Source organism: Astatotilapia calliptera, chromosome 3 (assembly GCF_964374335.1).
Source record: "Astatotilapia calliptera chromosome 3, fAstCal68.1, whole genome shotgun sequence".
Classification (NCBI taxonomy): domain Eukaryota; kingdom Metazoa; phylum Chordata; class Actinopteri; order Cichliformes; family Cichlidae; genus Astatotilapia; species Astatotilapia calliptera.
Window position 1 is genome coordinate 78,510,328 of NC_137424.1, and position 71,812 is coordinate 78,582,139.

The 71,812-nt window shown below is 42.4% G+C and overlaps 3 protein-coding genes and 3 long non-coding RNA genes across 6 annotated transcripts in view; 3 read left to right on the forward strand and 3 right to left on the reverse strand.

The window, feature by feature from the left end:
- The first annotated feature begins 16,432 nt into the window (after positions 1-16,432).
- Positions 16,433-17,436, forward strand: LOC145425908 (uncharacterized). Its single transcript, XR_013906675.1, has 2 exons — positions 16,433-16,643; positions 16,723-17,436. It is a non-coding gene; the product is annotated as an uncharacterized LOC145425908 (long non-coding RNA).
- Positions 17,437-23,846: 6,410 nt separating this feature from the next.
- On the forward strand, positions 23,847-25,494 carry LOC145425909 (uncharacterized). The gene is made up of 2 exons (XR_013906676.1): positions 23,847-25,247; positions 25,328-25,494. It is a non-coding gene; the product is annotated as an uncharacterized LOC145425909 (long non-coding RNA).
- A 1,977-nt stretch (positions 25,495-27,471) lies between these two features.
- Positions 27,472-47,114, reverse strand: LOC113015966 (butyrophilin-like protein 2). The gene is made up of 8 exons (XM_026158365.2): positions 46,551-47,114; positions 43,618-43,956; positions 43,346-43,444; positions 38,166-38,492; positions 32,265-32,591; positions 28,743-29,063; positions 28,134-28,457; positions 27,472-28,057 (listed from the first exon to the last, which is right to left on the reverse strand). The coding sequence occupies exons 1-8, from the start codon at positions 46,585-46,587 to the stop codon at positions 27,966-27,968; spliced, it is 1,866 nt and encodes a 621-aa protein (XP_026014150.2). The 5' UTR covers positions 46,588-47,114; the 3' UTR covers positions 27,472-27,965.
- An 833-nt stretch (positions 47,115-47,947) lies between these two features.
- On the reverse strand, positions 47,948-60,100 carry LOC145425890 (uncharacterized). Its single transcript, XM_080299354.1, has 7 exons — positions 59,884-60,100; positions 58,482-58,832; positions 58,236-58,334; positions 54,596-54,922; positions 52,857-53,180; positions 50,798-51,130; positions 47,948-50,697 (listed from the first exon to the last, which is right to left on the reverse strand). The coding sequence occupies exons 1-7, from the start codon at positions 59,918-59,920 to the stop codon at positions 50,606-50,608; spliced, it is 1,563 nt and encodes a 520-aa protein (XP_080155480.1). The 5' UTR covers positions 59,921-60,100; the 3' UTR covers positions 47,948-50,605.
- Positions 60,101-61,659: 1,559 nt separating this feature from the next.
- On the forward strand, positions 61,660-62,292 carry LOC145425910 (uncharacterized). The gene is made up of 2 exons (XR_013906677.1): positions 61,660-62,064; positions 62,192-62,292. It is a non-coding gene; the product is annotated as an uncharacterized LOC145425910 (long non-coding RNA).
- A 4,069-nt stretch (positions 62,293-66,361) lies between these two features.
- LOC145425896 (uncharacterized) overlaps positions 66,362-71,812 on the reverse strand; it is a 7,939-nt gene continuing 2,488 nt past the window's right edge. The window contains exons 3-4 of the mRNA XM_080299360.1: positions 67,001-68,617; positions 66,362-66,886 (exon numbers count right to left, since the gene is read on the reverse strand). Coding sequence (XP_080155486.1) covers positions 68,226-68,617 — 392 coding nt within the window. The 3' untranslated portion in view covers positions 66,362-66,886; positions 67,001-68,225. The remainder of the gene's footprint in view (positions 66,887-67,000; positions 68,618-71,812) is intronic.

Sequence of the window (71,812 nt, forward strand, 5' to 3'; positions counted from 1 at the left end):
AGAACTGCGCAAGCTTGTTGTGTTATCTGGATAACCTTATGGTTATATATGCTTATATATGCCACATCTGAACAGGTGGCACTTGAACGTCTGCAGATGGTTTTCTCGCGCCTTTCTGCCAACAACCTGAAGCTCTCACCTAAGAAATGCCACTTTCTTCAGCGGTCTGGGAAGTTCCTGGGACACATCATATGTGGTGAGGGTGTGAAAACAGACCCAAGTAAAATGCAGGCTATAGACAATGTGCAGAAAGCAGACCTAATGGAGTCTGACGGGGTGACACTGTGTGCGAGGAAAATCAGGTCCTTCCTAGGAATGGTTCTCTACTACCATCATTTTGTTGAGTGGTGCTCTGCAAAAACTAAGCCACTGTTTGATCCTGTGGCTGAACCGGCTGCGATACGCATAAGAGGTAGAGGCCATAAGCCTAAATTTAAAAGGGGCCACGTAGAGCTGGGTGATAGAACGATAACGAGATGTATTACGACATAACTTTTTCTCGATAGAAAAGTTAAACTATTGCGATAGGCCTCATCTCTCTTGTCCTCTTAAAAAAAAGAACAGCCAATCCAAATTAAGTAGCGCAGAGCCGAACCAATCACAACTGCAGCGTCATGTCACGTGACTTGTTACGTACAACACAAGTGCCAAGCCGCACATGTGTATTTGTTTGGGAAGCAGCCAGCCGCTGTGCCGGCCGGGTAATGGAGGAAATGAGTGCGCCGACTAGAGAAAAATCAACCGAGAGCGTGACCGAAGGTTACCGAAGAAAAAACAGATGATGGTGTCATGATCCTGGGTCTTTTGACCCAGCGTTTTGAGTTTTAGTTTATGGTTTATGTTTAAGCCCTTCAGGTTTTCTAAGTTCATTTTTATCATGCCTAGGTTGTTATAGTTCTTTGTCATTAGATTCCCCTTGTGTCTAACACCCCTGTTAAGTCTCCCTTGCCCTTCATGTGTTTCATGTCTGTGTCTTACTGTAGAGAAGTAGATTCTGGTGTAGGATTTTACATGATGTCCACAAACGCACCACTGACATCCACACCTTCCCAGCCAATAATTAGCAGGCTTATAAGAAACAGCTGCGCTTCACTACCAGAAGGAGGCATGTGGCAGTCTTGTCCATCCAAGGTGGCTGAGAGCATTAGGCAGTTAAGCGCTGCAGATCTCTCAAGGAAAGCTACTCGGTTTAGTATTGCCCTTTAGAGAGTGGTAAGTGGGACTCTTTGTTCATCATAACGTGGCATATAGTAGGGTGGACTTTGACAATTGTTTCCTTCCTTTGTTGCAGGTTTGCACTATACTGCTGCTGTCTTGTCATATGCTGTTTTGTTTGTTGCATGATGCTTTTATAATGAACAGTACTTTGGGGTGTATTTGTTTTGTGTAGATCTTTTATTAATGTGTGTAATGTTTTATGCTTTGTTTTATTGCTTTAGTGGAGGTGTGGCTGCTTGCTGAGGGGCTAGACACGTGAGGTGGATTCCCCTTCCTGATGCATGCGAGTGTACACACCGGGCATAGGTTGATTGCACCATTTAGAGTTTAGTGTAAGTGACAGTGAGGTCTGCAGTGAAGTTACACGGGTGAGTAATTGGTGGCACCCTTGGGCACTCCTCCTTGTAGGTTGCCTCCTCAAGTGGCCGGTCTCCACTATTTTGTTTGGTTATTCTTTTATCATGCTGTGATTGTTTTAGGGTAGCATCGTGGTAGGGAGTCTGGTCATTTTAACACTAGATTTACTAAACCTGCGCAAATTTGCGTAACTTCCCTAAACCCAACACCCCCTAGAATTACTGGGTTTTTTATTTTCTGGTGCAAGTCCCGAGGTGTTAAGCACCACTGCTGAGATTTTCACAGGTCGTCAGCTCCTTTCGCCTCCTGCTTTTGTTGTGCAAACCACCCATTATCCTTGAGGCCTGGCACATTTGCATTTGCTCACTCAGAGTTGCTCAGATCCAAGTCAGGCCAAACCTCTGTTTTACAACTTTCAGAAATGCCTGCCGTACCTATACAAAATATCCCACACATTGACTGACCTGCAAATATAAAAGACGCACATTCACACCTTCCTTGACTCTCAGCACAGATCTTCCATTGTTCCATTGTCATTGTGTATGTGAGGAAGTGGCATTGTTTGACTACAGCACAGTGCTGAGCATAAAAGCAGACCAACCCAGGCGGGAGAATCATTTCTTGTTCGCATTTCTGAGAACGCACATCAGGATGGCCTCCGTATCACTGCCACGCAGGAAGAACCTCTCTGCGCAACAGGCTTTGGCCTTGCTTCAGGAAATGGACGAAGCAGATTCTGATGGAGGAGAGGTTTCATTTGTACCTCTTCAGAAGATTCTGAAAAGGAGACGGAACAAGAACCCAACATTACTCCACGGAAGAGGCCCCGTGGTTCTGGGAAGCCCAGCCAGAGCCACACGGCAAAAGACGGCACTGTGTGGGTAGAGGAGGACATTGGAATGCCCAGTGCAGTAGCAAATCGTTCGTGCTTCACTTCACTGTCCATTCACACAGTATATTGCAACCAAGCCAGACAAATTTGGGATCAAGTTCTGGATTGCCACGGATTTGGACACCAAATATGTCTGCAGTGCATCTCCTTACTTGGTAAAGGACCCCAGTCGTCAGAAGGGAGAGAGGCTGGCAGAGAAACTGATGGAGCTGTTTTTTGGATGATGGGAGAAATGTCACAACAGACAATTTCTTTACTTCACTGTTACTGTTGCACAGACTGCTGCAGCGCAAAACAACGTTACTGGGCACGGTGAATAAAGTCCAGCGTGAACTTCCTCAACTTGCAAAAGATACTGCAAAGCGAGAGGTATTCTCCACTTCAGTGATTAGAAGTGGCGGAGTCTCCTTGACAATTTATGCACCTAAAAAAACCAAGACTGTGTGTTCTAAGTTCCATGCACCATGATGTGGTGATTGGTGACGGCAGAAAGAGGAAACCCAACAAACTATAACCACATGAAGGTATGTGGATGTGTGTTATATAGGCCTATAGGGGGGAAAAAAAAAAAACATACTCATGACTCTCTCTCTCTGCTTTTACAGTGTGGTGTAGATGTGTTGGACCAAATGGCGCAGATGTATTCCGTAAGAGCAGCAACACGCAGGTGGCCAGTAGCGGTTTTCTACAATATGCTGGACCTGGCGGCGGTGAATGCCTAGATTTTGTACAAGGCATGTACAGGGTGGACAGGCAAAAGAAGATTGTTTCTGAGTCTTCTAGCTCAGCAACTTCGTTGCCGATTCATGCAGCTCAAGGAAATATTAGCACAGAGGCAGGCTGCTGAAGCTGCTGCAGCTGCTGTGCCAGGGACTGTAAAGACAACGCAGTGCCAGGTGCAAGAGAGCTGCAACCGGAATCGTAGCAGGTTTACCTGTGCAACATGTCAGAAATTCACCTGTGCCAAATGCAGGGATGATGGACACTGGGTCTGCAAACGCTGTAAAGTCTGAAAGACTTTGAAATAAAACAGACTTGTGTACCCATATATTGTGAATGTGTATCTTTTGTATGTACGTTGTAACACAGAGGTTTGGCCTGCCTTGGATCTGAGTAAACAAATGCCAATGTTGCACAAACAAACACACACAGCAAATCTGCATTTATTTGTGCCACAAGTGGAAAATCTGCATTGTCATTGCAAAAAAGTGGACAGTGCAAGACAAAAGCAGCTAAATAAAAACTGTACAAAGAGCACGGTATAGAAAGTGCACTATACAAACAATCTGGAAACATAAAAATGGACACATGTATTCAAAAATATTGGTGTGTGTGTGTGTGTGTGTGTGTGTGTGTGTGTATATATATATATATATAATATATATATATATTATATATATATATACACACACACACCTATATCTACGTGTGTGTAACTAGACTTTATGCATATTATGTAAGGTGTGGCTATATAAATGTATGTACAACTCTGTATATATGTTTATGGACAGGCATGCAATGTAGTGACAAGGATTGACAAGAACTAATATTGCATATGAGAAATATTGCCCTGCCCACACCTTACATAGGCTATTTTGAATTAGATGTGCATCTGTGTGGTAAAGAGATTACCCGGCGAGGTGTGCTGGTTGTAAGGGATCCCCCACAGGTAACAATGTCAGCACCTGGGGTTTTAGGAATGAATGTTATTAGGGAATGTTATCGCGAGTTGTTCGCACAACATGGTTCTTCCCTTTTTAATTGCCCCCCAGTGGCTAACACCCCTATTTTAATACAACAAGCTCTCCAGCAGTGCCATCAGATCCAGGCTAAGGCCCCACCCCCCAGAACGCTCAAGTCGGGTAAAGGTCAAGGGAGGTAGAATTTGCCACGTCCCCGGCGGTACCATAAAAATTGTGGCAGCTACATGTTCACAACATCTGGCAGCAGGGGCTCTGTTTGAGCCGCTCAGTTGTGGTTTACCTGCCGGCTTGTTGGCATCCCCTGGTCTTCTTTGTGTTAACAGAGGCACAGTTTATATCCCAATTGTTAACATTGATGTGCAGGATGTAGTACTGTCTCCTCATACTATGATCGGCACCCTGAGCTATGCTCATCTGGTTAGCTCCCCCCAGGGTCTCCAAGAGGAGGGTATGGCAGCTACCGTAGCCTCACAGACTGCAGTTAGTCCAGTGCAAGATAAAATTGCTGCTATTGACTTATCCACTCTTACTGCGCAGGAGCAAGGTCATGTGAGGTCATTACTATACAAGTATAGTGGCGTCTTTTCCGATCACGACGGGGATATAGGCTGTACTAACTTGATTTCTCATGATATTCCCCTAGTGGAAGACACCCCGGTGCGGCAGAGGTACAGGCGTATTCCCCCCTCAGAATATGAGGCCGTAAAAGCTCACATTCGACAACTTCTTGAGGCCCAGGTAATTAGGGAAAGCAGTAGCCCCTTTGCTTCACCCATTGTGTTGGTAAGAAAAAAAGATGGAAGCCTTCGCTTGTGTGTGGACTACTGGGCTTTAAACAGTAAGACCCGCAAGGATGCTTTCCCCCTGCCACGTATTGACGAGTCACTCGACGCTTTATGCGGTGCCCGCTGGTTTTCCACTTTGGACCTTGCCGCAGGTTATAACCAAGTCCCTGTTACAGAAAAAGACAAAATGAAGACTGCATTCTGCACTCCTTTTGGGTTGTTTGAGTGGAATAGGATGCCCTTTGGGTTGTGTAATGCCCCAAGTACATTTCAGAGATTAATGGAGAGGATCTTTGGAGACCAACACTGTCAGTCATTGTTGCTTTATTTAGATGATGTTATTGTGTTTTCTTCTACAGTAGAGGAACATGTGAGTCGCTTGGATGTTGTCCTGGGACGGTTGCAGCAAGAGGGTCTCAAGGCTAACTTGGAAAAGTGTTCCTTTTTCCAATCTGAGGTGAGCTACTTGGGTCATGTTGTGTCGAGGGATGGTGTGTCTACCGACCCTAATCAGAATCAGAATCAGAATCATGTTTATTGGCCAAGTATATGTGCAGACACCTTCAGGGAATTTGGTTCCGGTAGATCGTGGCTCTCAAGCACGGCAATGTAAATCACACACACACACACACACACACACACACACACACACACACACACACACACACACACACACACGTCTATATAACCACATTACACATACATACACAAAGCTGTGTAAATCAACTATAAATAACGAATCTAAACTTATATACATAAAATACAGAAATGAATGAGGTGGAATGAATACCACAAAATGTACATAAGGTGCAGCTGCAGTCTGGCAGTGGGAGCACTGTGACAGGTCAACTGTTAAGAAGGGAGATGGCGAGGGGAAATAAACTGTTCCTGTGTCGGGTGGTCCTGGTCTGCGGGCTTCTGTACCGTCTGCCAGAGGGCAGCAGATCAAAAAGTCTGTGTCCAGGGTGTGAGGGGTCTGTGATGATTTTCCCTGCCCGTTTCCTGGTTCTTGAAAGGTACAGATCCTGGATGGAGGGCAGGAGGGTGCCGATGATCCTTTCTGCTGCCCGTACAGTCCGCTGCAGTCTGCTCCTGTCCTGTTTAGTGGCTGCTCCATACCAGACTGTGATGGAGGAGCACAGGACAGACTCAATGACCGCAGTGTAGAACTGGATCAGCAGCTCCTGTGGAAGACTGTACTTCCCCAGTTGTCTCAGGAAGTACATCCTCTGCTGGGTCTTTTTGAGGATGGAGTTGATGTTGGTCTCCCACTTCAGGTCCTGGGAGATGGTTGTACCCAGGAACTTGAAGGTCTTCACAGTTGACACAGGGCTGTCTGATATGGTGAGGGGGAGCAGAGTTGAGGGATGTCTCCTGAAGTCCACTGTCATCTCTACAGTTTTAAGAGTGTTGAGCTCCAGATTGTGCTGACTGCACCAGAGTACCAGCCACTCAACTTCCTGCTGGTATGCAGACTCATCACCATCTTGAATGAGGCCAATGACAGTGGTGTCATCTGCAAACTTTAGGAGTTTGACAGCCGAGTTCTTGAAGGTGCAGTCGTTAGTGTAGAGGGAGAACAGTAGTGGTGAGAGGACACATCCTTGAGGGGCACCAATACTGAGGGACCGAGTTTCAGAGGTGCTCTCCCCCAGCCTCACTTGTTGCTTTCTGTCTGTCAGGAAGCTGGTGATCCACTGACAGGTAGCTGGTGACACGCTGAGCTGGGAGAGTTTGGAGGAAAGAAGTTCAGGCACGATGGTGTTAAAAGCCGAACTAAAGTCCACAAACAGGACCCTGGCATAAGTTCCCGGGCGGTCAAGGTGTTGCAGGATGTAATGCAGCCCCATGTTCACTGCATCATCCACCGACCTGTTTGCCCGGTAGGCAAACTGCAGAGGGTCCAGCTGGTGGCCTGTAATGTCTTTCAGATAGGCTAACACCAGTGGTTCGAAGGATTTCATGACCACAGACATCAAGGCGACAGGTCTGTAGTCATTCAGTCCTGTGATGGTGGGTTTCTTGGGAACAGGGATGATGGTGGAGCGTTTGAAGCAGGAGGGAACTTCACACAGCTCCAGGGATCTGTTGAAGGTGCGAGTAAAGATGGGAGCCAGCTGTTCAGCACAGGTTTTGAGGCAGGAGGGTGAGACGCCGTCTGGTCCGGGGGCTTTCCTGGGCTTCTGTTTCTGGAATAGTCGGCTCACATCCTGAGTGTGTATTCTGAGTTTCAGGGAGGAGGAAAGGGGGGTGAGAGGTGTGGCGGAGGTCGTTGAGTCTGGATTGGAGAGGGTGGTGGTGGTCGTTGAGTCAATAATAAAATTGAAGCAGTGTCTAAGTGGCCCCGGCCTAACCATGTCTCTGAGTTGTGTTCCTTCTTAGGCTTTGCAAGCTACTATCGTCGTTTTGTTGAGGGATTCGCAAAATTGGCCGCCCCCCTACATCGCCTAGTTGCTGAGCTGACTGGTACCAAGTCCAGGAAACCTGCCATACAGGTTTTATCTGCAGCATGGACAGATGAATGTGAGAAGAGCTTTGAAGGGCTTAAACAGAGGTTGGTGTCTGCTCCAGTTTTGGCTTATGCTAATTTTTCTCTGCCGTTTATCTTAGAGGTGGATGCTAGCTATCAGGGCCTAGATGCAGTGCTCTCCCAAGAACAGGCAGGGAAGATCCGACCTATAGCATATGCCAGCCGTGGCCTTCGTCCTACAGAGCGTAATATGGAAAGCTATAGCTCTATGAATTTGGAGTTTCTGGCCTTGAAGTGGGCCATGACTGAAAAGTTCAGAGATTATCTGTTGGGGCAGAAGTATATACAGATAATAATCCCCTCAGTCATTTGTCCACAGCCAAGCTGGGCGCTACAGAACAGCGCTGGGCTGCACAGCTTGCTGCCTTTGATTTCACCATCAAGCATCGACCTGGTCGAAGTAATAAGAATGCAGATGCTCTCTCACGGCAAAATCCCGCTGAAGTTACTTCAGTTAATGAACTAGGCATAGTCTCTGGTACCCCTCTGCCTGCCCCTTTGCAACAGGTTTTTGGTGTGAAACCACTAACTGAGGCTGTTCAAGCCACTATCTCAGTCTTTCCAGGACATGCGCCGTCTGACCTTTGTGTTTTGCAGGAGGCTGACCCTATTATTCAGGAGTTTCTGAAGTTTTGGATACGGAGAAGGGGGCCTGATGCAACTGAACGTGGCCAAACCTCGAGGGAAGTCCTCGAATTGGTCAGGCAATGGCGTAGGTTAGTGGAGCAGGGTGGTGTGTTATATCGCAAGGTCTCTCATCCTAGGGGAGAAGAGATGCTGCAGGTGCTATTGCCCAAGTCACTGCAGGGTCAGGTTTTGCATCAGTTGCACCAGGAGCACAGACACCAGGGTGTAAAGAGAACCATAGACCTGGTTTCTCAGCGGTGTTACTTGCCGGGGATGTACCATGACATCCAACAGTGGTGCCAGGAGTGTGAGTGATGCCAACTAGCTAAAGATGTTCAAATCTATCCTAATGCTTACATGGGCCATTTGCTTGCATCCCGACCAAATCAGATCCTTGCAGTTGACTTTACTGTATTGGAGCCGTCACGTAATGGGGTTGAAAATGTTCTTGTTATGACAGATGTGTTCTCAAATATATACCCAGGCCTTCCCAACCCATGATCAACGGGCATCGACAGTGGCAGAAGTGTTGGTGAAGGAGTGGTTCTGCAGATTTGGCGTGCCAGGGCGTATCCATTCCGATCAAGGTAGAAACTTTGAGAGTAATCTGGTTGAGCAGCTTTGCCAAATGTATGGTATTGAGAAGAGTCGCACTACCCCTTACCATCCAGCCGGTAATGGTCAATGTGAGCGGTTTAATCGCACTTTACACAATTTGCTGTGCACCCTCCCTACCTCTCGGAAAAGGGACTGGGCTTGTTATTTGCCACAAGTGATCTTTGCATATAACACCACAGTACATCAGTCTACAGGCGAGTCACCATTTGCTCTGATGTTTGGCCAAGATCCCCAGTTACCCGTTGACTTTTTGTTGGGTAGGATTCAGGAGCCTGTAGCTGGTAGCACCCATGACTGGGTTGTAGAGCACCAGACTCGACTATGTCATACATTTGAACATGCTAATAAACGCTTGGGGGCTGCAGCTAATTGGCGCAAGATACGTCACGACCAGCATGTGAGGGATGCTCCCCTGCATGAAGGTCAGTTGGTTTACCTTAAGGAGGTTGGGTTTAGAGGCCGTCATAAAATTCAGGATGTTTGGAGTTCGGTGGTGTATAAAGTGCATAAGGCCCCTGACCAAAAAGGGTCCGTGTACACTATTGCTCCGGTAGATAACCTGAGTCACGTGAAACATGTCCACCGTTCACTACTAAAGAATAAGGTGGAAGGTGTGACTACCTGCCCTCCCAGTGCTCTGATCCAAACATTAGAAACTGCCCTTGTAGAAGAACCGATGCAAGGTGGCGAGTGGTTTTTATTAGTCTCTGAACTTACTCCAGCCCCAAACAGTTGCCAACCAAGACCAGAGAATCCTAGCCCTCGTAGACCAGACGAGCTAGAACCCTCAACGTCCCCCATGGTGTTGGCTTGCACTGATCAGCTGCCAGTTATGGCTGGTGTTCATAACAATATAGCCCCTCTACGTAGGACTACCCGTGGTAATGCTGGGACGCACTCGAATCTGCATCATTTGGCCCAGGTAGCAGGAAGTAGAGCAATAAGGGCTGGGCACTCCGAAGCACCTGTGCCTAATACAGTTACCCTGTTTAGACCTTGGCAGTGAGTGTCAATCGTCGGGACGATGATTCAAATCTCGGGGGTAGATTGAAGTGAAGTAGATTCTGGGGTAGGATTTTATATGATGTCCACAAATGCACCACTGATATCCACACCTTCCCAGCTGATAATTAGCAGGTTTTAAAGAAACAGCTGTGCTTCACTACCAGAAGGAGGCATTTGGCAGTCTTGTCCATCCAAGGTGGCTGAGAGCATTAGGCAGTTAAGCGCTGCAGATCTCTCAAGGAAAGCTACTCGGTTTAGTATTGCCCTTTAGAGAGTGGTAAGTGGGACTCTTTGTTCATCATAACGTGGCATATAGTAGGGTGGACTTTGACAACTGTTTCCCTCCTTTGTTGCAGGTTTGCACTATACTGCTGTCTTGTCATATGCTGTTTTGTTTGTTACATGATGCTTTTATAACGAACAGTACTTTGGGGTGTATTTGTTTTATGTAGATCTTTTATTAATGTGTGTAATGTTTTATGCTTTGTTTTATTGCTTTAGTGGAGGTGTGGCCGCTTGCTGAGGGGCTAGACACGTGAGGTGGAATCCCCTTCCTGATGCATGCGAGTGTACACACCGGGCATAGGTTGATTGCACCATTTAGAGTTTAGTGTAAGTGACAGTGAGGTCTGCAGTGAAGTTACACGGGTGAATAATTGGTGGCACCCTTGGGCACTCCTCCCTGTAGGTTGCCTCCTCAAGTGGCCGGTCTCCACTATTTTGTGTGGTTATTCTTTTATCATGCTGTGATTGTTTTAGGGTAGCATCGTGGTAGGGAGTCTGGTCATTTTAATCATCGTTTGTTAATAAAGTGTTTTAATTAACTATTTTGCCATCTCAACCCTGCTACCCTAGGTGCCTTCCTGATTTTATAGTTATGTTTTTAGTAGTTCCTCTTAATAAATTTTGATTTGTAAACTTCCTTTGTCTCACCTCTGCCGTTAATAACGAGTCTGTGGGCTTTGGTAGCCAGTGCAATACGTACATTGGCTAGAGAAATCTTTCCTGGGGTGTAACGGCCTCCCCCAGGTGGCGTTGTCAATATCTTAGTTACCGTCCCCAGTTATTCCTCTATCGCGACACCACATTACGTTGTCAAGTTCAGGTTGTCATATCTGCGTCTTATGTTTCCTGTTTTATTTTTTAAGAGATCTTGTGTTCCTGTGTTCATTGTGTTTAGTTTTACTCTTCCACTGTGAGGTCGTTATGTTCATGTGTGTCAGCTGTTCCCCATGTGTTCCCACTTCTCTCATTAGCCTCCTGTGTGTATTTAGTCTGTGCCTTTTCATTCAGTCCTTGTCGGATTGTCTGTGTTGTTCCCATGCCATGTCCTGCGTTCAGGTTTTCACATACACTCAACAAAAATATAAACGCAACACCTTTGTTACTGCTCCCATTCCCCATGGGATGGACGTAGAGACCTAAAATTCATTCCAGATACACAATATAACCATCCCTCCCAAACAGTGGTCACAAATCAGTCCAAATGTGTGGTAGTGGGCACATCTGCCATATTGAGATAATCCATCCCACCTCACAGGTGTGCCACATCAGGATGCTGATCTGACATCATGAGTAGTGCACAGGTGTACCTCAGACTGCCCACAACAAAAGGCCATGCAGATGGACCAAGCGAGTGATAGGGAGTCTGCCGTTGGTCAAACTGGTTGTTCTCTTGGTGCGGCATTGAGCGTCCCAACCTCTGAGGCAGAATCGACTGTGGCTCCACATGCTGTGTGTGACGTGTTGGTTTCCCAACATAATTTGTATAATTTTACAAATCAGATCACACTGCAAGTGTAAATGTAATCCTCAGAGTATTGGAGGATTCCTGTGAGGCTGACTGGTCACGACAATAAATGAAAGCATTCTAACTTGTTGCCTTTTTGTTGTGAATGCAGACCAGAGAAGACACTACACAGAGGTCACACTTGTCATTTAGACAGCTGTTAGCACATGATTCTCCTTATGGGGACCTGATACGTTTAATATGCTGATGAGAATACAGCCCAGAATAAGCGTATACTATAGCTTTTATTTTGGAAAGAGACATTTCTCTGTAATAAACTCTCTTTACCAAAGATGAGTGATTCCTCAATCAGATAGATTTTTTTTTTATTACTTTGTTGTTTCAGCAACATTAAATTTAAAAACTGTACTTTTGAGTTAAAATATATATTTATAATTTTAATAAATGACAAATTAAAAAGTCATGAACATTTTTTTTTGTATCGAAAAAATATCGAACCGTGACTCCAAAGTATCGAACCGAACCGTGAATTTTGTGTATCGTTGCACCCCTAATATATATGTGTAATATATATGTGTCCTTAGTGTCGGAACAGAATTGGGGGAAAAAGCTTTTGAATAAGTTGCCTCTGGAAAAATCTACAGAAGGAGTTTAAAGTTAAAGAAGTGAGAGAATGGCTCAATTTGATCAGTGTGAATTTTGTCATTGTTGGTTTTATAATGACCTGTTATTTTATAAGATTCTTGATTTATTTTTGTGTTGTGTTGTGGTTTTGTTTTTTTGTGTTGTGTTTGTGTTGTTTTATAGGATTTGTGAATTCATGATTCATGTTTGTGTTCACTTGTCTGTGTGGAAAATTGTGTTTGCTTCTTTATTTGTCACACATTGTATTTGTTGTAACTTATACATGACTCTGCTGGTCACTCTTGTAAAACGGATTTTAATCTCAGTGAGGTATTTACGTGGGCAAATAAAGTACACATGCAGTGAAGCACACACACTGTTTAGTAAAGTCATGTTGTGGAGCTGTTTCACTGATCAATGACTGAGTCTGAAGGAGGTTTTCTGACTTCTGGAACAAACCTGGAAGTTTCTCTTCAGCTCTCTGTATCAGCTGTTTGTAACTCTCAACTCTTTCAGCTTCTGGAACAAGTTTGTGTGAGCCGCAGTCAAGGAGCCACCAGAGGACACCTGCTAACCATCGGCATTATGGGTAGTGTAGTAGGAGACACTCACCTGACATGAAATACTGACGGAAATAATATATGAGACCTCCAAAAACCACAAGAAGAACCAGGAGAACCAGGAGCACAAGAACAGCTTTCGCCCAAGATGGAAACTGTTCTGTGGAAAAAAACACAAACAACATGTCCTTTGAACTCTGATCTCAATGTCCTGCACTGTATCATGGTTTTTATCTCCATGTCTGACCTTTGACCTGCAGCACTACTTTTTGTCTCAGGATGTCTTTGTCCCTGTAGATGATGCAGATGTATTCTCCACTGTCTCTCTCTGTGGGGTATTCCAGGGTCAGACTGAGGTCTCCAGTTCTCAGCAGGTCTTTGTTCATCTTTGTGCGACCACAGTAACGGTCGTCCTGCTTCTTAAGGTGGTCACTTCCATTTGAATATCCATGGACCATCATGATTTCTCTGTCAAATCTTGTCCACTCCACTGTGGTGTCCTCAGGCAGGTCAGGTGTTGTTTTGCATTGCAGGATGACAGACTCTGATCCTACAACGACCTCCTCCTCCAGTTCTTGGTCTGAGAGGACAGTAAACCAAATTATAAAAATTGCATCTGGAAAGTTTTCCCAGTGTTTTATTTGTTCCACATTTTGTTATTCCAACATGGATTAGATTGAGTTTCACCTCACATTTCTACACACACAATACCTGGGGATTCCCATGATGCATTGAGTTTTTCCTTTCCAGTCACCTTCCTCACTCACTATGTGTTAATAGACCTCTCTGCATTGAATCATATCTGTTATTAACCTCTGTCTCTCTTCCACAGCATGTCTTTATCCTGTTTTCCTTCTCTCACCCCAACCGGTCGCAGCAGATGGCCCCGCCCCTCCCTGAGCCTGGTTCTGCCAGAGGTTTCTTCTGTTAAAAGGGAGTTTTTCCTTCCCACTGTCGCCAAAGTGCTTGCTCATAGGGGGTCATATGATTTCTAGGTCTTTTTCTTTGTATGTACGATCTGCTGTACAATATAAAGCGCCTTGAGGCGACTGTTGTTGTGGTTTGGTGCTGTATGAATAAAATTGAATTGAATTTAACAATACCCCGCAATGACAGGCTACTGTTTAAATGATTGCAAATGTATTAAAAATAAAAAAAATGAGAATAACATGTAATCACAAACTTTGCTCAGTGCTTTGTTGAAGCAACTTTGGCAGCAATAACAGCTTTCAGTCTTTCTCAGTATGATGCTGCAAGCTTGGCACCTATTTTTAGGCATTTTCTTTATTCTTCTTTGCAGACCCTCTCAAGCACCATCAGGCTGGATGGGGAGTGTCAGTGCAAAGGCATTGTCTAATCTCTCCAGAGATGTGTAATTGGGTTCTTGTCTGGGCTCTGGCTGGACCACTCAAGAACAAAGACAACAAAGTGGTGCCGAAGCCCTCCTATGTTATCTTGTCTCTATGTTTAGGATCGTTTTCCTGTTGGAAGATAAACCTTCAGCCAGTCCAAGGTACAGAGCACTCTGGAGGAGGTTGTCATCAAGGAGTTCTCTACACATTGGTGCATTCAGGAAATCTTTTAGTTCTTCCACTGTAAAATGTCCCACAACATGATGCTGTTTTTTCCAGACATGACACTTGGCATTCAGGCCAAAGATTTTTATAGTGGTTTCATCAGACCAGAGAATTTTCTTTTTCATGATCTGAGATACTTCAGGGGCTTTTTGGCAAACTCGATTCAATGCATACTGTCTCAGAGGTCTGCAGACAATTCCTTGGACTTCAAAGCTTGATTTGTGTTCTGACATGTACTGTCAACTGTTGGACCTTATACAGACATGTGTGCCTTTCCAAATCATGTCCAATCAACTGCATCTATCACAAGTGGACTCCAATCAACAAACATCTGGCAGATTATCAGAGGGAACAAGGTTCAACTGAGATTAAATTTTAGTGTCCCAGAAAAGGCTGTGAGTACTTTTGTACATCTGTTAATTTTAGCTTAAATTTAAAAAAAAATTTAAGCCAATTTTTTTCCATATTCATTATGGGGGTATTGTGCAGGAAGAATTTGGAGGTGAAAAACTGATTCCATCCATTTTGGAATAAGACTGTTACATAACAAAATGTGGAAAAAAAGGAAGGGCTGAGAGTATTTTCTGGATGTTCTGTAACTAAAGAAGCAGATTCAGTCACATTGATTTTAATCATAGAATCGACCTGATCTGAGATCTGAGCATCTGTGTTACTGACCTCTGACTCTGCTGCCAGTAAAAATAAATATCAATAATCAAATCATTAAAATCTCTATTCTGCATGAAAAATATCAGGAAAGCTTGTGAGCCAAAACTGTGCCAGGTCTTCACAGTACTACTGTTAGTTATCACACATAAGTAAGAGACCATGTGGGGTTATTGTCTGTCCCTATTAGGCAGGCAAGCTGCTGGTTTTCCTGCACATGTAAGAATTTCTGGATCAAATCATCCTGATTTAGAAGATACACCAAAAATTGTACCAATAAGATTCCATTTTCTTCTTCTTTGGTGTTCATGTTTTTATTTTTCCAGTGTGGTTGCATCTAGAAAACTTTACCACTATTTTATCAGATTTCAGTACTAGAAAAATCTTTTATGTTACTCTTTAGTTTGACCTCTGACCTTCATAATCACAGGTGTTGGGTTTTGTACCTTTGACGTGCAGCTGTATGTCGGTCAGTTTCAGTTCTTTTCTTTCATTTCCGATGGAGCAGGTGTAGATGCTGCTATCAGTGGCTTCGGGGTTTCTCAGAGTGAGGCTGAAGTCTGAAGTGTCCAGAGCATCAGGCCTCATTGATGTGCGCCCTCTGTAACGCTGGTTTTGCCCTTTAAAATCATCCGTTTCCTCTCGTCGTAGGTGGACAGATTTGGGGTTGAGATCATTGCGAGTCCACAGCACTGTGGGGTTTTCCTCAGGTATAAAACCTGAGTACTTGCAAGGCAACAGGACAGATTTTTCCCCCTCATACACCTCCACTACCGGAGCCAGGGCATGCTGGGAAACTGGAAGGAGACACAAGCACACACAAAAAAAAAACACTTATTATGTGTATGCAGTAGATTTTGTCCTTGGGTTGATATAAAGTGGTTTCAGAAAGTTGCAGAATATGTAACATCACTCTCAGCCATGTTTTATAAAAAGTATTTAAACACGGATTCTTCCTGTCCAACAAGCACTGAAAGGACATCAAAGATGTTAAAGAAAACTGATGGATGACTGAACAACACTGAGGTGAAAGGAGGAAACCATCTCTTATTTTCTTGTATCGGTGTTCTTTTCTTATTGAAAATGAACACAGATACAAGCAGATCTGAGCTCAGACGCCTTCCTGTAATGAGACAGCAGGGCTAACAACGACACCACAGTCCATCAATTTGTAACAAATAACCTCACCATGCATCAACATCAAATGAGGCAGAAACACAACCACACAGAAAACAAACAGTTTATTAGTAAACAGACATCCCAGTGTTACAACACATAAAAGTGTCACCACTGACAATGTTACACACAACCGGCAACATAACCAATTTTCATCTGTATCATTGGACAAGTTTTTTTCTTTTTTTTTTTGCCACAGTCGTTAATCTTGTCAAACGTCACTACTCTCTGGCAGGTTTGTGGTTCTATCAGTAAGAAACAGAGACGTCTGGAACACACAGATAGTTCGTCTTAAACAGATATGAACTCAGCTGTAACCCTGTGAGCGCCCTGCATGAAGTCCCAGAGGGGGTTATAAGGAATAAAGTCAAGTAGAGTCAGTTTACATCCAGTGAAATCATGTTAGACTTTATGTTGTCTAAAAGCACAAACAGCTGCGTTGTTGTGTTTGCATTCAAAGAGCGCTCTGAGTACGAGGAGCAGGAGTGGCAGCAACATCTTCATCTCCAGTTAAAGTCCTGATAACAACAACACGCAGCTGCTGCTGCACTAAAGGTTTGGTCCTCTTACGATAACCTGATCATTTCCTGTTGAGCCTTCAAAATATTTATTTATTTTTTTTTTCTTTTTACAGCAAATGACAGAATTAAATTTAGAGGAGAAACAACATGGCTAGATTGCTGTTTGCTGCTCTATGGGATTAATATTCTGCTGTCATTTGAAACTTAAATTTAGAAATTAAACTTTAAGCTTTACAAAACTGACAGTAGGATTTTAAGGTTTGTCAAAACATTTTTATACATTTACATCGTTTTGCATTTGAGGTTTCCTTCGTCACACCAGCAGCGAGGATGTGCAGCTGTTTGACTCACTTGTTGTTACAGTCCTGGACCCGTGGCCCAGTGTTTAGATTTTGTATTATTGTTTTTAGGCTGTTTTCTTCTATTGTTCAAGGTTGCTAGTTTTTTGGTGTCTGTTTTGTATTTCCGAGCCTGTGGATTCCTTTGCTCCTTATGTCACTCTGGTCCCTGTACTGTGTTAGTATTTTCTCTGAGTTCAGTCTGTGGATTTCCTGTTTTACTTTGAAGGTCTTGTCTCATGTTAGTGTATTCTGCTTTACTTCCTTGTCTTGTCTAGCCTAATGACTTCCAGCTGTCTGTCCACCTGTTCCTGTACCTGCCAGTGTATTTTAGTCCCTGTCAGTCAGTACTTGTTGTCCTGTTGTTAGCATCATTTCTCCCTCCTGCTGTGTCTTTCCTGATGTTTTCTTGTGTATTTCGGTTCTAGCTCCAGTTTAGGTATTCTGTTTGGTTTTCCTTGGTAAGCAATAAAGCTGCTTTCAAGTTCATGTTTTGCCTCAATGAGTCCACCGTGTGGGTCCTCTTCTCCTGCCTGCACAGCACACACCATGACACTTGTCATTTTTCAAAGACACAACTTTGTTTCTTAGTTTTTTTTTCTTTTCTAAAAGTTAAAAAATAGAAAGAAAAATAAAAAAGAAAATTGAATTAAATTTTTTTTATTGAATTGAATAATGAGAAACTTTATATTTAATTCTAATAAATGTTTGTAATTTGAATTTTTAAGTTTGTTCTTAAAAGTTAAAACAAATCTCATATCTAAAGACTTAAATACTTAAATACAACACTGAAATAACCACAAAAAAGTACTGTACCATAAGAAACTGGGAAAAATTCAAAGTACCTAAATCACAAACTGTAAAATATTCATTAAACTAAACAGATCATCTGAGGAAGCTAAGGTGCTGGTCATCAAAAACATGGTGGATCCCCAAAAATATCAGTCAGCAGCATGATCTAGACTCTAAACAAGTTAACAAACAACCACACAAATCACTTATGAAACACACTGAAAGGATCAATTCAGCTACATCTGGAAGAAACAGCTGCATCCATCAGACAGAATTGAAAACATTAAACTACAGGGAGTGCAGAATTATTAGGCAAATGAGTATTTTGTCCACATCATCCTCTTCATGCATGTTGTCTTACTCCCAGCTGTATAGGCTCGAAAGCCTACTACCAATTAAGCATATTAGGTGATGTGCATCTCTGTAATGAGAAGGGGTGTGGTCTAGTGACATCAACACCCTATATCAGGTGTGCATAATTATTAGGCAACGTCCTTTCCTTTGGCAAAATGGGTCAAAAGAAGGACTTGACAGGCTCAGAAAAGTCAAAAATAGTGAGATATCTTGCAGAGGGATGCAGCAGTCTCAAAATTGCAAAGCTTCTGAAGCGTGATCATCGAACAATCAAGCGTTTCATTCAAAATAGTCAACAGGGTCGCAAGAAGCGTGTGGAAAAACCAAGGCGCAAAATAACTGCCCATGAACTGAGAAAAGTCAAGCGTGCAGCTGCCAAGATGCCACTTGCCACCAGTTTGGCCATATTTCAGAACTGCAACATCACTGGAGTGCCCAAAAGCACAAGGTGTGCAATACTCAGAGACATGGCCAAGGTAAGAAAGGCTGAAAGACGACCACCACTGAACAAGACACACAAGCTGAAACGTCAAGACTGGGCCAAGAAATATCTCAAGACTGGTTTTTCTAAGGTTTTATGGACTGATGAAATGAGAGTGAGTCTTGATGGGCCAGATGGATGGGCCCGTGGCTGGATTGGTAAAGGGCAGAGAGCTCCAGTCCCACTCAGACGCCAGCAAGGTGGAGGTGGAGTACTGGTTTGGGCTGGTATCATCAAAGATGAGCTTGTGGGGCCTTTTCGGGTTGAGGATGGAGTCAAGCTCAACTCCCAGTCCTACTGCCAGTTTCTGGAAGACACCTTCTTCAAGCAGTGGTACAGGAAGAAGTCTGCATCCTTCAAGAAAAACATGATTTTCATGCAGGACAATGCTCCATCACACGCGTCCAAGTACTCCACAGCGTGGCTGGCAAGAAAGGGTATAAAAGAAGAAAAACTAATGACATGGCCTCCTTGTTCACCTGATCTGAACCCCATTGAGAACCTGTGGTCCATCATCAAATGTGAGATTTACAAGGAGGGAAAACAGTACAACTCTCTGAACAGTGTCTGGGAGGCTGTGGTTGCTGCTGCACGCAATGTTGATGGTGAACAGATCAAAACACTGACAGAATCCATGGATGGCAGGCTTTTGAGTGTCCTTGCAAAGAAAGGTGGCTATATTGGCCGCTGATTTGTTTTTGTTTTGTTTTTGAATGTCAGAAATGTATATTTGTGAATGTGGAGATGTTATATTGGTTTCACTGGTAAAAATCAATAATTGAAATGGGTATATATTTGTTTTTTGTTAAGTTGCCTAATAATTATGCACAGTAATAGTCACCTGCACACACAGATATCCCCCTAAAATAGCTAAAACTAAAAACTACTTCCAAAAACATTCAGCTTTGATATTAATGAGTTTTTTGGGTTCATTGAGAACATGGTTGTTGTTCAATAATAAAATTATTCCTCAAAAATACAACTTGCCTAATAATTCTGCACTCCCTGTATACGGATCACACACAGGAATATCAAATACACCAAGAAAACAGCTTCTTCTCTAATATCAATAATGACTGCTGCTATTATACAGATGAACAAACAGGGGATTCAAATTGAGAATAAATGGTCAGTTTTCCAGTTTAACTGTAGAGGTCTATAGATTTTAATCATATCAAGGAATATCTAAACCAGTTTTCATATCCACTCGATGTCATTGCCTTATCTGACACTTTGATTAATATGGATAAAGGAGCAGACTTTGAACTGGAGGGTTATGAACTCAGGTATATAATTCAGAGAAATAAAGGTGGAGGAGCAGTGGCCTCAGTATGTGGACAAATGTCTGAAACTGAACGTGGTGATGACAGCGATTGATGATGTGTTAAATGTATAACAGTTTAAACCTAAGCAATAATCTCCAGGTAGTAAAACAACATACTGTGTGAGCCTGTTCTCTAAGATTAGCAGAACCACATCACATCCTGCAGCTCTCACAGACACGTTTTTATAAATGACATTGAATATAAAACAGGAAGTGGACTTCTCAACCCTAATAATTTGGACAGAAATAAAGATTACAGACAAGTAAGAACAGAGTAAATGATAAATGCTTTAAAAACAAATCAGAATTTTAAACAAAGAAATATGAGTAATGAGTTTTCTATATTTTCAATATCAGTGTTTAAGTGACTCATCAGGAAGTTAGACCGCGGCGAGAAGAGAAACTGTCAGAAAACAACAGAAGTGGAAAAGTGTTAGAAGTAATAATAGTGGGGTAAGAGTGGGAGGCGGAGGAAGGAGGGACAAGACTGGACAACCGATTTTCTGGATTAAAATGTGAATTGAGGCTTATCTGCTAAAAAATAAATAATGATTAAATAAATTACTACTTTTTCTGTGAGTACTTTGTCCTAATAACTTTGAAACAATAACATCTAGAGCAATATTTTCACCTCCGATTAAATCTTTGTGTTAGCTTTATTTTGATACCAACATTGTTCACACAGAGTTTGTAATTGCAGAGAAATACTCCATTTATTTTATACAGTGCATTAATTTAAATCATCACATAAACACCACACAGTGAGATTATCTGCCTTAAACTGTGGTGTGAGTGCAGATTGATCTGCATTCAGTTTCTTACCATTTATGAGGAGCAGGATCACCAGCAACGTCTTCATCCTCCTGTAAAAAGCTCAAACAAACACAAAGTCCTTTAAATCTGCTGCTGACTGAACAAAGAAAAAAAAAACACTCAGCAACTTTTCTTCAGCTGTAAGCACATAAAGAAAGTTCACTTTTGTTTTTAAGAGGAAGTCAGACATGTGAAATGAAACTGCCCAGTGGGAAGGACACTCTTTACAGTCCACAGCTTCCACCTCAGTGCTGACACAAGGCTCATCAGCAGACTGACATGTATTAAATGTCATTTGAACAAAGAACCTTTAAAAACTGCTGCCATGATTAAAATGTTTAAGTAACCTAAAGCTTCAGCATGTCTCTATATTTGTGATAAGAACCTATTACTCACATAAATCTTAACTCTGGGCCTCAAACGTAAAGACACAGGGGACTTGGAGCTTATCTAAGCTGTCATAGGCAGAAATCTCTGAAATCATCCATATGTAGGACAAATCTCATATATAAGTTTGAATGTACTGTAATGTTCAGATTTTTCAGAATAATTCCTGGAGAAATATCTGTCTTTTAAAAAGATTTAATTTGCTTTAGCGGGTGAAATTACAATTTACAGCACTGGAACGTGAACAGACCAAGGATAACCCTCAAGGACAGTCACGCCGAACAAAGCTCTCGAACTTCCAAAGACAGAGTGCCAACTCATATGAGCACAATTGCATTGTAAATAAAATAATTACAACATGTTTATTTAATAATTGAAATCAAAAATCTCAAATTTTCAACCCCAACAGTACTTAAGGAATTTTGTCCTAGTTTTTAATTGCTTTTAAGGTCCAGTGTCCTCACTGATAACACAGAGTTGACTGTGTTTAATAAGTCTAAGATTAGATTTAGTCTAAGATTAGTTTTAAGTTTTGCAATTTAAGCTGGACTGTTTGAAACAACACTGCTGGGACATTTTTGCACCACCTTTTCAGAGCAGGTAGAAACTCGTGATGGTCCTGGCAGGTCAGGTTTGTTCTCCTTCTTTCCTTCCTCTGCTTCCTCTCTGTGTCTCCTTCCCTCTCTCTTTCCTCTCGGGTGGCTGGCTTGATCTCCAGTTTTCTTGGGCTCTGGCTAGTGCGGCTGTTTGTCATCAGCTGGCTGCTTCCTGCAGCCTGTTAAAGAAAAGCAACCAAATATGCATCAATCCAAGACTCCACACCACCTCAAACAGTTACAGCTATCATTCACTCAGCCGACTCTAACAAGTCCTCTTCTCTTGAGCAGAAAACCCTGTGATGTTTCTGCTGGCATGTTTTTGAGTTGTGCATTTAACTACATATTTACTGACATTATCACAGAAAATGTTCAGCACCTCAAAACTACACTGGAGAACCAAAATTCTTATTTTAATTGAAATTCTCAACTTGTCGAATAAAATAGTTTAAGAGTTAATACATATCTTTCAGTGAACCCTTGCAAAAATTGCAATTGCAAAAATTCTGATTGGCTGTTTTGGTCTCCAATCAGTATTGTGGAAACACAATGTTGCTAAATCCAGTGGAGTGTTTGGTGTAAACTAAATCAAAAAAACACGTTTGGTTAGTATGTTTAATGCTTTTATTTCAAGTTATAGATTTTTTAAGACCATCATTGGTGTGGTATGATGGTGCTATCGCATCGTCGAGAAACAGATGTTGAAGGAATCAGTCCTAAAGGGATGTTTCCTCCTCAGCCTAGCTTCTTCCACAAGGAGTGATTTGGATTTCCTCTGCAGCTAAAGAAGACATAACAGAATGAAAGAATTGCTCCAAAATACTACACTGCAGCATCAGATGAGTTCAGATGTTTGTTCTTGCAGTTCCTTTCATTAAATATGTTGTGAAATTGTAGTTACAGATGCAGTTGTGGAGTTTAAGTTAACCTATGGTAAATTACCAGCATAGTTTTCTTATGGAGGAAGTTCATGAGTTTCTAATCATGTGACTCCTTTCATGACTGTTGCAGTTTTAACTAAATAATTTAAATCTGTTTTATGGCAATGGTGCAGTTGAGTCAGCAGTCAGAAATCTGGTATCTTTGTTGCTTAACAACATGGCCTCAAACCCTTCAGGAAGAAGGATTTGATCCTTCAATGAAGATTTGTTACCAGTGTAATGAAGCAATGCCTCTGCAGATGCAGTACACATCAAGACGTGAGCCTTATGAAGAGGTGAGATGCAATTACTGATTTTGATGTAAAAACAAAAAAAATATATGGTATAACACTTGCTGTTTTCTAAATCTGCAGGAATCCAAGTTATCCATTGTGAATAGAAAATGCAAGGTAAACCTAGAAATTACCTAAAAGAGATTACCTAAAAGGTAAACCTAGCACATTACTAGAATCCAAAGTAACTACAAGTAATTTTGGATCAGTAACGACCTGTTGCGTAACATGCAACCCTCTCTCACATTTTAGCTAATTCATCCAATTACCTGAAATTAAGGACTTCACAGTAACAAGGAGGAGACCACAGTCCATGCTAGTTTGTTTGTGGATATATAATCTCTTTTCAGATGTTTCTGAAAAACTGTGTTTCAGTTACAGTCCACGTAAACATAATTAGTTTCTTTTTTTTTTTTAAGTTTGTTTCATCAACAGCTTCAAATGCATGGTGCCTGCTGCAAATGATAAAACTCCACACAGCGCAGCTCAGTATGCACACAGACATACTTTATTCTGTGTTATAGTTCATATACACACTATTATGCAGGACCATTTGTTAAAATTATGTGTAAGATAATTTACACAATAACTGTAACTGTAAAACATTTTGTGACCACACTACTTTAAATTATTTTTAACCCTTTAAGACCTACCATAGAACCAAGTCCGCCAGAGCTTATATTATATTTTTACATGCTGTAGTGCCATTTTTGGGAGCGTTTCAAGTTGCTATACATCAATACAACCATTATAGCCCAGATTTTAATAATATGTCTGCATTAAGTGCATAGTAATTACATAAATTGGAAAAAAGTGCAATAAACTACAAAAAAATTTAAAATCGTTTTTGTTTTTTTAACATATATTTCTAGTTAGAGAAATTTAAGAGGCTTATCCCTCAAAACTGTAAATACAAAAAAGTTGCACAAAATAGTTTCCTACCACAGGAAATTTATTTTGAGTGTCTTCATAGTTTTATTTTTGAAATACACCAATTTTTATATACTGCAGGAAAAACGAAAATAAATATTATACTGCAAATTTGCAAAAAAAAAAAAAAATGCATCAAAATAAAATATTTCCAGCAGTGCAATATGAGTACTAATGTCATGGTCTGCGGTGGGTGGCTGGAATTTCCATAAGGCTCCTGAACTGACCTGGGATCCGCCCCTGGGCAGGGCCAGCTCCTGCACACTGGAGCCTATTGCAGGCAATCAAGCCAGAGGGATTTAAACCACACTGCCAGTTCGTCATCAACACATGTTGGTAACAGGCCTTATGCTTCAAGTTCTTGCTGTGATCGATCTTGTTAACACGACTCTCTTGTGCTGCAGTTGCTGTATTCACCTTGGCTCACGCTCCACCTCCGGACTCAGGATACCAAGCAATCATTCTGAAAATCTCTCTGTGCCTCACCGGTAGTGATGGGCAGATGAAGCTTCATGAAGCACTGAAGCTTTTCATCCAATTGGTTCACTCCAGTGCAAAGCTTCTTGAAGCTTCATTTGCTCTAGTAGGACACCTACTGGATGTAAAAATAGTAGTTGGCATGAATTTGAAGAGTGTGGCCTTTTGCACACAGCCTGTAAATGTCAACAACAAAAGGAGTGTGTAAAACATGTATATTGTAGTGATGCAGTATACTGTGTATATTTATACTGGCAGTATGGAAAATGATCATTTGGAAATGCTTAAAATGGAAATGATCATTTACTGTGAGGTGAGGTGTGGTTGGGGTGTGGACAGTGGTTGTGCTTTTGTAACGTTGAGGTATGGACAGCTACACACTGAGGCTTTGAGCCTCAGTCCTGCCTGTTCACATTTTATTCTGTAAAAACTAAATTTTCACTGCTTCTATAACCTTTAGTGGGGAGAACATAGCTAGGATTTAATGATTTAACACATCTTTTGAATCCTTTGTCCTCCACAATGCTAAATGGCTGGGAGTCCTCAATCACCATGCTGACCAGGTCTTCATCTATTTGAGATTGTTCTCCTGAGGAAAGACAATAAAGACAAAGGACAAATATAAATATCACACACGTAACTTATAACAGTTGTATAATATTGTTATATCATTTAGTAACATTACTGCATGCTATATTATCATTGCATTTGATGGCTCACCTGGTCTTGCTCCACAATCGGTGTTCCCCCTCCAACGCCCCCTCCATTACTCGACACAGGCTTTGAAGCCTCGATACAGAACGTCACATCACTACTCACCTGCCTGCCCTTCTCCATCTGAAGCCCCGGATCTCAGGCCAGCCTTTCCACGCCACTCAGCCTCCCCTGGATTCTCATCACCCCCCTCTCAACACTCCATGTCCCCTACTGCAAGTAAGAATTGCTACTCTTACAACTGGCCACTTCAGAGCTGCCTCCACTACCTCCCTAACTCCTCTATCTTCTCTCTTCAGTGTGACTGTTCCCTGCTCAGCTCCACTCCGCATCTCAGGCCTCATTCCCTTGCCCTAGCCACGTTCCCCAGGCCACGCCTCGTCAAACTCCACGTCTTATTGGGGTTTTTTTTGTCTTTGCTACGTTTTCTTTTTTGCACTTAAACCTAATAAATTGTTACATCATCTGCTGTCTCTGCTTTGGGTTTCTGCACCTGAGTCCTGTTCAGTACAGGCCACTCGGCCCCGTGACACCTAAGCATCCCAGAAAAGACACAGAAAGTCATAAAGTCAAACATAACTTTTAAAATCACCAGTATAGGCTCATGAGGCCCTGATGGTAAAAAAAACTACATTTCCGCAAAATGACGTCACTTCTGGTTTCGTGCAGGTCATGGCGGACATGAGATAGTTCGTGCTGATGGACGTAGGAAGTGTTACAAACAGCTGATCGGATCGGCAAAGCGTGTTTCTGGAATATTATGTTTTTGTTGCTGCAAGTGCTTTTTATGCAGTTTTGCAAAGCTTTATGTGGAAGGAAACCGTGACCTAGGACAAGCTGATGGCATAAGATGTAAGTACAACTCCTCTGGTTTTAAAAACAGTTACGCAAAACGGAGCGTGCCCGCTCCGACCAGCTTTAAAGGGTTAATGGTTGTTGCACAGAACATGCTGCAGTAATTTATAAGCACATTTAATTTGGGAGCCTCTTTTAATCTGAACATGATTGTTTCAGATTTGATAATCATGTTTATGATGTTTTCTACCTTTGTTTTTCTTTTTTAGCATGGAAGATGTAAGATTTTCCTTAAACAAAAGTTGATGCCACAACAGAATTCAAGTTGTGTCTGGACAGAGAAGATCTTCCAGACAGAGGCCTTCTCCAGTAGTAGAGAAAATAAAAGCTGCATCTGCTACCAGTGTTTGTTTGTTTTTTGTTTCCTTTTATATGATTTGGTGTGTCAAGATGGCTTGCTGTCAGCTGTTACCTGTTTTGTTTGTGGTAGCTTTGTTTACATGTAATTTCTTCAAAAATGTCTCTACTCTTCTGGTGTATGACTTCCATTGTTCCTCTGCTGTGATCCACCTTTCTCCAGGAGGAAATGCCACAGAAGGTAAGGGAAACAGGGCGGCGTGTTGGTAAAATTCAAAAATTGCATGACCGCCCGGGCTCTTTGGGGCTCCAATGAGCTGTCGCATTTTCTTAATTAAGTCTTCACAAAAGGTTAAGAAAATTAACAGCTACCCACCATCATAAATCAAGGGTAAACCTGATTCCTAAACCTAAGAAATGTCAAAGATGACTACTAAAGATGACTAAAGATGTTAGCTCTTATTTTAGCCCATGGAATAAAGATGGTTACTAGTTCTAGATATTTTGGATTATCCAGAACTAATAAATAGGGGTGAGTTTTTGAAAAATGAATTTTCAGGTGGTTCGGTGGTTAGCACTGTTGCCTCACACACTCACAGCAAGAATGTCCTGATTTCCTCCGTCAGGGTCTTTCTGTGTGGAGTTGGGGTCTCTACAGGTACTTCAGCTTCCTCCCAACAGTTGAAAGACATTCAGTTAGTGGGACTAGGTAATTGGAAACTCTGGTGTGAATGGTTGTCTATGTGTTAGCTCTGCGACAGACTGGAACTGTACAGGGTGTACTCTGCCTCTTCCCCTAAGACAGCTGGGATAGGCTCCAGCCCCCCTGTCACCCTGAAGAGGATGGACGGAAATCGATTTTAGCTTGAAAACGAAATTTTTGCCAGAAACTTGAGAATCTCACCTTAAAGCTCACAAAATTATTTCCACACCACCACCACAAACAGCAAATGAAAGGAGGTAACTGGATTCTGCACACATGTAAACATAAAGTGCGTATTGGTCACCTAACCTAACGCCATGGACACGCCGTCGGGGCTGAAAGCCGACATCTCACAGATTCTGATGCTGCAGGTTTTGTAACTCTTTGACCAAAATTTACTGAACCAGCAGCAAAAGAAGATGAAAACTCCACTTCACATTTGATAAACATCAGCATTAATTTGCTCTATTTGCTTACTTATTGCCGCTCAGTTAAAAGTCTGAAATTCAAACAAATGTCAAATGTCTCATTTTTCCACCAAATCATTACATGGAAGTTTTTTAACACTGGAAGGAAAAGTGAAGGAAGTCAGTTTTTAAAGTTTCATGTCACTTGCTCACCATATCTCCTCTTATCACCACTCATTAGAAACATTTATTTATTTGAAGATGCAGTTAGCTGCTGACACGCTGATGATGCTCAGTAAATCTGATCTTTGTATCTTTTTTTTTTTTCGGGATTTATTTGACAGGGACAGTGTTCATGTTCATGGACATCAGGATAAAAACAGAAGATGGAAACCTGCCAGATTTGAGCTAAACTGCTCATTTCCATTACCACAGAGGATCCACCTGTGCTTCCTCTCCTCTCTCCTCCACCTGTTACAGTGAGGGAACGTCCTCCATGATGGAGGAGCTGCTGAAAAGTTCTGAGAGTTTCCTCCAGAGTGAGACCTCTGTCACAGTTCAGAGGATCTACGGCAGCAGAGACCTTCATGGACACTAAAAGTCTCAAACACACAACAACAACATCACACTGACTCCACTCTGACATCACTGATCAATAATCAAAGAACACACAGATCAAACTAATTGATCAGCCATCAGAGGAGTCGGATCAATGGAGCTGCTTCTGTTCCTGATGTCCCCTGTTTGATCCTGGACCTGAACTCTCCCTGCAGAGGAGAAACAACACAGTCAGACAGGGAAATACAGACGTGAACATGAAGAGAGAGAGAGACAGACAGATACCTCTGACTTTCAGCAGCAAAGTTTTCACCCTGATCCAGACGTCCTTGCTGTTGATACCACACTCGTATCTCCCACTGTCCCATTCTGTGGGCTGTTTCAGGGTCAGACTGAGGTCTCCAGTTTTCAGCAGGTCTTCATTCATCTTTGTTCGGTCTCTGTAAACCTGGTGCTGTTTGTGAGGCTGGTCAGAGCCGTTCTCATACACGTGGACCTTGTTATTGATTTGGTCCTTCCAAACCACCGTAGCATCTTCAGGCAGGTTTTGTGTGGTTTTGAAGGGCAGCTGGACAGACTCCGCCCCCTCCTCCACCTCCACCTGACAGACTGAGAGGACAACGAACACAACATGAGCTGTACAAAGTGTGATTGTGATTCGTTACTGGTCAATATTAGAGCTACTACGTTCTTGTACGGAGGCCATTTTGGGCCTTACGTAACATCTGTTTTTAGTCTTGAATGTAGTTGAAACTTTTGTAATTTCCATTGTGATAAATAACAGTTAGAGAGTCATGCATTAAATGGAGCATCAAAGTAAATTTTTTTTGCATTGATGTCAGGGCAGTCTGTTCTTAGTGACATACAAGGAAAAAAGTAAACAATGGTTCAAACCTTTGGGTTTAAGCAGCAATGGTTTTGCTCTGAAAATGTCTCCATTCCTCCAAACTTCACAGATGAAAGCTCCACCGTCACAGTCCGTGGGATGTTTCAGGGTCAGACTGAGGTCTCCAGTTTTCAACAGGTCTTCATTCATCTTCGTTCGGTCTCTGTAAACCTGGTGCTGCTCTTTAAGCTGGTCAGAGCCATTCTGATACATGTGGACCATTCTGGATTTCCCGTCCTTCCAGACCACTATAGCGTCTTCAAGCAGACCTGTGGTATTGAAGGGCAGCTGGAGAGAGTCCACCCCATCCTCCACCTCCACTTGGGGGACTGAGAGGACATCAAACACAAAATTAAAAGTGATAACCAGATAAGCTTTTCACTGTTATCCACTTTCTTGAATACAAATGTGGAATAAACTGCTGAACCACTCCAAAACATTCATTTAGAAACAAAGAGAGAAGACGTCACACATACAAGGATAATTTGGATTCTTTGGACAATCTTTGGACTCAGGCGCAGACTGAGAAAGCACGGTTCAAACATTTCTTTATTAATCACACTGTTGGTGTGCCTGTGGGATCACCAGGTACTTGTAGCTGTCCTCTATGTCTACGCTGTTGCCTTCACCCTGGGTCTACACACCTGAATCAAAGGATTAGTTCATTACCAGGCCTCTGGCGAACTGCAAGACATGTTGAGGAGGTAATTTAGCCATTTGAATCAGCTGTGTTGGATCATGGACACATCTAAAAACTGCAGGACACCGGCCCTCGAGGCCTGAAGTTGGCGACCCCTGCTCTCAAGGGTGGCTGGTTGCTCGGCTTAACCACGTGACTTCTGAGTTGGAGAAGGAAGTCCCGATTTGGCGTCCGCAATACCGTCACAGACCTGAGGCAGAGGAGGGTATGGCGGAGACCATAGAGGGCTTATTGAAGGTAAGGGTGTTAGCACCCTCAACCCTAAGCCTGGTTCTGCCAGAGGTTTCTTCTTGTTAAAAGGGAGTTTTTCCTTCCCACTGTCGCCAAAGTGCTTGCTCGTAGAGGGTCATATGATTGTTGGGTTTTTCTTTGTATCTGTAATTGGTAATAGTGATTAATCAGGCTGTGGGAGGCTCTGATGCCGAGGCAGACCACATGATGCCACTTTTGAGAACCAGGAAGGGTCAATCCGCTGATATTATGTTTGATGACTTGCAGTAGTGTTGGTCTACCATGGGGGGAGACCAAAAGAGGGGATGTTGGAATGATCTTACCTGAAGTGCTTTATTACTGTGCCTTTTATTAATCTCATATTATTCCAAACTTCCATATGATCATATAGAAGTAGTGTTGAGTGGACACAACCCTGAATAATAAAGGCATTAGAATACGTGTCCTTCAGTCGTAGAGTCTCACACATATTTGCCTGTAGAGCAGTAGATAAGAGGGAACCATCTAGTAGTCAAAAGTTACTGAAATGCTGTTGTTTAGACTAGAATGGGGTGGCCGGGAATAAAACTGTCAGGTGCGCGTCACCATTTTGAGATCTGCTGCAACGTGTCATGTAGGACGCATCTCCCTTCTAGAAGTAATGTTAAAAAAAAAAAAGTGTTAAATGGTCTACTGAGCAGTGTTTTGTGTTCCATCGGATGCCTCTGAGGAATCAAAAGAACTCGGTGAAGTGTTGATATTTGGAGTGCTCAGAGTAGAGATGCTACTCCTCCACATCGAAAGGAGGAAATCACAAAAAAGTTGGTCGTGTTCATCTGGACATAGGGTTTTCAGTGGGAGAAATGTTTTGTCAGTCATCCAAGTGTCTTCTCAGCTGACTGCGAATGAACAATAGGCTGGGGGGCGGTGTCAGTTTTTGACCATTAACTCATTCACTGCCAGCCATTTTCATGGCAGTCAACGTAAGTTTTTCAATTGACGTCTATAGACGTCAATGGCAGTGAATGAGTTAATATGCAAGTTGTCATGACCACTGATCTACGACCATTGATCAATGACTACTCATCATCCATCCATTCGCTTCCACTTATCCTTTTTCAGGGTCGCGGGGGGCGCTGGAGCCTATCCCAGCTGTCATAGGGCGAGAGGCGGGGTACACCCTGGACAGGTCGCCAGTCTGTTGCAGGGCCAACACACAGGGACAGACAACCATTCGCACATTCACACCTAATGACAATTTGGATTATCCAATTAACCTATCCCCACAAACTGCATGTCTTTGGACAGTGGGAGGAAGCCGAAGTACCCGGAGGGAACCCACGCAAACACAGGGAGAACATGCAAACTCCACACAGAAAGACCCCGGCCTGATGTTGGAATTCAACTCAGGACCTCCTTGCTGTGCGGCAACAGTGCTAACCACCATGCCACCGTGCTGCCAATAGGCTGGGGGGGGGGGGGGGGGGGGGTCAGTTTTTGACCATTAATATGCAAATTGTCATGACCACTGATCTACGACCATTGATCAATGACTACTCATCAATGACCATGAATACTATTCACAGAGATTTGAGGATTGGCTGCAATCACAGCATTGAAAGATGTACCATTGGGATGTTACATCTCTCTCCACTTGTGTTCCAATTACTGAAGCGTTGGAGGTAGTTCATAAAAGATTACAGGATGACCCCAATACCATCAACAGAATCACTCTCATTACTGACCAAGTGTGTTTGCTCTTGGAACTGTCTTAATTCCACCTATTTCACATACAAGGGTCAGTACTACTGGCAGAAACATGGGTATACCATGGGTTCTTCATTTTCATCCATTGTGTCCAACTTGTACATGGAAGAAGTGGAAAAGGGGGGTTTATTATACTGCCCTGGAACAACACCAAGTGATTAGTTGAGGTACGTGAATAACATCTAGGTAAAATCTAAACCTGAGGATGTACCACAATTCACTGATTATATTAACCTGGTGGACCTACACAAATTCACCAGGGAGGATATGAAAAGTAGCAGGTTAGCCTTCTTAGACTGTGAGATGTCCATCAGTAATGGGGGACATTTAAAAGTTGATATGTACCATAAACCACCACATATGGTTCATTGTATAAGGTTTGACTCTCATCACCCAGTGGAGCACAAACTGGATGTCATCAGGATGGCGCCCACACAAACACAAAGCAGGAGATGAAGCATCGCTGAATATGTTTCCAAACCAACTTCCTTCCAACCCGAAGACAGAAAAATATGGTGAAGCATGTGATGAATAGCATGCTGACTCAATCATTTCTGCATGTTTCCTCATGTTACAGAGGAGGAGAAGATCCAAAGAGGAGGCAGGGGGAGAGGCTCAGGAACAGTTAGGATCAGAGACTTTGAGCCATCATGGACTCCCACTGTGGGGACTCTTAGTCTTGGTCTGTTCAATTAAACGTACAGTTGCTCCCCCTAAAAGTTTTGGCTTTTAGACAACGGCATCAAAGAATTTATATTATTTGAATGAACTGAAAAAAGATTCAAACTTAAAATGTTTAGAGAATAAACTCTTGCATGACCTCTGACCTTTGACCTGTATCTACAGCACTGACCTCTGACTTTCAGCTCCACTTGTTTCTTCAGCAGGATATTTCCCTCCCTGCTGTAGACGGTGCAGATGTAGCTGTCTGTATTCCAGCCTGTGGGATATTTCAGGGTCAGACTGAGGTCTCCAGTTTTCAGCAGGTCTTCATTCATCTTCGTTTGGTCTCTATAAACCTGGTGCTGTTCTTCAGGCTGGTCAGAGCCGTTATGATAAACATAGACCATCCTGCTGCCTCTGTCCATCCACTCCACTTTAGCATCGTCAGGCAGGTGAAGTGTGGTATTGAAGGGCAGCTGGACAGACTCCACCCCTGAATCCACCACTACCCGGGTGACTGAGAGGACAATAAAGCACAACATGAGCTTGGATGGAGACATTTGTGTTGACTCTAACAGGCTGAATGCTGCTGCTTCACTGGGAGCTCACTGTTAGATAGAAAGTGGTCAGTGTGAAGAGGAGACGCAGCAGAAAGATGAAGACTGACAGGAAGAAAGCAGTGAACAGTAGGGATGGGTATCGTTTAGGTTTTATCCGATACCGGTGCCAAACCGGTACTTTTGAAATTGTGCTGGTGCTTAAACGGTGCTCAAACTGGTGCTTAAAGAATGGTGAACATAAAATTGGTCCAAAAACCTCTCATGTTCAGCTGTTTTTTTGTAAAAAGATAACAATGTTAGCCTTTTCTGCAGCTATGGGGCATATATGGCATCACTCTTGGCTGGAAGCAGTGCTTAAACAATGCAAAAAACACAAACTTTGTCCAAAAACCTCTCATGTTTAGCTGTTTCCCTCTTTTTCTTTGATCATTTTAGCCTTTTTGGCCAGGGTGAAGGGAGTATCTGCCATCAAACAAGAAGACAGCCGCATGTAACTACGACGGTGTTTGCTAGTTCACCTTACTGCATTAATGTAATAACGTGGTTAGCCTACTCAACGTAAATTACACACGAACAACATTAAGCTAATCACGCAGAGAAGAACAGCTGCTGCTGCCGTCATCATCCTCATCATTTCTGCTACACTGGCAGGGCTAGGGGCCAGGACTCTCCTCTTCGGGTTTTTGGGGGATGTTGCTAACTCCAGGTCCGATAACAGGCACCACACCCCCAGTAGATGTGCACGGTGTGAGGTCTCGCAACAAGCTATCAAATACGGCGCATTTCTCGGCTTTTAAAAAGAACGCTATGCGTCGCCAGGTGTTTCATCGGATTTGAGGTGTTACCTCCTTTGACAGTATCACAGTATCAGCTTAAAGCACTTGTTGCAGGCTGCTGAGTTTGCATATTTTGCTGTGAAGTACAGCCAGACTTTTGACCGCTTTGCCTTGGGCATTTTAATCTGTAGCTCTGCTCTAAAAGAATGTACCTACCTGGGCCCGCCTACTATCCTCGGAAACGTAAAATGATTGGCTAGAATCTAAAGTGTATCACAGCTCAGGAAAAAAAGCACCGAAATGTGCGCTGCTTTTCGGTCTGGTTACTACTGTTTATGTCAGAACCGGTGCCATCATGGCACCGGATACCGGTACCCATCCCTAGACTGTTGGAGCTGCTGTTAGTGGGACAGGACTTTATTCAGTCTCTGAGGGCCAGATTTGACTTAATGAAGCAGAGAAACAAAGTCTGAGTGTTTCTATCACCAGAGATGGGCAGTAACACGTTACTTGTAACTTTACTTTTTGTAACTTTACATTATTTTTTTCCAAGTAATGAGTAAAGTAAGGGATTACAATTGTAAAAGAGTAATTAGATTATACTTACTTTCCCGTAAGCACGCTGCGTTACTGCATTACTAAACTATGATTTTGTTTGTGAGAGTGTCTCCTGACAATGACGCAAGCGGGTGCGACGGCTGTGGTAGCACGTCTGTAAATCAACAATAGAAAACATGGAGCGAGGGATAGAGTTCAATCGTGCAGCATTAGATACTTGGAAATACCGACATTGCTTTCAATTTGACTCTTTAAAGAGCGACAAAAACATAAGCGTTCATTGCACACTCTGCATCGGAAGAAAACTTCTTTCTACATCGAAAAATTCCACTTCCAACCTGAGCAAGCACCTAGCACACTGCCACAAGAATGTTAAATTAACAGAAAACCCCCAGGATCCCCCCACTGACATGACCGCTGTGGCTACCACATCTACTTCCACTGGGCAAACCTCAGATGAACCCACTCCTACTAAACAGGTTAAACTAGACGTAAGAGCGACAGGACTTAGTGTCGCTGAACTGAAGAAGCTCATCGCTGCCTATATTGTCGAGGACATGTTGCCAATTTCCACTGTAGACTCTGAATCATTCCGATGCATCGTAGAAAAAATACCAACTAAAAGTGATGTCAAGCTGCCCCAGAGAAAGTCATTTGTAGGATACCTTGAGAGAGAATATGATAAAATGAACTCTAACTTGAAGGCTACACTCGAAGAGGTAGAGTTTGTTTCCACCACTGCTGACATCTGGACAGTAAATAATAAACGTTTTATGGGTTCACTGGATTAATTCCACATTACAACGCAACAAGGCCGCCCTAGCATACAACAGAATTAGAGGCAGCCATACCTATGATGTAATTGGAGCAGAGATTGAAGAAATCCATTCATCATATGGACTACAAGGCAAAGTTATTGCCACTGTAACGGATAATGCATCCGATTTTGCCAAAGCATTCAGAGTATGTCAGCCCTGTCATTTGGAGTCTGAATCTGAAAATGAAGAAGGTAATGACGAGGAACTGACCTTTACTGATGTCAAGGAAGCTCTTTCAACCCCATGTGGTGATGCACAGTTTGGCCTCCCTCCACACTACAGATGTGCATCGCACACAATTAACTTGATTTTAACAAGCGATGTTGACAAGCATCTAAATTCCTATGGAGACACCAAGGCTGTATATAGGAGTAGCATTGCAAAATGTTCTGCTCTTTGGACTAAAGCAAGTCGATCAACATTAGCCTCTGAACAGGTAGAGGAAGTCAGCCAGAGGAAACTAATGGTACCGACATCCACAAGGTGGAATTCCCTGTATGAGGCCATTTCTAGAATCATCACAATTCCCTTGAATGATTTTAATCCCCTGTGTGTAAAGCTGGGAATCAAGTGACTTAATGAAAGGGAGTACCAGTTCTTGAAAGAGTACTGTACGGTGATGAAGCCCCTGACAGTGGCTCTCGACATCTTACAAGAGGATGAGTGCACCTATGGGGCTTTACTACCAACACTCACAAGCCTGAGGTCAAAGACGCTTGCCCTGACCTCTCTAGAATGACAGCCAACCTTCCAGATGTCATTGTAAAGGTAAGATTATTATTAATTGCTTTGGGTGGTTTTGTTAAATTTGTTATACCATTCAGAGTGGGTGGATGTTATACTTTGTTTTAAGCAGCGTGTAAAATTATTAAAATGATAGAATAAAAGACCAAGTATTTACCCCTTGTTAAATATCATAATAGTCGGCCTCATCACTGATGGGGACGACAAGGAGTACAGCTGACTGACTCAGGACTTTGTGGACTGGTGCCAGCTGAACTACCTCCAGATCAACGCCAGTAAAACCAAGAAGCTGGTGGTAGACTTCTGCAGGCACAAGCATCCTCCACTGCAACCACTGAACATCCAAGGTATCGGACATTGAGGCTGTGGACAGCTACAGGTACCTTGGTGTTCATCTGAACAACAAACTGGACTCATAATTCAGATGCCCTCTACAGGAAAGGGCAGAGCAGGCTGGACCTGCTGCGGAGACTCAGGTCGTTTGGAGTAGAGGGCCCACTCCTTCTATGACTCTGTGGTGGCTTCAGCCATCTTCTATGGTGTGGTCTGCTGGGGCGGCAGCATCTCTGCCGGGGACAGGAAGAGACTGAACAAGCTGATCAGAAGGGCCAGCTCTGTTCTAGGATGCCCTCTGGACCCAGTGGAGGTGGTGAGTGACAGGAGAATGGTGGCTAAGCTGTCATCCCTGTTGGACAACATCTCCCACCCCATGCAGGAGACTGTGACAGCACTGAGCAGCTCATTCAGTGGCTGCAGCACCCACGGTGTGGGACGGAGAGATTTTGCAGGTCTTTCCTCCCCACTGCTGTCAGACTCCACAACAAAGACTTTTGCAGCTGATCAAACCCTCACACGTGCAATAAGACTGCTATATGTGCAATTCTTGTACAATTCTTCTTCTGACGAAGTTGTACTTTTGTATTTTCTTACTCAGTTGTATATAGCATTTGTATTTCTATTTTATTCTATTGTATATATTATTTTATTCTATTCTATTTTATTCTAAGGTATATAGTATTTTATTTTATTTTATTGCATTCCAGTGTTTTCTAATTTCTGCTACATAACTTTGCACTTTTGCTGTAACAAAACAAATTTCCCACCTGTGGGACTAATAAAGGTCATCTTATCTTATCTTATCTTATCTTATATCAGGGATATTGATCATCATTAATCAAGAATATTAATCAAAATATCAACAAAAGCCTCAACCAAAATTAAATCTCATACAGTATTGATAATAGAAACATGTGCTAACACTTTTAGCAGGCTTAGAATCAGAATCAGAATCAGAATACTTTATTGATCCCTGGGGGAAATTATTTTTTGTTATTTTTTGTTCTTACATGCTAACCCTACTTTTTAACTCACTGAGACCTATCGAAACACTTCAGATTAATCAAAAACAAGTATTTCCCTCACGGAAGTCTTTAAATGTCCTTTACTTGTCATTAAACTTGCTAACCTTAGTGAACAGAGCATTAGATAGTCTGAAGCTCTGTGCGGTTCGCTCGTGAACTGTACATGCTGCTTTCAAGTGCAGAGCAACAAACTACAGTGGAATCCTGACTTGCGAATACCCCATTTAATGAAAAATTCAACTTACGAAGGCACTTGAATGCAATATCTCTGCCTGCGTTACGGCAAAATGCCGGCGTAACGAAATCCACTGGCTCTGATTGGCTGAGCCCAGAATGCCCAGAATGCCTTCTGAATCATGTGACAACCCCTTAGCTTTTGTACTTGCGCTTCACTGTTCCACTTGAATGACGTATTGTTGTTGCAGTTAGTAATTAGCCTATAGCCTATTGTTCACTCAAAAGGCGTAATGGGTGCTTCGACTTACAAAAGACCCTCGGGAACGAATTAATTTTGTAAGTCAGGGTTCCACTGTATTTGAACTGATCTAACTTTATTAACACAGACAAAGATTTGTGCATCAGCTGCTGTTTGCTGCTATAGATATAATCCAGCTGATGTGGAGAACTACATGTGACACTGTGATGCAGCCATAAATCTGACTGATTTCTTTCCATTTTCAAAGGTTGATGCATCAGGTAAAGTCCTTAAAAAGCTCAGAAATAAAGAGAAAGGTTGGTTAAAGCAAAGAGAGGCACTGGCAGCCTTTAAGACACTAAACAAGAGAAACAGATCAGAGAACATCAGACTGAATAAGTGGAATAAAGTGAAACAGAGAACTAACGCTCCCTAAGAATGGAGCTGTCAGAGGAAGAGAGCAGCAAACTGAAAGTCTCTGTTAGCTGCAGAGCTCTGAAACTTCACACAGCTTTGGATGATAACATGGAGAAAGGATGTGGAGATATGACTGATTATAGATGAGGACCAATGAAGGTTTTTACTGAGATTAGCTTAGCCTGTGTTTTAGCCACATGCTAAACAAACACATGTTCAGAAACTAGAAGATGTTACCTTTCAGATGAAGTCTCACACATGAACTTTGCTCCTACAGTTCATCTGCTGAAGCTTTTACATTTGGCTGGAAATCAAATAAAAACCAAAACAGCCACAAACATCAGACATGCTAACACTGTAACATTATTGGATGGAGCCACTGAGACTGAACCACCATCATGAGTCTGACCTCTGACCTTTGACCTGTATCTACAGCACTGACCTCTGACAGTGAGATTCACTTGTTTCTTCATCAGCATGTTTCCCTCCCTGCTGTAGGCAGTGCAGGTGTAGGTGGAGTTGTCTCCATCTGTGGGCTGTTTCAGGGTCAGACTGAGGTCTCCAGGTTCCAGTAAGTTTCTCTTCATCTTTGTTCGGTTCTTGTATTTATCGTCCTGTTCTTCAGGCTGGTCAGAGCCGTTCTCATACATGTGGACCTTCCTGTTGTTTGCATCCTTCCACTCCACTTTAGCATCTTTAGGCAGGCAAACTGTGGTTTTGCAGATCAGCTGGACAGACTCCACCTCTGAATTCACCCCCACCTTATAAACTGAGAGGACAACAAAGCACAACATGAGCTGTAGTGAAGTTACTAATGTTCTCCTTATGACCTGTTATAGTGGACTTATTCCTGTGCTTGTCCTGTTAGACCTCAGTGTAGACCACAACATTTTACTGCAAACACTAGAACACACCAGAGTTATTAAAGGGAATTCACTGCAGTGATTTGAATCACATCTGATAGATTCCAGTTTGTTTATGTAAATGAGGAGTTTTCTTTGCACACAAAAATTATTCATACATTTATTTGATTACCATGCATATGCTATGCATTTGATTTTTATTTCTGATATCATTCAAATCAATCAGTTACAGGCATGTCTTAAGAAGATAAAGGCCTGGAGGACATCTAATTTCCTTCTTCCAAATTCTTTACATACTTGACCTTTATGTGAAATTAAACCCTACTGATTTATTTTTCACTAACATGTCCATATTGGTATTTTTGCAAATATCAGTGACCAATGTGTGATTGCTGATATCTGGCAGAACCACTAACCTGTATTTTTAATGTAAGCGTTTAAACAGTGAAATCCCTGAAATATGGAAATCTGTGTATTTTCCTTTGCTGAATGGATAATTCAGATGTTACCAACTACCAGTGTTGGGCGAGCTACTTTGAAAACGTAACTAATTATAGTTACTAGTTACCTCTTCAAAAACAGTAACTGAGTTAGTAACTGAGTTACAATATTCTAAAAGTAATTAATTACTTGAAAAGTAACTATTGTGTTACTTTAAAAAAATGTTTAACCCTCTGGGTCCAGGGTATAATTGGCCATTTTTGACTACTTTTGATGTGACCTCTTCATTTCACCCTTAAAAACTATTTACTTTGCCTTGTTTGGTATCATCCTTTTCAACACAACCTCACATGCCTGAATTTACAGTCAGGTTTTCATTTAGATATACTGTATTAACACAGTTGATCTAAAATAAAATAAAAAATTAAAATCAGAGTAGAAAAAGTTATATTTTTTACTGTAACAACCACAAACATGTTTAATGAATCCTATTTCATAACTTTAAATGCAAATATAAATTGTCAGTTTTAAAATCATATGTACAAATTTTGCAAACAACAGTTATTTGCAGCCATTAACCTTTTACCCCTTTTTTAAATAACCATTTCAAACTATTTACAGAACAATCAGCTGTTCTGCATTCAATAAGATGCCACAAATTATCTGTGCCACTCCAAAAAATAATAATTTCTGTCCACTATAAAGGAGAACATCACAGCCTGATACCTGTTGACATGGTGCATTTTCCTCCCCCTATATTGTTTAACACGAATCTGGTTTCACGTGGCCTATCTACGGTGGCCCCTAGAGACAACTCATGTACAAACTCCAAAACACTTGCAAACTCCAAAACACTTGCAAACTCCAAAACACAACGGAAGTGCTCCCGGACGCTAGGGGCAGTGTTGAGCTCGATTTACAAAATAAACGGCAAGTTTGTCTGTATGGGACGGTCTAGTCTCTGTCGAGCTTCCCAGGTTGCCTAGCAACCATGATACTAACTGCTGGAAACGTGTCATACAACTTGGTTTGACAGAAATGAAGGAGAACATATTTAGTTCATTTGTTTGTTTCTACAAGAGCTTTGTGTGATTTGATAAGTATCTGAGGCTGAGACCACAGGACAGCAAAACATGATTTTTGGGCTTCATTTCTGTGCTGAACAGTCATTTAAGATTAGCTAGTAAATAACAATTAGCTGATGTTGTTCATGAGACTAAAGTCATATCACTTTGGTAATGTAAATATAATATGGCCAATATTATAGTTATTATATTAATCATTATTAGCTATTACAGCAGTGAACATGAACTCTGTGTCAAATACTGAGCCCAGTACAGATTCAAGTTGCAGTTATTTATATGTCTTATCACCTTAAATCTTCACTCAAAGACAAGTATCTTTGACAGTGCATATATAGGTGTATCATATATAAGAGACAAATGTTGTTCCTTCAGTATGTTGCCATTACTAAATTTGGCTCATTGCTTACATATATTTATAAAAAGCAAATGTACAAGCTGTGATAACTGTGTCTGATAGAATGAAGAGTAGACTGATATATGAAATATTCCTTTATTGGGTGAGAAAATCAGACCATGTCATAACTGCTTTAAGTCATACAGAATAGATAGCAGAGCCTTAAACAGGCGGACTTCTGCTAAATGGGTCAAACTGGGCAGAAAGTCTACAAACACATAACATCCTTATAGAATATGATGTAACACTATAGATCAACTTACCTCAGAATATATAAAGCATATAAACAGTTACAGCAATATGATGCAACAAACACAGCAGTGCTACTGATCCAAAATCCTCAAAGCTTCATAGAACTGTAACAAACATTTATTTTTAGCTCCATTCTGCTGCTGATACATACTTTAGGTTTCTGAACATTACACTTGTTGCTGCCTTTCATAGTGTGTAACTTGAAGGCCCTGAGTACTTTCTCCCACACTGAAAACACTGGGATGATCACATTATTTGAACATTACCTAATAAGACTGATTCAGGACAGACAATTAGTTATGTTAAACTTTCCTAGCAGTCCTTCACAAACAGGGAACAGTCTGTCTATTCTCTCCATCTGTCAGCTGCTGCTGGCTCTTCCTCCTCCTCTTCCTCACACACTGCTGAGTTTGTCCTGGTGGATCATCAGGGCTGCAAAGCCTCATAGATGATATGCAGCAGTGGGTCCCTCAGTCTGTCCTCACTCTGGACACTTGCAGTCGTCACACATGGAAATCAAATGTGTGATAAGCTGCAGGATTCAAACACAAGTGTAACTTATAAACACATGTTCATACTTTTATTCCACAATCAGAAAGAAACAGAGAGAGAGTGCAGGACAGACAGGTGACAGTCTCAGGTGTACACACTGCTACAAACAGGAGGATTTAGTGTTTGTGTTATTACGAGTGCTAAACAAGAAGAGTTCCAGATGGTGCAGTGGACACATGTGTGACTGCTGTGATTAAAGCATCTTTCTTTCAGCTTAACGAGTGAACCGTCAGCTCGTTCAAACACACGTTAAAGTCCGTTTGGCTCGACACCACCGAACAGAGGCAGCAATATAACATAGCTAACATTAACAGTGCAGTGAATCCTGCTGGTGCCGTGATATTCAGGACTGCAAACAGAGCAGCATCACTGACTTTCAGCTTGTTGTGTTTGTGGATATATGACTGACTTTAATTATCCATAAAATCATCAGATTCTCTGTAAGATTAAGGTCGACTATCGAACGGCGTATAAAGGCTTTAAAACAAAGTAAACGCTGAAAGTTCAAACATCGCTAATGTCACATAACTTTGCCGGCATGTGGCCAACAGTAATGTTTTAATGTTTCTCATTATTAAACATTTGCACATAAATAAGTGACATAACATTCAGTACTTACTTTTGAAAGTTTACTCTTTGGCTGCTCCGCTTCCACTTTTTTGAAGTGTCTCCCAGTCCCAGTGCACTTGTTAGCATGTTTTGGTTCATGCAACTGGTCCGTCCGCTTATTGTCTCCCCAGAAACATTTCCGTTGTGTTGTGTGTGCTTTTGCAGCGTTTTTCTTTTTGCAGCGTTTTTCTTTTTGCAGCATTTTTCTTTTTGCAGCGTTTTTCTTTTTGCAGCATTTTTTCTTTTTGCAGCATTTTTCTTTTTGCAGCGTTTTTCTTTTCGCAGCATTTTTCTTTTTGCAGCATTTTTCTTTTCGCAGCGTTTTTCTTTTCGCAGCGTTTTTCTTTTTGCAGCATTTTTCTTTTCGCAGCGTTTTTCTTTTCGCAGCATTTTTCTTTTTGCAGCATTTTTCTTTTCGCAGCGTTTTTCTTTTTGCAGCGTTTTTCTTTTTGCAGGTGTTTTTCTTTTTGCAGGTGTTTTTCTTTTTGCAGCATTTTTCTTTTTGCAGCATTTTTCTTTTTGCAGCGTTTTTCAGCATTTTTCTTTTTGCAGCGTTTTTCTTTTTGCAGCGTTTTTCTTTTTGCAAGCGTTTTTCTTTTTGCAAGCGTTTTTCTTTTTGCAGCATTTTTCTTTTTGCAGCATTTTTCTTTTTGCAGCGTTTTTCTTTTTGCAGCATTTTTCTTTTTGCAGGTGTTTTTCTTTTTGCAGCGTTTTTCTTTTTGCAGCGTTTTTCTTTTTGCAAGCGTTTTTCTTTTTGCAGCATTTTTCTTTTTGCAGCATTTTTCTTTTTGCAGCGTTTTTCTTTTTGCAGCATTTTTCTTTTTGCAAGTGTTTTCTGAAGTTGCAGTCCGTTTGGCCTCTCAGGGCCACCGTAAAAAAAAAGGCTTTAGGATATAAGGTTTCCTGGAATAATCTACAAATTGAGCTAAAATTGTCAGAAACGAGAGAACAGCTCTTTTGGTCAGTGTTCTTGTTTTGGTCTGTTATTGCACACAACTCATACATTTGTGTTCACTGGTCTGTACAGAATATAGTATTTAAACATTCTGAATGAATATTGGTTCTTTACTTGTTATATTATTAGTGGTATTTGTTGTAACATCTTCTGCCCCCTGCTGGTCTCTCTTGGAAATATGAGAAACGAGTCTTTTGTCTGGATTAACTGCAGATAATGAAAGAACAGCTTGTCCACATGCAGCCTCTGTGTCAGATCAATGCAGTGAAGCACACACACTGTTTAGTAAAGTCGTGTTGTGGAGCTGTTTCACTGATCAATGACTGAGTCTGAAGGAGGTTTTCTGACTTCTGGAACAAACCTGGAAGTTTCTCTTCAGCTCTCTGTATCAGCTGTTTGTAACTCTCAACTCTTTCAGCTTCTGGAGCAAGTTTGTGTGAGCTCTACTTGTGTATAGTACGGAACACTCACCTGATTTATAATATTGACGGAAATAACATATGAGACTTCCAGAAACCAAAAGAAAAATCAGCAGAATCAGGAGAGCTTTGGCCCAGGATGGAAACCGTTCTGTGAAGTTCAGAAAAACATGACCTTTGACCTCTGACTGAATGTGGTGATATATTTTATTGAACATACCTCAAGCTAATATTTTTTGAGTGAACATATTTATGCAGCAATAAAATAGTAAAGTTTTATCTGAGTGATGTCAGATGTATCTACAGCAGATGTTTGTTGCTGACCTTTGACCTGCAGCTGTACATCACTCCGACTCAGCTCATCTCCAAAGTCTCTGACGGAGCAGGTGTAGGTGGCGCTGTCAGACAGTTGGAGGTTGGTTAGGTTCAGGCTGAGGTCTCCAGTTTCCAGAGCGTCAGCCTTCATGGATGTTCGGCCGCTGTAACGCTGGTTTTGATCTTTCAGTTCGTCTCCTTGAAGCTGACGCTGGTGGACGGTTGGAGGACTGAGGTCGGAGCGACTCCACACCACTGTGGATTTAGTCAGATTAAAAGTGTCGACGTGACAGGGCAGGATGAACGTGTCCCCCTCATGCAGCTCCACAGCTGAGGCATGCTGGGAAACTGAGGACACACAGAAAGAGACTCCATGAGTCACTTTAAGGTGAAGATCAAGTTTAGACACATTTACAGAAACCAGGAGACAGAACGACAGAAACATTCAACATTTTAACAACTCATTAAAAAGAACACAGCGCAGATCAGAGGCAGGAAGTCCATCACATAAAAATGTCAAACTAAGTCCAAAGTCTGAAACAGTGAGAAGTTCTAACAACAACCCAACAAAGAACATTACCTCCTACATTCTGTTCCTAACTACTGTGTACACCATGTGATAGTTGCTTGTTGTAGTTCTTATGTATTTGGTGACTTATTTGGAAAGACAGGGCGAGATGTTCTCAGCATTTGTTGGTAACTGGTGGGTCAAACCCGCAAACAAAAACTTTGTCTCTATCCTGTAACTGTTCGTCTCCAAAAGCTCAGGATTACAACCATAAATAACAAAAACCATGACAGTGTGTCAGGCGCGGATCAAGGTTTGTTTAAAGAAAATATCTTTCTGACACATGCACAACTGAAACCAGCTAACAGTATTCAGGCTCCGCCCACAGCACCACAATAGTCTCTACACAATGATTTCTGTTACAGCCCAGGAACCTAATCTTCCCATTTATGACTCAGTTACAGATCTGACAGGTGTTTGGTGGTCCAGATGTCAAAGCACACCTAACATCTGGACCATGTATTATAGATCTGTGGCTGAACAGTGGAGACAGACATTAAAGTGGAAAATAACTCTTGTCTTGTTACGTCTAATTTCTCCCACTTGTGTTTTCCTCCTGTCTCAAATTCCCTGATTACTCCACTGTGTATTTAATCCCCATGTTTTCCTTTCCCTGGATCGTGTCATGTTGTCGCTATGCTGTATGTTTGTTTCGTGCTCCTGTTAGTTGGCTAATGTTTAATTTCTAGTTTCAAGTGTGAGGTTTTGGTTGGTTTTAGTAAGTCTTTATTTTCATGAAGAGTTTTTCCCACAATACAAGCTACATTATGGGTTTAAGTCACATTTTTGAGATCCTGCATTTGGGTCTAATCCTCCCTGCCGCACAGCACGTCATGACAGAACGACCAAACCAAACAAGCGACCCAGCAGCACTCTTGCCGTCTGAGGAGCTCCAGGAGGATATTATTTACTCTGTGAATAAGTTATCTGACCTGTGGCTGGATCATTCTGAAAAGGAGTTTTAGTGAGCTGTAGATAAATGGCTACAATGCCTGGATTCTGGTCTCTCCTGGTTACCGAGTGTGCTTCACCAACTTTTGCAGCACTTTTTGCTACACACACCAGGGCCCAACTGGTCCGTCCAACGATCTTCTGTCTCCACTGGAGGTCCCAAGGGGTTGCTTCAGCCACCTGTCTCCTTTGGAGGCTCTGAGCCTGTCCAGCCATCAGCGCCGCCATCAGCGCCACCACTTCCACTACCTGCAGCAGCCATGTCCCCGGCCTTTCAGCTGCCCGAGGCTGCTCCACCTTCGTCTGGTCCTGCCTTGCCTGGTCCACCACCGTCTTTTCCTGCCTCGTCTGGTCCCGCGGCTCTCACACCGCCGTCTCGGCCAAATCTAGCACGGCCTGCTTGCCCACGTCCACATCCAGCATGGCCTGCTCGTCCAAACACGGCACACCATCGCCGGCCACTTTTCCAGCCATTAGCTAAGGATCTTTGCCGTCATGGATGGCCTTCTCACCTATGTGGCCAGTGCCACTTGACCTGCGGTGGGGCTCCTGATCTGCTCTGTCATTGCCACTGACTTGCCACCCCGGGTCGGTCTTCTGCTTTGGTTCTGCTCCCAGGATTTTCAGTTTCTTGTGTTTTGTATTATTTTACATGATTTATGTTCAGTTTTTCTAGTTGTGCTGTTCAGATTATCTTTATTCAATGTTTCAGCTTAATTCTGATTATCAGTAGTAACTTAGTTCTTAGGTTTTGTTCTTTTAGTATTTAGTATTTAGTATTTATTTATTTATTGTCATTGTCAAGAACAATGAAATTGCGTTTGGGGCTTCCATACAACCCAAAAAAAAGAAGAAAATAATAAATACCCCTTAAAACCCAAGTGTACATATTTAACCCAGTGTGACTCCAATGCAATAAGACAATCCTTAGCAATAATGTTCGTAGAAATTCAGACAAAGACCTGAGAAACATGACAAAATACAACAATGCAACCCATTCAATATTATTGTACTGTGAGATATGATATCAGATATGATAGTTATCTATTTAAGAAAGAGGGGGGGGCAGGAGGGGGAAGAGAATAAAGATATGATGCACCAATGCAGACCAGTTCATTGCTATTAAGAAGTTGGATATGGTTATTGTCCGTGAGAGGGGGGCAGAGAGTTCAGGAGCCTCACAGCCTGTGGATACAGGCTGTTGGCCAGTCTGGATGTTAGTAGATCATCTCTGTTGTATTGAAGTAACTTCAGACTGTGTGAAATAATACACAGTACCACCAAAAGTGCCCTTGTGTTTACTGTAGGTTTAGTTCAGTGTCGTGTGTTTCCTGTTTTACATTGCCATGCACTTCAACACATTAAAGAGAGAGAGATGAAAGAAAAGCTGATGATGAGAGCAGAGAGAGGAAGGTGTACTTACCGTGCAGGAGGATCACAAACACCACAAACATCTTCATGTTCCTGTCAAACTCAGAGACTCTTTAAAAGCCCTTCAGGACATCAGCTCACAGCAGCTTCACTTTCCTCTGCTGATCATCTACTGACACTCTCACACTGCTTCACTGTCACAGCTCAGAGTTCAGCTTCACACTTTGTTAAAGCACATCTGTGGAATGAAGTCCGGCCGGCCACAGATCACTTCTGAGGAAAGAGGAGGACGTCGGCTTTCCTCGTAGTTTCACGCCCGAGCGCTCCGGGTGGAGGCGGCTGCTGCGGCCTCACCCTGACACGCACAAAGCTCCGCCTCCAGTCCTGACGCTGAAACATCCACTGTAGCTACAATGATGCAGATGTGACCCTCAGCAGCTGGATTTCCTCTCCATAGATGTGTTTCCATGCAGATCATGGACATAAAGCAGCTCCAGGATGAAGAGTGTGAAAGAACTTCTTCCACTACAGTATTCATTACAGCACTGTGGCACTCCACAAACCCTCACACTGTCTCAATCCCTGTTTCCAGTTTGACTGAGAGAAGGCCTGAAGCTCAGCCAATCACAGGACAGGAAGTGATCAGCTGACACAGTGATTTGAAGGTTGAGCTGTCAGGGTGAGGCTGCTTCGTGCAGGTGTGAAACTATGAGGAAAACTGACAAAGCGAAGAGTCTCAAAACTACACAAACACAGGTGTGTATCAGGTGACTCATGAGTGTATTTAATGTTCTATCAGTGAGTGAAAAGAACATGAAAGAGGACAGGAGAGGAAGAAGAGAGCTTAAATTTAAATGGAAGGATGCTTATTTAAAGCTTACATCTAAGTCCTCATGTTCTCTAATCAAATATTGGATCTGTACATGTGACATCATGTTTTTCCACATTGTGAAACCTGCTGCTAACTGGGTTATTTAAAGACTACATGTAAAATCCTCTGCAGGCTAGGGCAGGATAAACAGGTTAGTTTACTCGTGTTTACTGTGATGTAAATCCATCACAGGATTTAGAGTAAAAACAGTGTGTGACTAGTGCAGAGTGGCTATGAATTAATGGTCACAGTTAGCTTACATCAAATGTAGCAGAGATTGATATGAACGTTAGCTGATGATGATTCCCTGACTGAATTCGCCCTTCATAGCAACTTTATACCATCTAGAAAACAGACAGCATAAACGGTGTGCAGCCAGTAAACGGACAGAACAACTCATGAACACTAAGAAAATCTACTGAAGCTCTCAATAGAAATTATTGTGAGTTTAAATTCTTTTCCACTGAGACATTACAGCTAATTTTAGGTTCCCCCACCTGTTGATTCCACATTACCTGACGGCACACATTTATTGTTTAGAGGCAAAGTCACCCTCTACAATGTAGGAAATAGAGATGTTTTTTTTTAATTTATTTTTTTTTTTTGTTTTATTTTCCTTACTTTTCCTGCTCATGCTCATACTTAACTGATTCAAGCTTAACTGATTGGTTACAATTCAATTTTAGACTGAAATAAATCTTTGTATTTCCATCTACTTGTCTTATCATTATGTTAATAAAGCACAAGGTTCGGTTAGCTTTGCACAAATGTCCTCCAAAGAGCTACTTTTACTTTCTTTCTTTGAGTATTTCAGAGCCTCTACTTTTTTACTTTTACTCGAGTAAAGAAGTTGAATCAGTACTTCAACTTTTACTGGAGTATTTTTAACACTAGTATCTGTACTTCTAAAGTAAAGACATACGTTTATTATACTAATTAGTATTAGTCACAAGGAATAACCCCAATGAAAACATATTTATTTTAGTTTTTCCTTTTAAAAAAGCCACGCCCACCACACATCTACTTAACCTGTTCATCTGGCTCACCTGGCTGCAGAAAAGCCTCGCCTGGTGTTTTTCCAGTGTGACACTGATCCATTTCAGCCTTGACACAAAAATCTCCTTTTAAGTAATGTACTGCATTACTTTAAAAAAAAAAAGTCTTCTGTGTAATATGTGTCATAACTTTTTTACTTTACTTTTTTGAGTAAACACTGATCACAACTAGGGATGGGTACCGGTATCTGACATAAACGGTAGTAACCAGACCGAAAAGCAGCGCACATTACAGGTACGTACATTCTTTTAAAGCAGAGCTACAGATTAAAAATGCCCAAGGCGAAGCGGTCAAAAGTCTGGCTGTACTTCACAGTAAAAGATGCAAACTCAGCAGCAACAATTGCTTTAAGCTGATACTGTGCAAAGGAGGTAACACCTCAAATCTGATGAAACACCTGGCGACGCATAGCGTTTTTTTAAAAGCCGAAAAATGCGCCGTATTTGATAGCTTGCTGCGAGACCTCACACAGAGCACATCTACTGCGGGTGTGGTTCCTGTTATCGGACCTGGAGTTAGCAACATCCCCCAAAAACTCGAAGAGGAGAGTCCTGGCCCCTAGCCCTGCCAGTGTAGCAGAAATGATGACGGATGATGATGGCAGCAGCAGCCGTTCTTCTCTGCATGAGTAGCTTAATGTTGTTCATGTGTAATTTACGTTGAGTAGGCTAACCACGTTATTACATTAATGCATGTAAGGTGAACTAGCAAACACCGTCGTAGTTACATGCAGCTGTCTTCTTGTTTGATGGCAGATACTCCCTTTACCCTGGCCAAGAAGGCAAAAAAAAAAAGAGGAAAACAGCTGAACATGAGAGGTTTTAGGACAAAGTTTGTGTTTTTTCCATTGTTTAATCACTGCTTCCAGCCCAGAGTGATACCATATATGCCCTGTAGCTGCAGAAAAGGCTAACATTGTTATCTTTTCACAAAAAACAGCTGAACATGAGAGGTTTTTGGACCAATTTTGTGTTCTCCATTCTTTAAGCACCGGTTTGAGCACCGTTTAAAACCTAAGCGATACCCATCCCTAATCACAACAAACATGGAAACATCTCAAACATGGAAAAACATTTGACCCACAGCATGTATTTAATGTGCATGAATGTAATGTCTTTGATAAGTTGCTTAGAGATGGTGGTGACTCTCTGTGTTGTGTTAAATTATGTATTTTTCATATAATGTAACGTCCTGCAAAACAAACTGAGTTATACTTACTTTGTGGTTTTTGTTTTTTTTGTTTTTTTTGTTTTTTTTTTTTTGTGTGTTTTGTGTTTGTTGTTTGAATGTTGCATGAAAATACTGGGTACTTTTGTGCAGGATAAACTGTCTGAATTAATGTGGTGCATTCACAGTACAGAGCAGTGTGTGACTGCGGTGCAGAGTGTCTGTGGCCTCATGGTCAGATTTATGTTGCATTAAGTGTAGCAGAGATTCATATGAATTTTAGTTTATGATGATGAGATTCAGTCACTGAGCACCAAGTTTATAACAGAGTACTTCAGTGTAGGAGATGTACATCAGTATAAAAATACACAATGCAGTTAGCAGCTGACACGCTGATGATGCTCAGTAGATCTGATCTTTGTATCTGGATGTATTTGACAGGGACAGTGTTCATGTTCAGGGACATCAGGATAAAAACAGAAGATGGAAACCTGCCAGATTTGAGCTAAACTGCTCATTTCCATGTGTCGTCCCTGGGCAGGTCACATGACTCTATCCAACATACAAAGACACACAGACACACAAGAAAAGCCAGAGAAAGAAAGACAAATCCAAACGATCCATCATCCTGAGTCAAAGTGATCACAGGTCTGCTTTGTTGGAGATGAGCCTTCAAAGTGGAATATGTGCACTGTTCCTTTATTACTACCACTGAAGGCCACGCCCCTCTGGTCATGTGATCAAGTGGTTTGTAGGACGCTCCTCTTCCTCAGAGGATCCACCTGTGCTTCCTCTCCTCTCTCCTCCACCTGTTACAGTGAGGGAACGTCCTCCATGATGGAGGAGCTGCTGGAAAGTGCTGAGAGTTTCCTCCAGAGTGAGACCTCTGTCACAGTTCAGAGGATCTACGGCAGCAGAGACCTTCATGGACACTAAAAGTCTCAAACACACAACAACAACATCACACTGACTCCACTCTGACATCACTGATCAATAATCAAAGAACACACAGATCAAACTGATTGATCAGCCATCAGAGGAGTCGGATCAATGGAGCTGCTTCTGTTCCTGATGTCCCCTGTTTGATCCTGGACCTGAACTCTCCCTGCAGAGGAGACACAAGACAGTCAGAGACACACACACAAACACACACACACACACACACACACACACACACACACACACACACACGCACAAGCACAAACCTTTAACTTTGAACTGCACTGTTTTGAATCTTATCCAGATGTTCTTGCTCTGAACTCCACAGATGTATTTCCCACTGTCTCTCTCTGTGGGCTGTTTCAGGGTCAGACTGAGGTCTCCAGTTTTCAGCAGGTCTTCATTCATCTTCGTTCGGTCTCTGTAATCCTGGTGCTGTTCTTCAGGCTGGTCAGAGCCGTTCTTATACACGTGGACATCTATTACTGGTTCAGGGTCATAGCGTACCCACTCTACTGTAGCATCTTCAGGCAGGTTTTGTGTGGTTCTGAAGGGCAGCTGGACAGACTCCGCCCCCTCCTCCACCTCCACCTGACACACTGAGAGGACAACAAACACAACATGAGCTGTACAAAGTGTGATTGGTGTTCAGAGCAGCATCATGTGACTCTTGTTCTGCACTAAATGAAGCGATGGAGTGGCGCCTCCTTCAGGCAGAGAAACAGCTCTTGCCCAAGGACACAACGACCGGGACTGTCCAAGCCGGGGCTCGAACCGGAAACCTTCCGATTACAAGGCGAACTCCCAAGGAAGACAGCACGAGAAATGTTGGGGATCATTTTCAAGTGATTGACAATGAATGCAGTACATCAGTTATTGTTCATTGTGTTGTTGATATGTATATGCAAAGATGGATGTTTAAATATTCTTTATAAGACACCTTTGAGTTTATGTTAGCTTAACCACTGTTGCTGTAATATAGTTGCCCTAATGGCAGCTTATTTGCAACACTGTCTATTAACTCATTCACTGCCATTGACGTCTATAGACGTCAATTGAAAGCATACGTTTGAAAATGGCTGGCAGTGAATGAGTTAAGGTGACAAAAAACCAGCTGACTTCAACAGTTAAGCAAAGTGGAACCCTCTTGTCCTCCTTCCTGTATTCTGACCAATACACCATCTTGTTGACTGCTAAGAAACTAGTCATAACACTGCTATTCCAGAACACATGAACTCTGTTTTTGCCCATACTCTGCAACATTTTAGAAAAGTTTCTGGGCAGAATACGATCCTGTGCAGAGGCCGACACCATCCTTATCCACGTGGGCACAAAGCATATTCCAAAAAGCCTTAGGAACTTTGAAAGAAAAGCTTCTGGACTTCTTTAAGTTTCTTGAAGACATTTCACCTCTCATCCGAGAAGCTTCTACAGTTCTAAGAGCAATTGTTGGACAGTCCCAGATTTGCTGTGAGCATTCGTGCTAACAGCCAGAAATGTTCAGACGTCTAAATTGGAAAACATAAAAGAGCCACCTCGACAGGACAAGACTGAGCTGTACATCTGAATCTCAAGGACAAAGATCACACTTGTGAGGATGCAAAGGTTCACATTCTGGACAGAGAGGGCGGTCGGTTTGAGAAAGGGGTGAAAGAAAACATCTATGTCCACCATGGACCAGGAGGCATCTTTCTGCAGCAGATGTTCTCCACTTCAACCAATCAAGAGCCAGACACTCTCTGCTAACATATGATATGGAGTCCAGCAAGCAGGACACACTCCATCAAGTACCTGCTGACCACTATTTCCACGATTCTCTGTCTTCTGGCTGTGCCCCTGAACTCTGATTTCAGGGACAGTTTTGGCTTTCAGTCGTCATCAAAACACTTTGTTTCATTCATGTTGCTCTGAAGCTTTCCTTTCTTCTCATTGACGTGTTCTGAACCAATCACAGCCCTTTCCTTTACAGCGCTCTGCTTTCACCCCTCCCTGAAAGCCCAAATTCACTCTCAGTTTAGTTCAGCTGGAGCCGAGATGACACAGAGAGCCTTTGGTCCATGAGATCTATCTAGGAGACATCAGTAACATCAGCTTTGTGTCAGCCGTCCTGTAGAATGCTTCCATACAGCTGCTTCTGTCTCTGAGTATCTCTCAGCTTCAGCTGGGACTCCACCCAGGTGTTGGTTGGTTGTTGGCACAGAGCTGCTGCAGTGACTCACAGCTGGTTTCGTCCAGTTTAAATAAGCACATGAAAATCCACCAAATATCAAAATAGAAACAGAAAAAGCTTCAATCCACATTTTGCCCTGTATCTACAGCACTGACCTCGGACTTTCAGCACCATTCTCTTCAGCAGGATGTTTCCCTCCCTGCTGTAGACGGTGCAGGTGTACATCCTGTTGTCATAGTCTGAGGGGTGTTTCAGGGTCAGACTGAGGTCTCCAGTTTTCAGCAGGTTTTGATTCATCTTCGTTTTGTCTCTATAAAACTCGCTCTGTTTTTCAGGCTGGTCAGAGCTGTTCTCAAACACATGGACCTTATTATCATTGTTGTCCTTCCACTCCACTTTAGCGTCTTCAGGCAGGTGAAGTGTGGTTTTGAAGGGCAGCTGGACAGACTCCACCCCTGAATCCACCTCCACCTGGGGCACTGAGAGGACAACAAAGTAAGAAACACAGTCTGAGTGTTTCTGTCACACTCACTTCATCACACAGCTCAGTTTGACAACATGTGGAAGAATTTGATAGAAGCTTCCTTTAGTAAAAGCACCAAGAAAACACCATGAAAACACCTCACTACACACAAAACTGCAGTACTGGCAAATTGTACATAAAGTATGAAAAGTCAAAGTACTTATTGTGCAGAAAAATGTTCCCATCAGTGTCTGTGGATCAATATTACTGCTGCACATGTTTAAGGCTGAGCTCATTTCAAATCCTTTCTATTGTGTTGAATCTGCAGTAATGCATCATATTCTATAAAATCATATGTTTGTAGTGGCTGTCCTGTGAGGACCACCCAACTCTATCGTTGCTAAACTCTACATCCACCTCACTAACAGACATTATTCTCTGCTAACCTTATTCATGTTTACAGCTCGTGGTTAAATGCCAAAAGGTCAACTCCACATCCCTCCCCCACAGTTACCTGATTGGTCTGAATGTTCTTGATTGGCTCACTAACAGCCAATAAAATCTCATGTACAGAATTACAGTATTAGTTAGGAAACTGTACAAGCTGCTTTCAAGTGCAGAGCAACAAACTGTTTGAACTGATCCAACTTTATTAACACAGACAAAGATTTGTGCATCAGCTGCTGTTTGCTGCTATAGATATAATCCAGCTGATGTGGAGAACTACATGTGACACTGTGATGCAGCCATGAATCTGACTGATTTCTTTCCATTTTCAAAGGTTGATGCATCAGTTAAAGTCCTTAAAAAGCTCAGAAATAAAGAGAAAGGTTGGTTACAGCAAAGAGAGGCACTGGCAGCCTTTAAGACACTAAACAAGACAAACAGATCAGAGAACATCAGACTGAATAAGTGGAATAAAGTGAAACAGAGAACTAACGCTCCCTAAGAATGGAGCTGTCAGAGGAAGAGAGCAGCAAACTGAAAGTCTCTGTTAGCTGCAGAGCTCTGAAACTTCACACAGCTTTGGATGATAACATGGAGAAAGGATGTGGAGATGTTCACACTTCTGCTAGAAATCATCTTCTAGTTATTGTGACTCAGATATGACTGATTATAGATGAGGACCAAAGAAGGTTGTTACTGAGATTTGAGCTGACTTAGCTTAGCCTGTGTTTTAGCCACATGCTAAACAAACACATGTTCAGAAACTAGAAGATGTGACCTTTCAGATGAAGTCTCACACATGAACTTTGCTCCTACAGTTCATCTGCTGAAGCTTTTACATTTGGCTGGAAATCAAATAAAAACCCAAACAGCCACAAACATCAGACATGCTAACACTGTAACATTATTGGATGGAGCCCACTGAGACTGAACCACCATCATCAGTCTGACCTCTGACCTTTGACTTGTATCTACAGCACTGACCTCTGACTTTCAGATCCACTTGTTTCTCCATCAGCATGTTTCCCTCCCTGCTGTAGACGGTGCAGGTGTAGGTGGAGTTGTCTCCATCTGTGGGCTGTTTCAGGGTCAGACTGAGGTCTCCAGGTTCCAGCAAGTTTCTCTTCATCTTTGTTCGGTTCTTGTATTTATCGTCCTGTTCTTCAGGCTGGTCAGAGCCGTTCTCATACATGTGGACCTTCCTGTTGTTTGCATCCTTCCACTCCACTTTAGCATCTTTAGGCAGGCAAACTGTGGTTTTGCAGATCAGCTGGACAGACTCCACCCCTGAATCCACCCCCACCGAGCGGACTGGGAGGACAACAAAGCACAACATGAGCTGTAGTAAAGGTTACTAATGGTCTCCTTATGACCTGTTACGACAGCATTCGCTGTTTAAAGCGTGTCTGTCGTAAAGCTGAGCGTTTGTGGAGAAAGACTCGTTTACAGGTTCATCTCTTTTATTTAAAAGACCTTTTAGTTTCTTTTAACGCTTCAGTTCGTGATGCAAGGGCTGCTTATTTTTCAAACCTAGTCTCTAGGAGCAGAGGTAACCCTAAGGTTCTATTTGACACAATTAGGGATATTGTTGCTCCGGTTTCTGCTGCTGTCGCTATTTCTTCGAATGAAGACTGTGATAATTTTCTTTCCTTCTTTGTTGTTGTTGTTTGTTGTTTCCTTAAAAGGTTAGCAATGTAAGGAGCAAAATCTCTCCCTCCATGTACCATTTGCCTGTTCGAATTTTACTTAAGCCTGTCAGATTTGAAAGATTTTCACCAGTGTCTTTGCCTGAGTTGTTGAAGCTGGTTACTTCAATGAGACCATCCTCTTGCCCCCTTGATATTTTAACTGGATCTTTACTTAAAAATGTTTTTGAGTCTATTGGTCCTAGTGTTCTTAAAATTATTAATGCATCTCTGCTCTCTGGTCAGGTCCCTGTTTACTGTAAAAGTGCTGCCATTCACCCACTTTTAAAAAAAACCTAAACTTGATCCTTCTTTGCTTTCCAGTTACAGACCCATCTCAAAATTGCCTTTTATTGCCAAAATTTTAGAAAAGGTTGTGGCCAAGCAACTCATGGATTTTCTAGATGAACACAACGTTCTTAATAAATTTCAATCTGGCTTTCGTCTGGCTCACTCTACCGAAACTGCACTTCTTAGAGTGTCTAATGATATTTTGATGAATTATGATGCTGGAGAGTGCACTGTGTTGATGTTGCTGGATCTGACCTCTGCTTTTGACACTGTTGATCATCTTATTTTGTTAGATAGATTAAACCACTGGGTGGGTGTATCGGGTACCGCATTGGAATGGGTTAAATCCTATTTGTCAAATCGATCTTTCTCTCTTGCCTATGGGGTGCCTCAGGGCTCTGTCTTGGGACCATTATTGTTTTTGTTGTATTTACTCCCTCTTCTGCAACTTCTTAGCTCTTTCTCTGATATTTCATATCATTGTTATGCAGATGATATTCAGCTATATATCTCTTCTAGGCCACCTGATGTTTCTAAGCTCCAAATCTTGCAGTCCTGCTTAGACTCCGTTAGAGATTGGCTGGCTGGTAATTACCTTCAACTAAATGCTGATAAAACGGAAGTCATTGTCTTTGCTCCTGAGAAATTTGTTCCCCTCGTGGTTAAAAATCTAGGCCCTCTTGCTTCCTATATTAAATCATCCATTATGAACCTTGGTGTTACATTTGATCCAGCTCTGACGCTGGACACACACGTTAAATCTTTGGTTGGCTCTTGTTTTTACCATTTAAGAAATATCGCTAAGCTGAGTCCCATTGTGTCACGTTCCGAATTGGAAATGATTATTCATGCTTTTGTTTCATCTCGCTTAGATTATTGTAATTCCTTGTTTACTTGCTTAAGTAACGCCTCCCTGGAACGACTGCAGGGTGTTCAGAATGCTGCTGCCAGGCTTCTGACAAAGCATCACAAACACTCCCATGCCACTCCCCTGCTGATTTAGCTGCATTGGCTCCCTGTCAAGTTCAGGGTCCAATTTAAGATCATAATCATGACTTATAGGGCCCTGCACGGTGTAGCTCCAACTTACTTAAGTGATCTTCTTCTTTCCTATCACCCCAGCAGGTCCCTGAGGTCTTGTGACCAGGGGTTGCTGGCTGTCCCGCATACAAGGTTAAAAACAAAAGGTGACAGAGCGTTTGTATCAGTGGCTCCCAGACTCTGGAACTCGCTCTCTTTGAGTTTGGGATCTGTGGACTCAGTCATGTCCTTTAAAAAGCAGGTAAAAACCTCTGTTTAAACTCGCTTTTGGTTGATTTTGTTTTGTTTTAGATTTTAATGTCTGTTTTCTGCCTCTGTAAAGCACTTTGTGATTTTATCTTGAAAGGTGCTATATAAATAAAATTTTACTTTACTTTACTTTACTTTACTTTACTTTATTTTACTTTACTTTACTTTACAGAGGACTTATTCCTGTGCTTGTCCTGTTAGACCTCAGTGTAGACCACAACATTTTACTACAAACACTAGAACACACCAGAGTTATTAAAGGAAATTCACTGCAGTGGTTTGAATCACATCTGATAGATTCCAGTTTGTTCATGTAAATGAGGAGTTTTCTTCACACACAAAAATTATTCATACATTTATTTGATTACCATGCATATGCTATGCATTTGATTTTTATTTTTTTATTTTTCTGCTTCTAAATTCATCACATTGATCCTGAACCTTTATATAACTATAACCAACACACACATATTAGATGTCAGTGACCACTGTGTGAAAATAATAAATATTAATGACAGTATAATAAAATAAATGTATAATAAAATCTTATCATGGAGGTCTCTTTAACATTGTTTTTTTTTTAACCTTTATTGGATTACAGTGAGCTGGTGTACATTGCATTGTAAATGGTAAATGGCCTGTATTTGTATAGCGCTTTTCTAGTCTCTAAGGACCCCAAAGCGCTTTAGACAACCTGTCATCCACACATTCACACACTGGTGATGGCAGCTACATTGTAGCCACAGCCACCCTGGGGCGCACTGACAGAGGCTGCCGGACACTGGCGCCACTGGGCCCTCTGACCACCACCAGTAGGTGAAGTGTCTTGCCCAAGGACACAATGGCTAAGACTGTCGGGGGCTCGAATCGGCAACCTTCCGATTACAAGATGAACTGCAACCTCGTGAGCCACGATCGTGATTGTATTGTAAAGTTATTACATATTATTCACATGTCTGTGTTCTCGAGTATTAGTTTGTTTTTTTTGTAACCTCTGTTAACTCATGACCAATCGCAGTGAAACTTTTGGTAAAAAGTAAAACTGGTTAAATTGCAGATAATGAAAGAACAGCTTGTCCACATGCAGCCTCTTTGTCAGATCAATGCAGTGAAGCACACACACTGTTTAGTAAAGTCATGTTGTGGAGCTGTTTCACTGATCAATGACTGAGTCTGAAGGAGGTTTTCTGACTTCTGGAACAAACCTGGAAGTTTCTCTTCAGCTCTCTGTATCAGCTGTTTGTAACTCTCAACTCTTTCAGCTTCTGGAACAAGTTTGTGTGAGCCGCAGTCAAGGAGCCACCAGAGGACACCTGCTGAACATCGGCATTATGGGTAGTGTAGTAGGAGACACTCACCTGACATGAAATAGTGCCGGAAATAAAATAGAAGACCTCCAGAAACCACAAGAAGAACCAGGAGAACCAGGAGAGCTGTGGCCCAGGATGGAAACCGTTCTGTGGGGAAACAAAAAGAACAGCATGACCTTTGACCTCTGACTGACATAATAGGCCTACATTTCAATCAAAGAGCCAATATGATTTCTCTGATAAGTTTTATCTGAATGATGTATGATGTGTCTACAGCAGGTGTTTGTTGCTGACCTGCAGCACCTTTGACCTGCAGCTGTACATCACTCCACCTGAGTTCACGTCCAAAGTCTCTGATGGAGCAGGTGTAGGTGGCGCTGTCAGACAGTTGGGGGTTGGTCAGGTTCAGGCTGAGCTCTCCAGTTTCCAGAGCGTCAGTCTTCATGGATGTTCGGCCGCTGTAACGCTGGTTTTGATCTTTCAGTTCATCTCCTTGAAGCTGACGCTGGTGGACAGTGGGAGGACTGAGGTCGGAGCGACTCCACACCATTGAGGCATTTCTTAGGTTGAAAGTGTCAAACTCACAGGGCAGCACTACAAATGATGCCCCCTCATATGATTCCACAGCTGAGGCATGCTGGGAAACTGAGGACACACAGACAGAGACTCCATGAGTCACTTTAAAGTAAAGATCAAGTTTAGACACATTGAGACACACATGAGAATGTGTGACTGATGTGATCTGTGAGTCCAAAAAAAAAAAAGTCAGGGTCAAACAGCACAAACAGACTGTGAGTGGAAGTCCTGATGTCGGAGGACAGATTTTCAAGTCTTTTTACAAATTAAAGATTTGGGAGTGACTGAGACGAATCCAGATCTAAAATCACTAAGCTGATCAAAGCGTTTTACATCAGAGCAACAGATTCAGAATACATTTGTGTTGTTGCAATTAGTGCAACATACAGCTGTATATCATCCACGCAACAGTGGAAATAACACAGTATTTTCAGATTATCCCAAAAAGTTGATTCTGTTCATCTGGACGTAGCGTTTTGTGAGAGAAGTGTTTCGTCACTCATCCAAGTGACGTCTTCAGTCTCAGCTGACTGCAGGTTTCAACCTTATAAACAGTACCTTTGCATAATGACTGAAACCAGCCCACTGAAGGAACAATGGGCTGGGAGGTCAGTTCCTTAATCACTAGTATTCAAATATTGCACAGACATGCCGTCCCAGCATGTCTGTGCAGGTTTCAGACAGACAGGCTGGGAAACATGGAATAAAACATAAGGAGGGGAAACAAGGCAGCAGAACTCTAATACACACAGGGAGACACTGGGGGTAAAGACACGAGGGGAAATCCAAAAAACTACACTGAACAACTTAGGACTCATAGAATAACTCCTAGAACAACATGATATAGAAACACAAGAAAGCAGAGAAGGACCCAGGACCATGACAGTAAGTACTTAAGTACAGTTTTAAGGTATCTGTACTTTACTTAAATATGTAGCTCATCTGGAAACCACCAAGAAGAATCCAGAGATTTGAAAGTTGCTGCTTTGGATTGTTAGTTTGATCTGAATCAGAATCCAGTGTTTGATGGAAATCTTCTCCTGCTGCACTTCAACACATTAAAGAGAGAGAGATGAAAGAAAAGCTGATGATGAGAGCAGAGAGAGGAAGGTGTACTTACCGTGCAGGAGGATCACAAACACCACAAACATCTTCATGTTCCTGTCAAACTCAGAGACTCTTTAAAAGCCCTTCAGGACATCAGCTCACAGCAGCTTCACTTTCCTCTGCTGATCATCTACTGACACTCTCACACTGCTTCACTGTCACAGCTCAGAGTTCAGCTTCACACTTTGTTAATTTGAGGAATGAAGTCCAGCAGCCACAGATCACTTCTGAGAAAAGAGGACGTCGGCTTTCCTCCTAGTTTCACGCCCGAGCGCTCCGGTTGGAGGCGGCTGCTGCGGCCTCACCCTGACACGCACAAAGCTCCGCCTTCAGTCCTGACACTGAAATTTCCCTTCCGCTGTCGCAACAATGATGCAGATGTGAAAAGATCAGTACAGGTTATTAAAGAGGCCGGGTTCTCTGATCACGGCGATCCTGTTTCTAAAGTCCCACATGATCACATTTATGATGTGGTTTCTTTTCACATCATGCAAATAAAGTTTAAAGTCTGCGTGTCTCCAGACTGTGTCCACAGTGTTTCAGTGCAGCAGAGTGAATCTGATTTGCTGGCAGCTTTTTGTCCTTTCACTGAACAAAAGGCTCCAACAGAGATGAAATGAAGATGTGTTTCTATCGTTGCTTCATGATGGAATAATGCTGACATCAATATAAAAATGGGACTTTTGGTTGTCGGTGATATTTGTGAGGCTCACATGTGTGAATGTTGTTGTTTGGAGGCTCAGCAGCTTTAATGAGACGAATGGAGGCCAGGCATATATCAGCACTGCTGCTGCCTGAGCCTGTTCACTCCCTGCTCTGTGTCCACACTGTGGACTTTATATGTGCTGTTTATACTGTGTGCGTCAGAGCCGATGGCTCAATACACACAAATATGCCACGTAATGTGAGCACACACTCTGTGTGTGGCACATTCCAACAGTGCTGTTTGTGTGTCAAACAACAAGCAGAACAAAGGTTCAGTTTAAAAAGAATGACTACACCCTGAAGGTTCCTCGGGTGGCTCAGCAGGTAGAGCAAGTCATCTCTTGACTCCTCCCACCAGCATGTCAAAGTGATCTTGTACAAATAAAACTGAGGTTATTGTTCTCGTCCCTAAACATCTTATAAATATGGTATCTAACCACATTCTTTCTCTGGATGGCGTTACCTGGGCCTTCAGTAACACTGTGAGGAACCTTGGAGTCATTTTTGACCAATTCAATTCAATTTTATTCATATAGCACCAAATCACAACAGAAGTCGCCTCAATGTGCTTTATATTGTACAGTAGATCAAACAATAATAGAAAAAAAAAAAGCCCAATGGAAAAATGTACCATGTCAACCAATTAATTAAGTGGGATTTGGTTGTTGGTGAGAGAGAGAGAGACAGTTTCTAGATGTGGGAGATTTGTGACGTTTGGTGTAGAGTAGTTAGTTAGTGTGTTGTCTCGTGTAGTTGTTCTGTTGTGTAGTTGTTTTGTTTTGTGTGTCAGTGAGGGCACTGATGAATGTCACAAAGGCACATTTGCAGTGTAAACACTGTCACTAAGTAGAAAACCAGCGGAGTGATACACCTCCTGCTGTCAGGCCTGCAGGTTTGTCCCTGTGCTGCTCTCCTCTCTTTTGGTGGACCAACATTGTTTTTTCCTGGCACACATAATTTGTGGGTTTTTATACTTATTGGGCTACATATGTATTTGTTATACAGGCTTGTAACAGGGCAGCCCTTAGCGGCTGGAAACACAGTGAGACAGACCAAGGCAAGTGTAGTGGAACAAAGTATTTATTTTCTATACGGCTCTCCTTACAACAATTAACTTGTCGAGCTTCTTCACAGCACAAAAAATCCACGCTCTAATGACAACTGGCAGCCTTAAATATGTTCAGCTGTCACAGACTTAACCATTATTCCACTCTCAGGTAAATTCTTAAATCCCAACCTTCCACCACAGTATACAATATATCAATAAGAATAAATAAATACATAAATACATTTTCACATTTACATATTAATAAATACTTCACACTTTAATGTTACACCAAACCCAATATTATAAAAACCCAGAAACCCAAGCACAAAAAGATTCACCACACTCTCTTTACCCATGGTCTCTCCCGGAACCTTTAAATGGTGTCTGGACCCCCAGGGAAACATTTGCCCAAACACCTTGAAGAGGACACAGGCAAGAAAGGTGAGTAATCATTAACTTACAAACACTTATTTGCACCACTTTTATCCCTAGATTTCACACACACATTTGCATTAGTTTTCCTTATTGGTAAACCTTAATCACAATCACCATTCTTCTCTCCTGACAGACAACCACCACATTCCTTGACGAGGAGCAGCTGTGCAGGATCTGAAATAAGGCTACCAACTGATTTTAAAATTCCCAATAAATAGTCAATAAATATTTAAACTTCTTGTGTGCAAATCCATGCTTAAAGTGCAATGCTAAATAAAGTGTTTGATAAGGTGCTTTTAATAAAGTGAAAGTTGTGCTCTAAAGTGCTATACAGATAATATAAATAAATGCAGTAAGGGAGTCCTCTTCCTTACAAGGCTATACAGTACATAGCATCAAAACTCACATGTTTTATGTAACTAAAGTGTTTAATTATGCGGGCTACAGACAATAATTAAGTTATAAACTATATTTATATGAAAAACGTGTATACTTACTGCATTTGAATTATTTTAACCACATGTAACCACCTGCATGTGTGTTTGAAAAACAGGTTTTGATTTTGCCACCTCATTTGATTTGTTTACCACCCTCATGCCACCCTGAGAAAATTTCTCTAGATCCGCCCCTGCATATACAGTGGCTTGAACTTGAACTTTCCCACATTTTGTCACATTAAAGCCACAAACATGAATCAATTTTATTGGAATTCCACATGAAAGACCAACACAAAGTGGTGCACACGTGAGAAGTGGAATGAAAATCATTCATGATTCCAAACATTTTTTACAAATAAATAACTGCAAAGTGGGGTGACAATGTTGTTGCGTCTGTCTTGAGTTCCTTCTTTTTCCCTTCCGAACACACACATGTAAAGGAAGCACTCAAAACATGCGGTTATCCTAAATGGGCGTTCATAAAGTCAGCAAAGAGGCACAGAAAAGAAGATCAGACACCAGCGAGGGAGGATAAGAAAGACAGACGCAACAACATTGTCATCCCCTATGTAGCCGGTGTATCAGAAAAACTCAGGAGAGTTTTCTCCAAGCATGACATCCCAGCAACACACTCAGACAGAAACTGGTTCACCCAAAAGACAAAACGCCAAAACACAGACTTAACAATGTGGTGTATGCTGTACAGTGCAGCGAGGAATGCCCAGACCTCTACATTGGAGAGACCAAACAGCCACTTCACAAGCGCATGGCACAACACAGAAGAGCCACCTCCACAGGACAAGACTCAGCAGTCCATCTGCATCTTAAGGATAAAGGTCACTCTTTCGAGGATGCCAATGTTCACATTTTGGACAGAGAGGACAGATGTTTGAAAGAGGAGTGAAAGAAGCATCTATGTCCACTGTGAGCGACCATCTTTGAACAGAGGCGTGGTTTACGACGCCAACTGTCTGCCATCTATAATCCAGTTTTGAGATCCCTTCCCAGACGCCTTAACGCCCAGGAACAGAGTCAGCACAATGTTCAAGGTTCAAGGTTCTTTATTTGTCACATGCATAGTTATACAAGTATAACACACAGTGAAATGTAGCCTGACACGCTCCTCGACATGTGCAAAAATTGGGGGGGGGGGGTGTAGAGGAAGAACATTATATATATACGTGTATATATATATATATATATATATACACACATATAGTATATCCACTGGGTGAATGTGCAGTAGTAGCAGCAAGCAGGTGAATTCTGTACATTAATATGAATAGACATCTGACTATTTTACAGGATAGACAATATAAACATATTTAAGTTAAAGGAGTTTGAAATGTACATTGTGCCTTGGTTTAGAGTGTCTGGAAGAGAGTCCTGTCTCAGTCAGTTATAAATGATGTGAGAGGGCGGGTGTGTGTGTTTAGGGCACGGATGGCTTGGGGATAGAAGCTCCTCTTGAGTCTCTCTGTCCTTGCCCGGAAGATGCGGAACCTTCTACCAGATTGCAGAAGTTGGAACAGTTTGTTGCCAGGATGGGACGGGTCCTTCAGTATCTGCGCTGCTCTAGTCCGGCATCTCCTGGTGTAGGTGTCCTGAAGTGGGGGGAGAGCAATCCTGCAGCAGCGTTCTGCTGTACGGATCACTCTCTGGAGAGCTTTTTGGTCCTTCACACAGCTGTTCCCAAACCACGATGTCATGTTCTGTGTGAGGATGCTCTCCACAGCGCCTGTATAGAAAATCCTGAGGATCTTTGGAGAGACCCTGAACTTCCTCAATGTCAATGTGGTGAGCCACACGGTAAATCAGGGTTCCTACTGCGATGAGCTGTGGCTTTCCATGCTTTCAGGTGACAGCCCGGGTGGTTAACACAGGGAGTTGTGGGGAATAATCCAGCTCCAACAAGTCTCAGGCGTATCTTATTGGCAGCAGCCCAAGAGTAAAGCCCCTGAAGATCCAGTTCTCTGCTAAGCCGACGAAGTAGCCCAAAAAAGCCCGCTCTCTTCCCCCATTACCTCCGATGAGGCCTGGGAAGCAAAAAAGAGCTGAACAGCAAGAGTGGAGGTAAACCGGGAAAACACCCGTGTTTCGTTGACTCTGAAAATTATCATTAGCAGATTTAACGCTATCGCAATAACGCATGGCAATCATAAATCCGGAGGGAGATGATGCTGGACAAAAGTGTAGAAAAGACACTAGCACAACATGAAAAGTAAACAAACAGATGGACAGAGGCCGCGGCACAGCCAAACACAGGCGCCATCTTGCATCTGTGAACCAGTGCACCTTATTTTACTGTTTACTGGCCTCAAACCGATTTTACGTGGAGCTCAAAAATCTGTCAAAAATGTTTTAGTACGACTATCGTAAGCTACGAAGCCGCACCGCTTGATGGATTGTTGGAGTATTATGGTTACCGTAGCCAGGAGCCTCGTGGACTCATAGTATTCTGGGTCCAAAACTCCGTCCGCTTCAGGTCGCAAAGTGAAACGAACACTGCGGCACACTGAGAGTTAAAAACTGTCTGAATTCTTTCATCTTCAATAAAATGATCAGTGTTGCTGCTTTACCAGGTGTAACAGTTCAGTTTAACATCCAGGCATCCATGAAAACAGATGCAAAGTTACATAGCAAAAATGTGAAAAATGCCGGAGCAACATATACCACAACAACATGGGAATAGAGCATCTGCAAGAGAATTCAACATGAATGAATCAATGTTAAAGAAGTGGAGGAAGCAAGAGGAATGAGTTGAGTAAAGCTTGACTTATCCGACTGTTTTCTTTCATTAAGGAGCTCCTGATAGAAACTCGGTGCACCTTATGTAGGAAAACAGACCCGTTCATCGACTGTGCGCGTTATAGTCCAGTGCACCTTATGGTCCGAAAAATATGGTAATATTCCAGAAATAATAATAATGGATTGGATTTATATAGCGCTTTTCAAGGCACCCAAAGCGCTTTACAATGCCACTATTCATTCACACACTGGTGGAGGTAGCTACAGTTGTAGCCACAGCTGCCCTGGGGCAGACTGACAGAAGCGAGGCTGTCATATCACGCCATCGGCCAACACCAGTAGGTGAAGTGTCTTGCCCGAAGACACAACGACCAGGACAGAGAGAATCGAACTGGCGACCTTCCGGTTACAGATGCGTTTCCCAACCCCCTGAGCCACGGTCGTCGTTGTTCGTAACACTTCCTACGTTGGAATAGCCATCAGCATGAACTATCACATGTCCACCATCACATGCCCGAATATGGAAGTGACGTCATTTTCACGGAAAATGTAGTTGTTTTTTTTTTGGTTTTTTTTTTTTGGGGGGGGGGTCTTATAAGCCTATACTGGTGTTTTTAAAAGTCATGTTTGCCTTTAAGGTTTTCTATATATGCTCAGAAGTCATATTGCACTGCTTGTAATAGTGTATTTTGATGCACATGCTGTTTTTTGGGTTTTTTTGCAAATTTGCATTATAATATTTATTTAAATTTTTCATGCAGTATAAAAATTGGTGTATCTCAAAAATAGAACTAGGAAGACCCTCAAAATATCAAAATGTCCTGTTCAGTTCAATTCAATTTTATTTATATAGCGCCAAATCACAACAAAAGTCGCCTCAAGGCGCTTCATAGATACAGAGAAAAGTAGCCATGATGGTTACCTTCTGTTAACCGCTTTGACGTTTCAAACGTGGCAAAATTTACTTGTCTGTGTGAGCACCGATTTCCAGATTTAATGAATTGATATCGGTTTATTCCAGTTAAAATCAATTTTAATTGAAAAATCGATTATTAAAACCCACCCCTACTGTGTGTGTGTGTGTGTGAGTGTGAGGAGAGCACAGTGCAGCAAGGAAGTACTGTAACTCCTTTATTTCACACAGACAGCTTCAGCATTTGTTCTGCTTTCTCTGCTTTTATTTGAATGTAACAGAAACACACGGCTAGAATTTACACAAACGTGTTTACAGGCTGACTTTAATGTGTTTCTGCACATGCTTGTCCTCTGGTCATGTGATCATGTGGTTTGTAGGACGCTCCTCTTCCTCAGAGGATCCACCTGTGCTTCCTCTCCTCTCTCCTCCACCTGTTACAGTGAGGGAACGTCCTCCATGATGGAGGAGCTGCTGGAAAGTGCTGAGAGTTTCCTCCAGAGTGAGACCTCTGTCACAGTTCAGAGGATCTACGGCAGCAGAGACCTTCATGGACACTAAAAGTCTCAAACACACAACAACAACATCACACTGACTCCACTCTGACATCACTGATCAATAATCAAAGAACACACAGATCAAACTGATTGATCAGCCATCAGAGGAGTCGGATCAATGGAGCTGCTTCTGTTCCTGATGTCCCCTGTTTGATCCTGGACCTGAACTCTCCCTGCAGAGGAGACACAAGACAGTCAGAGACACACACACACACACACACACACACACACACACACACACACACACACACACAGAGAGAGAGAGAGATAGAGAGAGAGAAACAAACCTTTGACCTTGAGCAGCACTGTTTTGAATCTAGAGATCCTCTCACTGTAGACTCTACACCTGTATCTCCCACTGTCTCTCTCTGTGGGCTGTTTCAGGGTCAGACTGAGGTCTCCGGTTTTCAGCAGGTCTTCATTCATCTTCGTTCGGTCTCTGTAATCCTGGTGCTGTTCTTCAGGCTGGTCAGAGCCGTTCTCATACACATGAATGATTTTGCTAAAGACTTCACCAGACTCATAGTATTTCCACTCCACTTCAGCATCTTCAGGCAGGTTTTGTGTGGTTTTGAAGGGCAGCTGGACAGACTCCGCCCCCTCCTCCACCTCCACCTGACACACTGAGAGGACAACAAACACAACATGAGCTGTACAAAGTGTGATTGGTGTTCAGAGCAGCATCATGTGACTCTTGTTCTGCACTAAATGAAGCGATGGAGTGGCGCCTCCTTCAGGCAGAGAAACAGCTCATGGAGAGAAATAATTATTAGAGCAAAAACAAGAGTGGAGCTGCAAATAAGGCCGAGAGGAACGCTGCAGAAAACTGTTCATGTGTGAATTCATCACTTCATAGATTTCTTTGAGCACTAAAATCAGAGCTGCTTCTATTTCTAATATGACAGCTGTACATTAGAGCTGGAACACTTTAAATGTGAGCCATAAAAACATGATGCTCTACAAGTGCATTCAGCTCTGACACTGTCACATCATGAAGGAGACGTGGAAATGTTATTCTTTCTGTCACAACACAGAGCTTGTGACCAAATGTGAGGGTAGGTATGTAGAGTAACCTGTAAATCAACAGCTTCCCTTTCATACTCAGCTCTCTCTACCTACCAAGATGGCGCCGTGTATGGATGCCCTGGTGCTTCAGTGCGTTACTTTTGTCTTGTTTTCACTTTAATTCTTATTGTTTGCACTGAAGCACCGCAGCAATTTCCTAATGTTGTAAACCTCAACATCTGGCAATAAACCCATTCTGATTCTGATTCTGATTCTGATTCATCATGATGGACTGGTAGAGCATCCCCATCACTGCAGCCCTAATCTGTGCAGGGTGTGCAGATTTTTTTAATAATCACTTTTTTATTGAGTTTTAGACATTAAAACAAAAATAAGACAATGCACATACACCCCTGACACAAACACAGAAAAAAAAAAAAACAACACAAACAGTCTGAGCAAGCAAAATTTCAGTAAGTCACATATTCAAACCCTCTGTACACATAGCTATTGCATTGAGCCTTTTCTCTCAGGATACTCTCTCTCAGATCGCAGGGCTGACCTGTATCTACAGCACTGACCTCTGACACTGAGCAGCACTTCTTTCTTCAGCAGGATGTTTCCCTCCCGGCTGTAGATGGTGCAGGTGTAGGTGTTTGTGACTGTGGGGTATTTCAGGGTCAGACTGAGGTCTCCAATTTTCAGCAAGTTTCTCTTCATTCTGATTAGGTCTCTGTAAAATGGATGCTGTTCTTCAGGCTGGTCAGAACCATTCTCATAGACGAGGACTTTCCTGTAACCATCAGTCCACTCCACTTTAGCGTCTTTGGGCAGACAAACTGCGGTCTTGCAGGGCAGCTGGACAGACTCCACCCCTGAATCCACCTCGACCTTGTAAACTGAAAGGACAACAAAGCACAACATGAAAAAATCAGCTGTAGCTGTGATGGTCACATGACCTCATCTTCCTTGTCACATGCTTCCCTTCCCTTTCTGGATTGACTTGCTTTTGTGTCTTTCTCTCTGTCTCCCATTCCCTCTTTCCTGCTCTATGTGTGTTTCAGTTCTGCTTCATCTTTCAGAGGTGAACAAGCTCACATTTAAATGATAAACAAGCTCTTTTAATTTTTTTTAGCACTTTTCATTAGTGCATCCACTCCTTTAGCCACTTACATCTCCGAGTGCCCTAAACCGCATATTGGATAAGCAGATATTGGACCAGCTCAGGAGAATATTTCAAGGCAGAAAAGAACAATGCAGCAATGAATGCAGCAGCCACGGATCCTGTGAAGAGGGCTCTCTCCAGCCACGGAGCGCCAAGGAACAGCCAGGAATGAGGGAGAATGCAATGCCAGACAGAGGGAGATGCAGACTCTAAATATATGAGAGGGATTAAGGGCAGGGAGGAAACGCCTGGGGAAGACGGCTGAACATAAGCAACTGACAAGACAGGGGAAGCACAGCTAAACATAGTACACACAGAACAAGTGTCTCTAAAAGCTGCAAAACACACAGAGACACAGGCCGACTATGTACAGGCAAAGGCAGGAGCGACAGAGACACTACTGGGGAACAAGGGAAGAGAAGGCAAGGGAGCAACACAGAGACGTGACTGGGGGGAGGGGAAACAAAGACAAGACGGACCTAACAGGGCAGGACACACAGATGCAGGACCAAGACAAACAGAGACGAGACCAGGCATGAACAGGATCAAACACCAGACAACCTAAACTAGAAATACAGATAACTACATAGGAACAAGTCGCACAGCACAGAGAAAACAAAAATAAATAAACAAGACTTAAAATATTATAAAAACAAAACTTGACTGAACGACTCAGGCACCCTAACACACTCAATGTCATCTAGTGCTTACTCATTAATCCTAAATTATTTTTCCTTGTGAACCTGATCAGAGGAAGGGCGCTCATGTGGCCAAGGAGATGTTGGCTGGTAACATGAATATAACTTTTCTGGATTTTCTGGAAAAATTAAATCAGGTTTTTGATAAATACTCTAGCACTGACTTGCTCACAAAACTGCTGACACTCTGACAGAGGAGGAGTAGTGTGGCTGATTTCGCTGTTGAGTTTGTGGATTCTGGCAGAGGAGACTCGCTGGGATAAAAGGGCCCTTTGCGGGACCTAGTTTGCATTATTTGAGTGAATACATTCAAGATAAACTTGCAACGAAGGAATTCCTTGCTTAACTTCATGCACCAGTCTACTTATGTATTAAAGGTGGATGACCACATTCAGGCATTTTGTCCCCAAAGGAACTGTAACTACTGGCAGGTAACTTCTGGTTACAAGGGAGTTTTTGCATCAAACTGCTGCTAAAGTAATTATTCATAGGGGTTGTTTGATTGTTGGGGTTTCTCTGCATTACTGTAGGGTCTTTGCCTTACAATATAAAGCACTTTGAGGTTACTGTTGTTGTAGTTTGGTGCCATCCATCCATTTTCTTCTGCTTATTCAGGGCCAGGTTGTGGTGTCAGCAGGCAAAGCAGAGAAGCCTATGCCTCCCTCTCCTCAGTGTAACAATAACAAATGTGTGGTGTCTCTTTAAGACAGCCTAAGTTAATGTTTAGTGATGTCACTAAATATTACTGCCCAGCCAAAAGATATAATTTCTCTGACATGCCATGGGTCTCCCCCAGGAACTCAACTGGCTCCATTTTTATGTGGAGTAGTAGTGGCTCTACTCCTCACCCTCTCTCTAAGGTAGAGACCAGCCACCATTCAGAGAAAGCTAATTTCTCCACTTTCTCTGAATAGTGCCGTGGGCACTCCACCCTTTTCCAGCTGAGAACCATTGTTTTGTTGGACTAATGGACGGATTCTCCTTTTCAGCACCCTGGCATAGACTTTCCGAGGAAGGCTGAAGAGTGTGACCACACCCTCCAGGCTTTTTCCATGGCCTCTCCGAACTCTTCCCAAACCCAAGTTTTTGCTTTAGCCCCTGCCTGATCACTGTTCTGCTTGGCCTGTCAATACCTACAGTGGGGCAAAAAAGTATTTAGTCAGCCACCGATTGTGCAAGTTCCCCCACCTAAAATGATGACAGAGGTCAGTAATTTGCACCAGAGGTACACTTCAACTGTGAGAGACAGAATGTGAAAGAAAAATCCATGAATCCACATGGTAGGATTTGTAAAGAATTTATTCGTAAATCAGGGTGGCAAATAAGTATTTGGTCAATAACAAAAATACAACTCAATACTTTGTAACATAACCTTTGTTGGCAATAACAGAGGTCAAACGTTTACTATAGGTCTTTACCAGGTTTGCACACAGTAGCTGGTATTTTGGCCCATTCCTCCATGCAGATCTTCTCGAGAGCAGTGATGTTTTGGGGCTGTCGCCGAGCAACACGGACTTTCAACTCCCGCCACAGATTTTCTATGGGGTTGAGGTCTGGAGACTGGCTAGGCCACTCCAGGACTTTCAAATGCTTCTTACGGAGCCACTCCTTTGTTGCCCGGGCGGTGTGTTTTGGATCATTGTCATGTTGGAAGACCCAGCCGCGTTTCATCTTCAAAGTTCTCACTGATGGAAGGAGGTTTTGGCTCAAAATCTCACGATACATGGCCCCATTCATTCTGTCCTTAACACGGATCAGTCGTCCTGTCCCCTTGGCAGAAAAACAGCCCCATAGCATGATGTTTCCACCCCCATGCTTCACAGTAGGTATGGTGTTCTTGGGATGCAACTCAGTATTCTTCTTCCTCCAAAAAGTTCTACTTTGGTTTCATCTGACCACATGACATTCTCCCAATCCTCTGCTGTATCATCCATGTGCTCTCTGGCAAACTTCAGACGGGCCTGGACATGCACTGGCTTCAGCAGCGGAACACGTCTGGCACTGCGGGATTTGATTCCCTGCCGTTGTAGTGTGTTACTGATGGTGACCTTTGTTACTTTGGTCCCAGCTCTCTGCAGCTCATTCACCAGGTCCCCCCGTGTGGTTCTGGGATCTTTGCTCACCGTTCTCATGATCATTTTGACCCCACGGGATGAGATCTTGCGTGGAGCCCCAGATCGTGGGAGATTATCAGTGGTCTTGTATGTCTTCCATTTTCTGATGATTGCTCC

Excerpts from the sequence above, each read along its gene's own strand:
- LOC113015966 (XM_026158365.2), bottom strand. The coding sequence starts at position 46,587 with ATGAAGATGTTTGTGGTGTTTGTGATCCTCCTGCACG. Across the intron at positions 43,957-46,550 it reads GTTTGTGATCCTCCTGCACG|TTTCCCAGCATGCCTCAGCT; the intron begins GTAAGTACACCT and ends GTGTGTCCTCAG. Across the intron at positions 28,058-28,133 it reads TTTGCTGCTGAAAGTCAGAG|GGAGAGTTCAGGTCCAGGAT; the intron begins GTATCTGTCTGT and ends TCTCCTCTGCAG.
- LOC145425890 (XM_080299354.1), bottom strand. The coding sequence starts at position 59,920 with ATGAAGATGTTTGTGGTGTTTGTGATCCTCCTGCACG. Across the intron at positions 58,335-58,481 it reads GCAGGTCAAAGGTGCTGCAG|AACGGTTTCCATCCTGGGCC; the intron begins GTCAGCAACAAA and ends GTTTCCCCACAG. Across the intron at positions 50,698-50,797 it reads AGTGCAGTTCAAAGTTAAAG|GGAGAGTTCAGGTCCAGGAT; the intron begins GTTTGTGCTTGT and ends TCTCCTCTGCAG.